Source organism: Balaenoptera borealis (assembly GCF_965194805.1).
Source record: "Balaenoptera borealis genome assembly, chromosome: 4".
In the NCBI taxonomy this organism is placed as follows: domain Eukaryota; kingdom Metazoa; phylum Chordata; class Mammalia; order Artiodactyla; family Balaenopteridae; genus Balaenoptera; species Balaenoptera borealis.
This window is the reverse complement of record NC_138861.1, coordinates 7,339,366-7,411,454: the sequence shown is the minus strand read 5'-3', so window position 1 is coordinate 7,411,454 and position 72,089 is coordinate 7,339,366.

The following is a 72,089-nucleotide window of genomic DNA, read 5'->3' as shown; positions in this document are numbered from 1 at the left end:
ATTTATTATGCTGGGCACAGGTAAGACAAAGATGAATGCTCCACAATTCTGCTCCGAATTCACAGTTTGGCAGTGAAGGCTGCAAAAGAACCAACCAAAACCACAATACCTTCCATGAAGTGGCAAAATAGATACACATACAAAGTGCTCTGGGATCAGAGAGTGAAGCGCAGCTTTAATTTTAAAATATTTACAAAACCTTTCAAGATAGAATTGTATTTCATTGAAGCACATAGCAAGATTGGAATTCTGACTTTGTCACTGACTGAGCTTGTGAAAGATGTTTGATTTTTTTGAACCTCAGATGTAACAGAATAATAATAATAGCTAATACCTGCGAAGCACTTACTATGTACCAGGCATTGTCCTAAACCCTTTCTATGTATTACCTCACTTAATCCTTACAACAACCCTATGAGCTAAGTACTAGTAACATTGTTCCCACTTTACAGATGAGAAAAATGAGGCACCAAGAATGAAGTAACCCACCAAGCTCATAGCTAATGCGTAGCAGAGCAGGGATTCAACTCTAGTCCGTCTGGCTCTAGAGGCAAAGCTCATAACTAGCACACACTATAGCTTCTAGAGATTGTGATGATGATGTATCTATCTTAATTCAACACTTGGATTTCACAAGTCATGGACAAGTAAATAGGACTCTTTTTCCACTTTGAAAGACCACGTAATACCTTGCGATGATGTGAACGGTCAGCTTCCGTTAGGAGCCTATTCATACATTTCCTTCCAGTCTCTCCCCACCTCTTTCTACTGCCTTTCTCTCTCTCACACAGACAATCAGAAGAGTGCCCATTTGCAGGTAGGTCTCTCTAACAACACTTCTACTTGCAAATCATCATAAAAGAGTGGCCTAGGAGTGAGGAAATTTCTCCTGAGAGGCCCTGAAGTGAGAAAGGTTTTGGAGGAAGACAGACCCAAGGCAGTGCAAAGAAAATTCTAGAACGCTGAGGTGGCTCAAGTTCCTGCCTCTTGCACCAGACACGTGCTCTCTGACCCCCAACAACACAAGAGGTTTCATGCAACTAGAGATGATCATACTAAGCGAACTAAAAGACAAAGACAAATATCATATGATGTCATTTATAGGTTGAATCCAAAACATGGCACAAAGGAACTTATCCATGAAGGAGAAACAGCCTCACTGATATAGAGAACAGACCTGTGGTTGCCAAGGGAGAGGCTGGGGAGGGATGGGGTGGGAGGCTGAAGTTAGCAGATGGAAACTATTACATACAGAGTAGATAAACAGCAAGGTTCTACTGTATAGCACAGCAAACTATATTCAATATCCTATGATAAACCATAACAGAAAAGGATATTTAAAAAGTATATACATATATATGTATAACTAAATCACTTGCTGTACAGCAAAAATTAACACAACACTGTAAAACAACTGTACTTTGGAAATTTTTCTGTTTTTAAAAACAGGAGGTTTCAAAGCAAATACTATGGGTTTACTGCACATGGGACATCTCCACTTCTGTTTCAGTTTATGTGACATTTTCCCCAGAGCCATGCTTATAAAACCACAGATTTGGGGTTTATTTCCTACATGTTATACTTAACCAGACTCATCCTGTTAAAAACATTCTACAGATAAATATCCCCTCCTGGCAAATATTATTAGTGTATTTACTCAGAGGTTCCATTAACATGCTGACAAGATGACACTGGATCACCCGCCTTTTTTACATTTCCCTGGAGTTGTTCCCAGTTAATTACGGGGGGAAGAAAGGATTACAGACCAATGCTCTAACTTCTTCTACCTTGTAACACAGAAATCTTCCAGTGTTCTTGCAAGGATTGATGAGATCATGCATATAATGTGCTGACATAGTAAATACACTCTATTAGTCAGTGCTTCCCAGAGAAGCAGAACCAATAGAATATATATATGGGGAGGGAGAAAGAAAAATACAGAGAGAGAGAGAGAGAGAGAGGGAGTTTACATGAGGAATTAGCTCCACAATCGTGGAGGCTGAGAAATCCCACGACGCGCGGCTCGCAAGCTGGAGGCCCAGGAGAGCGGGTGGTGTAGTCAGTCCAAATGCAAAGGCCTGAGAACCAGGGGAGCCAGTGGTGCCGGGCTTAGTACAGCGGCAGGAGGAAACCCATGTCCCAGCTCAACAGTCAGCAGAAGACCTGAATTTGCCCTTCCGCCATCTTTTGTTCTGTTCCATCTAGTGGATCGGATTATGGGTACCCACTTAGGACAAGGCATCTGCTTTAATGAGTTCACCAGTTGAAATACTGACCTCCTCAGGAAACACCCTAACAGACACACCCAGAAATAATGTTTAGCCAAATATCTGGGCACCCAGTGAGCTTGCCACATAAATTAACTATCACAAGCGCACCCCTTTCAGTTTAGCACCCTTAATCCTTACAAACACAAGTTTCTCTCCCTATCAGACTTTCAATTTATCTAGTTTAGTGAAGAATTACTTAAGAAAAAACAATTTAAAAGACATAAAATGAGCATATAGTAAACATAAATTTCCCTCCTATCTCTTCCTTGCCCAGCCAATAAGTTCTCTTCTGTAGAGGCAAGAGCCACTGTTACCAGTTTCACATTGTTTACATGGTTTGGGGGCTACTTCAAATGTTTTTAAGTGTTTGGCTTTTCAAGGTGGGAGGTAGGGATAAATTAGGAGTTTGGGGTTAACATATACACACCACTATATACAAAATAGATAATCAACAAGGACCTACTGTATAGCACAGGGAACTCTACCAATATTTTGGAATAACCTATAAGGAAAAAGAATCTAAAAAAATATATATGTAAGTATAACTGAATCACTTTACTGTACACCTGAAACTAACACAACATTGTAAAACAACTATACTTCAAAAAATGTTTGGCTTTTAAAAAATGAGTGTTTGAAACGTTGGTGAGGGATAAATCAGGAGCTTGGGATGAACATATACACACTACTCTATATAGGATAGACAACAAACAAGGACCTACTGCAGCACAGGGGACTCTGCTCAATACTCTGTAATGACCTATATGAGAAAAGAATCTAAAACAGAATGAATATATGTATATGTATAACTGAATCACTTTGCTGTCCATCTGAAATTAACACAACATTGTAAATCGACTCTACTCCAATAAAATTTTTAAAAAATTGGTGTTTAGTCTTTTTTAGGAATTCACCAGGGAACAGGAGATTCAAACGGTAGGTACATTCTTTTACTCTCAGGAGTTGTGATGGTGAAGTAAAATGAGCATAGTTAGGAAAACTGACTCTGAATCTTACTTCTTTAATTTAGCTCTGGTCAACCTTGATCTGCTTATTCAATTTCTCTGATTTAAGCTACACAATACAAAATTTAACCAGATGATTATCTGTATGGCCCCTCTTACCATTTTATGATCATAACTCAGGAACAGTTTTAGTAATGGTGTCTGGGTTCTGCTCCAGCAGGAAATTTGCTTTAAGCAATTCTGATTAGTCAGAGTATTTTCTCTTTACCCAGTTACTGAGGTTGCTACCAAGAGGTTTTCACACTGGGGAAATCATAAAATCCTTGGAAAATGATACCAGGTCGAATGAAATATCACTTCCTTTTCTTTAAAGGAGAGTGCTCCCTTAAATTGAGATGTTCTGTTAAGCCCTGCACTTTTGATGGAAATTAGGGTATTCTAAATTGTGAGGGTAAGACTTGGATAACTTAAGGCTGTTCAATGAATCTTTATAACTGTTGGAACAATTCCTGTCTGGACCAACCAAGCAATCTATTAAAAAACCCTTAACCTGATTCAGAGGGAAAAAGGAAAGCTTGATTTAATTTAACATAGAAACTCTGGGAATGCTTCATTCCACACGCAGTAACACACTGAGAAGGAAATTCTCTTTTATGCTCTGGAGCTAATAAAATTAAATTTTAGCCAGAGGCTTACTAAGAATGTTTCTCAGTCTCCTGTGGCATTTAATCAAAGAAGAAGATATGTGACTTCCAGGTAAGATGGCAAAGTAGTGCATGCACATTTGTTTAACTCTCTTACCTGAACTTTAAATGGAAATAAAAATCCTATGGGCAAATAAATAAAATAAAACAAACCAAAAAAAAAAAAAGAAAAGAAAAGAAAAAGAGACAACTGGAGAAGAAATTTTTCTATGCTGAAATTTAAGGAAGCACTACAATTTCATACGAACATCTTAAATAATGTCTGCCTCATACAAAATAATTAAGACCAAATTGAAAAACAACTTTGAGATACAATACGAAAGTCTAATTCTGAGTCTAGAGCAATAAGCCAGGAATGAGGAAGTTCAGAAAGACCCTGCTGAGAGCCCTACTTGAAGGCATCTGGGTTGTGGGTGTGAGTGTGAGTGGGCCATGGAGAACCTCTGCTTGGCATCTATTTCTTCAGTGTAGAGCAGGGGCTATTCAGGTCGTCCAGAAGGAGAGCACTTGGCATCTCACCATTGAGTGGTCTGCCTGTCCTGCTGGAGTATGTGCCCACCACGTTTGGGAAATACTCCTTACTCGACCCACCAGCAATGCCTGGCAAATCCAGCTCTCACCCCCCTTTCCAGCCTGGTCTACATGATGTCCATGGCTTTCCTAAATCAGCTGGACAATTCCTCATCCACCTGTGTGTTAACTTCATCTTTCTCACGTTGACCCTGCTGCTTGCTATGAACTTCTTGCTATGGTTCTTCCAGTAAAATGTACCTGTACGCAATCCTACCCAACCTTCAAGCTCTACTCATAAGCAACTCTCTTCATCATCCTTTCTTGACCCGCTGACTTTTTTAGAACCCTCAAATACTTTTTCCTCCTAAGAAGTCCTTCACGAATCTGTGTTCCTTTATGACATCTCACGTTTTCCCTCATGACACAGTTATTTCTGTTTATGACATAAGTTCCCTAAGGTAGAAATCATGCTGGTTTTATCTTTATTTATTTCTCATATCTTCTAGTACAGTTCTTTTCATAAAGTAATCATTCTGTGAATGCTGGTCAATCTATATTTTGTTTTGTTGTGTTTTATTTAATTTGAGAATCAGATGAACATGAAAGCCTTTAACTCCTGAAAGTTATTTTTCTCAGAACAGTGCAAATCTCAGCGGAGCAAAGCCTATCTTTCAAGGTCTTCAAATTCGTCATTGTGAAGCAAATGAGTTCCTCAGTTCCCTTACACCCTTAACCTTGAAAGTCTGTTTACAGCTCAGGTAACATGAAAGTTCTCTCTCAGATATTCAATTATCTGACATAAACTGTCTCAGCTTTTCTAAGTATACTCCTTATATATCATTACATCATTTCCACAAGATTATAGGCAGAATTATTTTGGAATTTTTCTTGCTCGAGTCCTTATTTTTTAGAGAGAGTTATTTTTCCTTTCATCTCCTTTCTCATGTACTATGTTACACACACAAGAGTGTCGGTAACATATACATAGCTCAAAAGCAGGGTGACTAGAGGAACAGCTATGCCAGCATGAACATGTCACAGCACTCTGGGCCCTCCTCCCTGACCCGATCCCTCTACCTGGCTCACACTGGCTGGATTTTGTGTTTATCTTTCCCCTGCTTTTTTTTCTTAAACTCTTTATCTGGAAATTTAAATTACATAAAAGTTGCAAGGTTAGTACAAAGAACACCCATATACTATATATACTTACACTTATGTATATATTTACATACACACACATATATTGTAGAGGGAGAAAGAGAATTAATATATATATTTATTCTTTTTGCAGAATCTTTTGAGGGTAAGTTGCAGATATCATTGTCTTCCTTTACCTCTACATATTTCAGTGTGATTTCCTAAGAATAAGGTATTTTTTTTACATAACCCCAGGACACTTTCCAACTTCAGTAAATGGAACATTGAAATAATGCTCTTATCTAATTTACTGTTCAAATGCTCAAATCCTTATTTTGGTTTGTGATTCTTTATATATGTTATTAATAATGTATAATGTAATCATAGTATATTAAATAATAGATAATAAAAGTTTTAACTATTTTTAATGTAATTTCCTACTAACTCAGTGATTTCTAAGTTGCTCCATGTATACTTGGGATTTTGCAAATTGGAAAATAAATGTGATTTAATGGAAGGAACACAGGTCTGAGAGTCCAGAGAACCAGGGACAATCACTCAGCTTTAAGAATTTCTTGAGAGTCATTTTGTAACTGAAAGTGGGTTCTGGCTGCTCACCATTCAAAAGGCAGTAAAGAGGCAAGGTTGGCGGAAAGGAAAGTTTGCTTTGTTTTGGATGCTGGCAACTGTGGGGGAGGGCGGACTCCTGTCCAAAGGCCGACTCCCCTCCCCCTCCCCACAGCCAGTTGCAAGAGTTTTATAGGCGGATGGAGGGAGCTACATGCAGAAACAGCACAGTCAGCTCTGACAGTCGTCTTGAAATTGATCATCAGTTGTCTGATCAGTGTCATCTTGACTGTTCTAAGTACAGTTAATCTTCAGTTCCAGGGTCGGTTTCCCATTTCCTTGAGGCCAATTCTCGGAATTGTGGCAGCTTATGTCATGGCTACAGTCTGCTCATCATGTCGTTAACTTCTTCCACCTGGCAGGGGTTTCAGCATCTACATGACTGCTCACAGGACATGGCTCAGAATATTATCTATAGCCCTTGAGGAGGAACTAAAAGCCCTTGACTATGCTTAATGACTAAACTATTATTATTTAGTCTTGTTGGACTGTTTTTCTTTGTTTCTGTATTTTCTCACTTCTCTGATTAAACTTATTGTTTGGCTAAAGTTTTTTTTATAGGCAAAAGGCAGGCAGAAGATGTGGAGGGGAAGGACCATAGGGTCCTGCTCCGTTTCAATTTGCTTTCTTGATTTTTCAAGTCTGCTTTGTGAAATGAGGCTTATGATTTAAAGTTTTTGGTCCTTGGCCTCCTTTTAAGAACTGTTTTTGTGGACCAAAATCTTCTGGGATTTATACTGGCATCATATGTACAACGATCCTCTGACTTAAGGATTCCTTTCCACATGTGACGAATGAAGAAACAGAAGGTCAGAGAGGTCTGTCTGCATTCCAAAAGTCACACAGCCAAGAAATGTCAGAGCAAGCATCTGAACTCAGATCTGATTCCAGATTGTTGTTTTTAACTGCTTATCAGATCTACAACAGACATGTCCTATTAACACTGAAGCTCCACCGTCTGGTTCCACCATGACGTTAATTCTGACCCTGATCCTCTCCACTCATCCCCTTTCCCCTACATTTAATCTTCTCACCTTGCCTACACCTACGGTGCTCTTTACTGCCACAGTGGTTTCACTCAGGGTTTTCCTCCCCCTCTTTATCCACAGCCATATCTCACCTATCTTCATGTCCATTTCTCTCCACCTCTTTCTCTGGCTACCCAGTGATATGTGCTTTCCTGAATTCCTTTCACATCTACTATTTTTATCATCATTTTGGTTCTTTATTGTATTTTCTCCTTAGAGTGTTAGATGTCTCCATTCAGAAAAAAGTCTCCATTATCTCCTAGTGCATCTGCAAGTAATTCATGGCAAGAATTATACCATATATGTCTTTTCAATCACACTCCATCATTATTTGGTGCTGGATATGAAATGAAAGCTTAGCTCCTACAGACTAAATTCCTTTTTACAGTTGATCTGCAAATTATTTGAAAAGTTAGAAACATGACACAAGCATATGTTAATATAACTTCCAAATTTTGGTCTTCATTTCTCTTTATCCAGTATTATTTTCTGCAATAATTTGTTCTCTTTTGGTTATATTTCCAAAACCGTGGTCTTTATTGGTGACTGTTGGTCTACAATACGAGTCTGCCTGTCTATAGGCTTTCAGGTAAGTTTCTCTCAACAATAATGACTGATGCTGCCCATTAAATACCCATAATATTCTAGATATTATTAAAATTTAATCTCATCAAATCCCAAATAAATTGGAATTACTTCATTCTATGTATATCCTCTCAAATCCCTGAACAACCTATCAAGACAGCCACTATTTATATGGAAGCCAAGTATTAAGACTATGAGGGATTTGTCAAAGACTACCCCAGTAAGGACAGAAGTTACTACTGGAAACTAGTGGGGTGTGATTTCAAAGTCTCTGATATTTCCTCCATGCCACTCTTTCTTCATGTTTATTTTATGCAATTTAAAACTATATTAAATAATCATATATTAATATATTATATATATTTAATATATACAAATATATATTAAACATAATCAATAGGTACTTTTTTTCCTGATATAGTGTAGAGGAAGACAGCAGTTGAGGTTAAATATTTTGGTTCTTTTGCTGTACTTTCTATATTATGTCTATTAAACTTTATGATAATGTTTTAAAATTGGTGGGAAAATGAGCTAAATAGGAAAGAATGTAATACAGGCACTTTGAAAGAAAATCATGTCCATCTTTCACTGAAATAATACTAGTCTGCTGAAATTATTTTCATCTTAAAGTAATTCTTTCATCTAACACAACATAAAAAGCTTGTCTTTTTCTTAGATGCTAATGCGAAAATTTCTAGAATATTGGATAATAGAATGGTTATTTCATACTTTACATACATATTTATGAATCTAGATTATTTTGTATTTTGTTAACATCAAAAGTGTTGGTTAAAAACACAGATGGAAGCTGAAGTAAATGGATAAAAGTCAAGAAAATGTGTACTCTCCGTAAAAAACACCAGAGCCATGAAACTACACATAGATTTAATTATTTTTAGGAAACTTCCCAGAAATATTAACTCTTCCTGGACCATGCTTGTGAGATAGTTCATTGATTAAATCAACAAGCCAGGGAGACACAAATCCTGGAAACTGAAGATAAAGTATCATCTTAGACACTCTAACCTGTTCTTGAGAGAGTGTTACAATGACAGAAATGTTAGTAACTGATAAAGAAGATCAAAAAGGCAGTGGGGAGAGTGGAGGTCGGTGTGTGACAATGGAAAGAGGCTCTGATCCTAGACAGTTGGCCCTGGCTGTGCAGATATAACCAAAATACAGAAAATGTCTAAATTCCATAAAGTCAATTTATGAGAGAACCAAAGCTTGGCAGATGTGCCTTAGGAGCCTCTATGGGTTATAATAATAAGCTCAATAAACAACATTTTTCTCTAACATTTACTTTCCAGAACTATCAGGGAAGGACTGACCTCTAGATAATAGACTCCAATTATTAGACCAGGACAATATTAGCTTCCCCTCCATTTGAAATAAATAAATTGGAATTCAGTTTATAAGGGATCTGCACATAGTAATGTGATTCAGAATCTTGGAGTGAGCACTTAAACTTGAGTTTTGGAGATGGAAAATGCAGAGACCAGACCTCCTTGACCTGGGCCCATATCACCCTGCCACCAAAGCTGAGGCCTATGCTAAAGAACTGAGAAACAAAGAGTGGAGTTTTGAGTATGTCTGTGACCTGGAAAGTGGACTGACTCTAAAGGAAAAATCTTTATGTATCTTTTTCTTTATCTTTATATGTATCTTTATATCTTGTCCCTTTATGAGGAGAGTGGAAAGCAGAGCCCTCAAAGTGTATAAGTTTATGACTGAAGGAAGAGAAGCAATGATTCTAAGTTGATTTTGATGAAATATTCTCTAACAGCTTTTGCTATTATTAGCATAAGTCATATATATACAGGGTACTTACAAAATATATATTCATAAAAATAGTTTTTAAATTGTATTGAATGGATATTAAAGCACATTAAAGCACACTCCCTATGATTCACTACAGGAAATTCTAATTTAAATGTCGCCTAAAAGAGTCTTCACTGACAAAGGAATAATTTAATGGTGCCAGTTCTTAATCTTAGTTGATGGATGGCTTCCTTAAGTTACTTACTTTTGCCATTTTCATCTACACAGCTTCATGAAAACCCAGCTACTGTAGCTAACAGATTTGGGGGCTTTCAATTGTGTCCAGACATATTTGGCTCATAACATAGGGGCTAAATTTTGCTGGATTCATAATGATGTTATTACGTTTGGGGGTAAACTAGCATGAAAGACAACGTTGATCTCAGCCCAAAGTAGAGAAAGATATAGAGGACTCTGCTTGCCAGTTATAATGTTTATGAATACAGTCAAATTGCCTTTGCTCATCAAAAAGAAACAATGATTAGGAATTCTCCTCTTTAGGGGACTTTTTATGTTGTTTATAATTGCCCTGAGCTTCCCCTTTATTCATATTTAAGCTTGCTGTTCCTTATTTTACTCTGATAATTGATGAAATAGCCTAGTGAAAGCTATTCAGGTATGAAGTCTATAGCAGCAAACTTAGATGAGAAGTGGTCTGAAAAATAGGGAAATCCATAGAGCGTAATTCAATTTCATCTGGTTCTTAGTTTAGGAATTGCTGGAAATTCAGGTTTATTTTAAACTATGATAGATCCAAAAGTCCTAAAACTGACTCTGGAATACACTGAACCCAAGGGAAACACTAAAATAGAGCTGGGTTTTACACTAAGTCAGATTCAGAACCAGATTTCTTGACTCCATTCAAAACGAATGGGATCTTCCTGGTTTGTGTTCAAGAGAAGTATGTGGAAAGGAGACAAGATCACAACTTTGGCAGCTGTTAACAGTTCCTTATAACCACCATTTGTGTTTAAAATCAAATGGACATTTGCTGTATTATTAGAAGCAGATAGATTAATATTTTGAATTAAAACTTAAGTTGAGGAGATATGTTCCCTGATTATAAGCATCAAATTAAGTCCATGTAAACAAGGGACAAATGGGTTCAAATCTTTTAAGGACAAGTTCCTCTTAAGAAATGTTCAGTTCTCCCTTGGAATGTCCTAGATGTGGTTTGCCAGAAGAGATCTTGACTGGCAGGGTTAATAGTAGTACTTAATGACACAGTCTTCTCTAATCACAGATTTGTTTTAAACCAATAAAGGACATTATTAGCCCCATGTCTTCACTTTGTGGATGTTTGGAAAAGTGGAAACCAGAGAGATTAAGTAACTTGCTTAAAATTATATAGTTTCTTAGTGATAAAATCAGGATTTCACATAAACTGTGCCTTTTTTTCACACTAATAAATTTATTACAATAAAAGATAACTGTTATGCTTTCAGTGATCTTAATATTCAAATACACCGACTGCTATACCTAATTCTCAACATTAATGTACCTGATAAATGAAAGATAGGATGAGAGAGGTGGGCTAACGGATGTGAGTAATCTGACTTGATTGAGTCTGGAGAATGGCTCTTGCTCCTCTTTAGAGAATATTTTTCTAAAAATGACTTGAATACTCATGCCTGTCAAATAAGTCAGAGTGTCTGTCGTCCCTATCTCTGGATAAACATTGACAAATTCTTCTTCGATTGTTCTCATTTTCACTATTCCTTACTAACTTCCCCAAACTCCTGTCATTACAAAATACCATGTTTGTAGAATGTTACAGTTTCCAAGATTGCAGCTTTGTGTACATTAGCTATGTTTTTGGTAGATGCTTATTCATCACCTTAATACTATAAGTAGAGATTTCTCTGAATCATAACATAAGTTGGATTTCCCTTACCCCCTGCCCAGTGGGCATTGACTCATGTGTGCTTTAGTCTCAGATAATTGCCCTTTCATGTTTTAGAATTTATCTTATCTATTAGTACTAAAGTTCTGTATTAATGTATTTATATGTGATTTATCACTCAACAGGTATTTGCCACAATAAGTCAAAATCAGGGCATTACAACAGATCTTTTTGGAAGCATAAAGATGACTACAAAGCTATAATTCCCCCCTAGTTCAAACAACACTATGTCTTAAAGTAAATCTGTGGCTGAATAAATAAATCACCGAACTTGTCAATTTCTTCTAAACAAATGTTCTATCCATAAAAATGGCATGTATCACAAACAGTTAGGGCAGGTAGATCCTGTATAAAAATAGTTACAATTCATGAATTTGGTAAGTGCTATACATACAGTACAAACTAAGTAACATGGAAGCCCGAAGCCCTGAGAAATTAATTCCTTTATTGGAGACATAAACAGGAAGGTAGGATGGGCAGTCAAGTTCTGAGGGTAATTGTGTGCTGTGTTTAATGAGCTGTTGAGTTAAAGATTTCTCTATAACGTCCAGGGGGAATGGTCTTATAAATACTTGAAATTATGTGATGAAACCCAGGTTAGAAGGAGGAGTTGAAGATTAAGGTTCAGACTGTTTTTGTACAAATAAAAATGGGTGTGATATCAGATGCGGTGTCTGCTGTAGGTGTAGAAGGACCAAAGGTGTTACTATACAATTCTAACATTTTGAGAGGTGTAATTATTTTAGTTTTGAAGACAATTTTTTCCATTGTCTTTAAACTATGTGATTCAGTGCTTGATCCGAAAGAGCTATTCTACAAAGCGAAGGATGTAAGGACCCAGTTCTGAGCTACGACACAGAGTTGTCTCAGTGTCCTGCTAGTATATGAAATCGTCTGTAAAACATAACACCCAAGGAAAATCGGCAAGTGATGGTGCTGAGAACTCTGCTGAGATGGCACAGTGGGGAACTGAAAGCACAAGCACTTGAGCCAAGACCTGGGTCCAGATCCTCGTTCCAGCAGCTTGCTTTCTTCAGAGCTTTGGGCAAGTTATTTAACTCTCTCGGAACCTCAGCTTTTCATCAGTAACGTGTGGATAATAATACCAACCTTGGGCTTCCCTGGTGGCGCAGTGGTTGAGAATCTGCCTGCCAATGCAGGGGACACGGGTTCAAGCCCTGGTCTGGGAAGATCCCACATGCCGTGGAGCAACTAGGCCCGTGAGCCACAACTACTGAGCCTGCGCGTCTGGAGCCTGTGCTCCGCAACGGGAGAGGCCGTGACAGTGAGAGGCCCGCGCACCGCGATGAAGAGTGGCCCCTGCTTGCCGCAACTGGAGAAGGCCCTTGCACAGAAACGAAGATCCAACACAGCCATAAATGAATGAATAAATAAAACCAAAAGTAAAAAAAAAAAAAAAAAAAAAATCTAGGTACAAACTGTATACTATATATTAAAAAAAAAAAAAATACCAACCTCAAATCTAGTGTGAAGATTAAATTTATATCGTAGCGAGTAATGAGTGGAGACAGTTGCTCTAAACGTTATCATTATCACTAGTATTATTACCTAATGGCAAATGTGCTCATTTGGAATTAATAGTATAACAAAATGGTGTTAGTTGAGCCTTGTGAGATATAGTCATGATAATCAAATATTGGCCAGTTGCCACATTTTGATGGGCCCATATTAGTAAGAAAATAGAGAACTCCAAATAACGACAAAAACCTGAGATTTCATGGAAATGTATAGATACAGTTTAGAGAATTTGTGATTAAATTCCTAAATCCTTTAATTGAGACCTATGTTAGATTAGTTTGTGCTAAGCAAAAGATACACGTAAAAAATACACTTTTTGTTATTTCTAATTTTTATGCAAGGCCAAGTAATTTGTGAAAAAGTATCATTTCCCTCTTTTGGATCTTACCATTTAAGTTCCTAATAATTAGATTTCTTCTCAATTTATGATTATGACTGCATGAGACACAACATAGACACATTTCTCTCACACCAAGACTGAGGTCAAAATTAGGGTAGGCTAGGCTGCAAATAACAGACCCCTAAAATTCAGTGATTTAGAGAATAAGAAGACAGTTACTTTCCTCTGTAACTGTACAGGCAGATACCAAGGTCAGCAGAGTGCTTTTCTTTATGTGATTATTCACTGACTGGCTGACAGCTTCTCTGCCACCTTTGAAATGTTGCATCCAAGGTCACACAGGGCGTTGCCATCCTAGTCAGTCAGAGGGGAAAGGCACATGGCCCAGCATATACAGGAGACTTTGTGAACCCTCTCTGCATAAGGCACGTGTGACCTCCAGTCATGTTCCATGGGGTAGAACCCAGCTCACATAGCCAAACCTGACTTCAGGGAAGTGAAATCTTGTCCTATGCCGGGAAAGAAGGGGACAACAGATTTTAACGAACCTCTGGCGGTCTCTGCCACATTTTTCAATGTCAAGGCAAATGCACTTAGTGGAAATGGTTTCTGTATTCACTCACTACTTTTGGGAGATTTGTCAGAGTCATACAATTTTCTCTGCTTCAGTTTCCTAGACATGTCACCTGCTGATAAAAAATGAGACAATCTACCCTAAAACTTGATATTAAGACCATGGGTAAATGTTAACAAGAGTAGGGACAAAAAGGAACACATCTATTAATCTGAAAATTAACCCCTAAGTGAAACCATTAATCCCGGGCAATTTCATGTCCTCTTGGGTCACCATGGTAATGGAAATGAATAAGCTTTTCATGGGACAAAACCTCCACTTCAAAAATGTGGTTCATATCGGGAATCATTTTCTTCAGTTTTCATGTTCCTTTTAACAAAACGAATGTTCTCCTGATTTTAACCCCTTTTCCACTGTGTTGGCAATGTGCTTTCAGTGAGTGGTGTTATAATTATTTATAACAGTGGATCAAGTCATTTCACTGTTTACACTTGTGTTTGCTGAAAATTCACACAAAAGATTCCCCTCCTTTTATTTTTCCTGGATATATTTAGACCTAGAAGCAAAATACAGTTGACCCTTGAACAACGTGGGTTTGAACTGGGCGGGTCCACTTATACACAGTTTTTTTTCAATAGCAAATACTACAGTGTTACCATCTGAGGTTGGTTGAATCTGATGATGTGGAACTGTGGATACAGAGGAACCGTGGATACAGATGGATGGAGGGTCAACTATAAACTTTACAAGGATTTTGGGCAACAGGGAAGGTTAGGCGCCCCTAACCCCGCGTTGTTCGAGTCAACTTTTAATTGATACACAAAAGACAAATCTGAATTAACATAGGCCAAAATTTTATAGCTAATTCTGTAGCTGTGTGATTTGGACCTCGAATGTCACAGAAAATGGCCTTAGTTCTCTATTTTCCAGTGAGATTTTAGATAAAAGCTCTCATAACTTGTCAATTTGCTTTCTTGCTACTCTCTAAACTCTGTCTGGGACTGTACTTTGTTTTAACTCAGTTTTGCATGATTAGTATCCGTTCAACCTAGCAATCACCCACTATGTATTGAGAAGCTATTATGGATAATGTTCATTAGAAGTAGGTACTTAATGGGATACAAACAAATACAAGACAATAAGATTCCCGCTCTGAGGGAACTTACAATCTGTTGAGAAACCTAGACCACAGAAAAGGTAATTAGAAATAAATTACTAAGTGAAAAGATAAAAATTACTCATTAGATATTGTTTTATAAAAGGAAAGATCACTGAGAAATGTGATAAAAGGAAGAGACTTAGGCTGTACACTGTTGATGTCCCCCTTGTCAACATCTTGTGAGGTGGCAACTTTGTTATGCATATCCTGCTACTTATTGAATCATTCACAGTGAACACCCACTGTGTGTAAGTATTTAGCCAAACAGCGATGAATGAGACAAGTCCAGGAAGCTTACAGTCTAGTGAGAAGACAAACAGTAAATAGGCAGTTGCAGTAAAGTGTGACAAGTGCTATGATTTGAAAATTGCAGCATATGACAGGGAGGGGTAGCAAATTTGAGGGCAGTAAGGGAAAGCTGCACAGAGGAAGTGAGTTTACTTGAGCTCTAAAATGCGTTCATGTCCCATTACTATGGAAGTAGGTCTGATTTGGAGAAACTGCATTTTGTGTTCTATTTTATAAAAAGAAGACTGATTAGGCCAAAGCATACTTTTTTGGGAGAGTTTATAATGTTTTGGGAAAGACCTCCAAAAGCATCAATTGTGAATTCCTTCTAACTGTGTCCAATAAACTTGCCAGCACAGAAATGTGCTTTGGATTATAATATATATAAAAGAAACCAAACAAAACAGCTGTATTTTAGCCAGAAGCTTTACATGAGAGACAGGTGCTAAGAAACTCTTTAGAATTTACCAATAATTTATCGGTAATATACTACTTTATAAGACATGATAAGGAGGTACAACCAAAACTATTGACACCTAGTGATAAAACGTCTACAGAGGATAAACGGGTCAGCAATAACTGACCCAAAATAACTCTATCGTGGCTTCACACTATTTTAAAATTTTATTTCTCATATTCACTTTTAAAAAATTAATTAATTAATTATTTAAATTGAGGTAACATTGATTTATAACATTATATAATTTTCATGTGTACAACATTATATTTCTACTTCTGAATACCCTATGATGTGCTCACGATCCAAAAATTTAGTTTCCGTCAGTCACCACAGTTGACCCCCTTTATCCATTTCATCCTCCCCGTTTTGTAACTTCTACTCTGTGCTCTGTATCTATGTGTTCATTTTTCTTTGGTTTAGTTTGCTCATTTATTTTTTTCGTTTGTTTGTTTATTAGTTCTTTTATACTCCACATATGACTGAAATCATACGATATTTGTCTTTCTCCATCTGACTTATTTCACTTAGCATAATACCCTCAAGTTCTATGCATGTTGTCACAAATGGCAAGACTTTGTCTTTTTGATGGCTGAGTAGTATCCCATTGTATGTATATGTGTGTGTGTATGTATATATACACCACATTTTCTTTATCCATTTGTCCATTGATGGGCACTTAGGTTGTTTCCATATCTTGGCTACCAAAAATCATGCCGTAATGAATACAAGGGTGCATATATGTTTTCAGATTAGTGTATATTTTCTTTGGGTAAATACCCAGAAGTGGAATAGCTGGGTCACATGGTAGTTCTAGTCTTAATTTTTTTGAGGAATCTCCATACTTTATTCAATAATGACTGCACCAATTTACATTCCCACCAGTAGTGTATGAGATTTCCTTTTTCTCCACATCCTTGCCAACGCTTGTTATTTCTTTTCTTTCTGGTAATAGACATTCTGACAGGTGTGAGGTGATATGTCAGTATGGTTTTGATTTGCATTTCCCTAAAAATTAAATTTCATGATGCTGAGCATCTTTTCATCTGCTTTTTGGTCATCTGTATGTCTCCTTTGTAAAAATGTCTATTCAACTCCTCTGCCCATTTTGTAATTGGGTTGTTTGGCTTTTTGTTGTTGAGTTAAATGAGTTCTTTATATATTTTGGATATTAACCCTTTATTGAATATACCACTTGCAAATATCTTCTCCCATTCAGTAGGTTGTCTTTTCATTTCATTGATGGCTTCCTTGCTGCGCAGAAGCTTTTTAGTTTGATGTAATCCCATTTGCTTATCTTTGCTTTTATTTACCTTGCCTTAGGAGACATATCTAGAAAGACAGTGCTAAGACCAGTGTCCAAGAGTGTATTGCCTATGTTTTCTTCTAGGAGTATTATAGTTTTAGGTCTTACATTCAAGTCTTTAATCCATTTTGAATTAATTTTTGTGTATGGTATGATATAGTTGTCTAGTTTCTTTCTCCCTTTCCCTTTCTGTCTTCCTTCCCTCCTTCCCTCCTTTCTATCTTTCTTCCTCCCTTCCTTCCTTCCTTCTTTCTTTTTCTTTTCTTTCTTTCTTTTTCTTTCTTTTTCTTTCTTTCTTTCCTTTTTCTTTCTTCCTTCCTTCCTCCCTCCCTCCCTTCCTTCCTTCCTTCATTCTTTCTTTCTTTCTTTCATCTATCAGTTTTTTCAACACGATTTATCCTTCTACATTTTATGTTCCTTGCTCTTCTATCTAAATTAATCTGTAGGTCCTTCACATCCTTGGTTAAGGTACTTTATTCTTTGCCTTGTGATTTAAAATGAGATTTTTTTTCTTAATTTCTCTTTCTGCTAGCTCATTGTTAGCATATAGAAATGCAACAGATTTTTGTATATTAATTTTGTATACTGAAACTTTACTGTATTTGTTTATTATTTCTAATAGTTTTTTGGTGGAGTCTTTAGGGTTTTCTTTATATAAAATGTCATCTGCAAATAGTAATAGTTTTAATTCTTCCTTTCCAATCTGGATGCCTTTTATTTCTTTTTATTGCCTAATTTCTCTGGCCAGGACTTCCAGTACTATGTTGAATAAGAGTAGCAAGAATGGGGATCCTTGTCTTATTCCTGATCTTAGAGGGATTGCTTTCAATTTTTCACCATTGAGTATGACATTAGCTTTGAGTTTGTCACATATGGTCTTTATAATGTTGAGGTACATTCCTTCTATCCCATTTTCTTGAGAGTTTTATCATAAACGGGTTTTGAATCTTGTCAAATGCTTTTCTGTATTTATTGAGATCATAATATGGTTTTTATCCTTCATTTTGCTAATGTAGTATATCATATTGATTAATTGCTAAATGTTGAACCACCCTTGTATCCCTGGAATAAATCCCACTTGATCATGGTGTATGATCCTTTCGATGTACTGTTGAATTTGGTTTGCTAATATATTGTTGAGACTTTTTGCACCTGTGTTCATTAGAGACATCTGCTTGTAATTTTCTTTTTTTTGTGTTGTCTTTGTCTAGTTTTGGTATCAGGGTAATGTTGGACTCATAAAATTAGTTAAGAATTGTTCTCTCCTCTTCAATTTTTTGGAATAGTTTGAGAAATCTTTGAATATTTGAATGTTTGGTAGAATCAGGGCCTTCTCTCTCTCTTTTTCAGTGAGTCTAGCTAACAGTTTGTCAATTTTGTTTATCTTTTCAAAGAACTAACTTTAATTTCATTGATATTTTCTATTGTTTTTTTAGTCTCTATTTTATTTATTTTTGCTCTGATTTTATTTTTTTTATTTTTTGGCCATACCATGCAGCTTGCGGGATCTTAGCTCCCGGACCAGGGATTGAATCTGGGCCCCCTGTGGTGGAAGTGCAGAGTCTTAACCACTGGACCGCCAGGGAAGTCCCTCTGCTCTGATTTTTATTATATCCTTCCTTCTACTAACTTCGGGTTTCATTTGTTCTTCTTTGTCTAGTTCCTTTAAGTGAAAAGTTAGATTATTTGAGATTTTTTTTTTCTTGATGTAGGCCTGTATTGCTATAAAATTCCTTCTTAGTACCTACCACTTTTGCTGTGTCCCATAGATTTTGGTTATGTTATATTTTCATTTGTCTTCAGGTAATTTTTTATTTCTCCTTTGATTTCTTCATTGACCCAACAGTTGTTCAGTAGTATGTTGCTCAGTATATGCATATTTGTGATTTTTCCAGTTTTCTTATTGGGGTTGATTTCTAATTTCATACCACTGTGATAAAAAAAAATGACACTTGATGTGATTTCAAACTTCTTATATTTATTGAAGATACACACACATTTTTGGTGTGTCCCAACATTTGATCTATCCTTGAGAAATTTCCATGTGCATTTGAGAAGAAAGTGTATTCTGCTGATTTGGATGGAATGTTCTGTACAAATCTATCAAATTTATCTGGTTTAATATTTCATTTAAGGCCAATTTGTCCTTATTGACTTTCTTTCTGGTGATCTATTCATTGATGTAAGTGTGCTGTTAAAGTCTCCTACTATTATTGTGTTGCTGCCAATTTCCCCTTTAGTTCTGTTAATAATTGCTTTATATATTTTGGTGCTTCTGTTTTGGGTACCTATATATTAATAACTGCTGTGTCTTCTTGATGAATTTTCACCTTTATCATTATATACTGTCCATTTTTGTATCTTGTTAGCTTTTTTTTGCTTGAAGTCTATTTTGCCTGATACAAGTGTGGTTACACTTGCTTTATTTTGGCTGCCCTTTGCTTGGAGTATCACCTTCCATCCCTTCACTTTTAGCCTATGTTTTGTTAGAGCTGAAATTTGTCTTCTGGAGGCAACATATAATTGGGTCTTGTTTTTTAATCTACCCAGCCACTCTCTGTCTTTTGATTGGTGAATTCAATTCATTTACATTTAGGGTGACTATTGACAGATGAGGACTTAGTACTGTCATTTTATCTTTTGTTCTCTGGATGCTCTACATCTCTATTTTTTTGTTTGCATTTCTGTCTGTCATTTTGTTTTGGTGGTTTTCTATGATATTTTTCAGTTTTCTCTTTTTTATATTTCATGTCTCTGCTCTATGTTTATGTATTGTGGGTACCCTGAGGTTTGTATCAAATGTCTCACAGATAAAATAGTCCTTTTTCTGTTAATAGCATCTTCATTTACCTATATGAGTTACATCCTTTTCCTCTTCCCCTTTTATGCTTTGTTGTCTCAAATCATCCCTTTTTATGTTGTGACTATGTTACCAAAATGAAACAGCTATAGTTATTTTTCTGCTTTCTATTTTTCTCCCCATAACCTTTATGCTATAATGAAGTGTTTAAAAACTGATTTTGAAAAAGAAGTGCAATTTTCTGGTTCTGTCTATTTATCACCTTGCTCAAAGTTTTGTGTATTTTTTGTTTGTTTGTTTGTTTCTGGTAGAAAAGCTTCTTTCAACATCTCTTGTAAGATAAGTCTAGTGTTGATGAACCCACTCAGCTTCTGTTTGTCTGGGAAAGTATTTATCCTTCATATCTGAATGATAACTTTGTTGGATAGAGTAGTCTTAGCAGACAGTTTTTATTTTTCAGTATTTTTGAGAAGGTCATTCCACTCCCTCCTGGCCTGGTAGGGCTTCTGCTGAGAAATCTACTGATGGTCTAATGGGGGTTCCTTTGTAGGTTACCATCCATTTTTCCCTGGCTCCCTTTAAAATTCTTTCTTTGTCATTGACTTGTAACCATTTTAATATAGTGTGTCTTGGAGAAAGTCTTTTTGCATTGAGACAATAGGTGTTCTCTTAGTGTCATGGACTTGTATATCTGGTTCCTTCCCCAGGTTTGGGAAGTTCTCAGCTATCATTTCTTCAAATAAACTCTGCTCCTTTCTCCCTCACTTCTCCTTTGGGGATACCCATTACCCTAATGTTGCCCTTCCTAAGAGTCAGATAGTTCTCTTAGAATTTCTTTTTTTAGAATTTTAATCTCTTTGTAAAGCATTCCTTCTGTTCATTATTTTTATTCTTGAGCTCATTAAACTGCTTTTCTGAGTTTTCTTGTATCTCACTGAGTTTCTTCATGAAAGTTATTTTGAATTCTCTATCAGCTAGATCGTAATATTCCACATAATATTCCATGACTTTAAGTTTGGATTCTGCAAAATTGTCATTTTCTTTTTGTGGCATAGTGTTAACTGTGGTTTTTCATGGTACTTGATGAGTTGTTTCTCTACCAGTGCATTTGAAGTTAAATGACAGGTTAGAAGTTCTTCTCTTTTGTTTTCTGTTAGGATGTGCTGTAACAAGAGTTTTTGGGTTCTCTTACCTGAGCTGCCTCTGGTTATTTTAGAGTTGACACTTTCCAGCCTCCACTCTCTCTGTAAGAGCTGTGGCTTCATGCCTCTGTTATCACTTCTTGTGCTTCTAGGGTTGTTGCTGTTTTGCTTCTACCAGAGACACTGTCCTCTTCCCTCATGTCCAAGATCCCCTGAGTCATAGGTTTTGCTGTTATGGGGGAAGGAGGGCCATGGAGGGGGGGGCCTGGGGTCATGCAGGTACCTCTGCCATGTCTGGTGTTTTAAGATTTGCAGGCTCTACCGTTGTAAATGAGTGAGGTGGAGGGGACTGTGGTCATGGGCATCTCAGTTGCTGGAGGGACAGTGTGCCAGGCCCTACTGTGGCTGCTGCCCTATTGCCTGTGGCCTTGGGTGGTGCTGTGGTAGGAAGGCCAGAGTCATGTGAGCCACCTCCCCTGCTGCTACCGGATTCTGGGAGCTGTGGGCTCAGTTGCTGCTGTTAGAGGGCCAGAGGGCATCAATTCTGCTACTCCCTTAGTTCCATCTCCTCTGTGTGTCCCAATCCACCCACCTTTAGAGGTACAGATGTGTGGAATTGTCTGCTGTCCCGTCATGATGAACAGAGGCACCTTTTTTGAGTTGTAGATTGAAGAGGACAGAGAAAAGTAGCTTCTCACTCCACTATGTTGCTGACGTCACTCCACACTCTTTCTTTTTAATGAGTACCAGTATGAGAGCATATTGCCAGCCCTTTGCCAACACATTTCAGCTTAATAAATTAATTGCTTATACATAAGCCTTTTCTCTGGGTTAAACTTGAGTGAGAATAAAGAGTACAAGAGCACATCACTATTTTAGATATGCAATCCATTTACTTAATTTTCTAATTTCTGTACCTTGAACTGTGGATAAAGAGTTCATTCTGAGAAGTATATTTGTGTGTGTTTATGCACACATGTATATTAGGTGTAGTTAGGGTAAGACTGGACAGGAGTACAAGTTGATGTGGTTGAAGTTTATTTTGATTCTATGGGCCAAAGTAAAAAAAAAAGATTCATTTCAGTGTTATTCACAATGGCCAAGATGTGGAAACTACCTTAATGTCTGTTAATAGACGAATAGATAAAGAAAATATGGTATACAATGGAATATTATTCAGTCTTAAAAGAAGGAAACATGGGTGAACCTTGAGGGCATTAAGTGAAATAAGCCAGTTATAGAAGGACAAATAATGTGTGATTCCAGTTATGTGAGAGATCTAAAATAATCAAATTTAAAGAAGCAGAAAATAGTATGGTGGTTGTCAGGGGGCTGGGGAGAGGGGGAAATTGGGAGTTTCTAAACAACGTGTATAAAATTTCACTGGTGCCAAAAAGAATAAGTTCTGGAAAGCTGATGCACAACATTGTGCCTATTGTAGCAATACTGTATTGTACATGTTAACAGTCTGTTAAGAGGGGAAACCTCATGTTAACTTTTCTTACCAAAGTAAAGAATTTGAACTTGAATCTGAATGTGATGGAACTGGAGGGTTTTCAGCAGAAGAGTGACATGATCTGATATAGATTTTTAAAGGTCAACATGACTGCAGCATAGAGCGTATGTCAGAGAACAAAAATGGGAGCAAGGTACTCAGTTAGGATACTCTTACAGAATTCCTAATGAGACATGATGGAGATGCCATGGACTTGGATACTATCCACAGAGACAGTATGAAGCAGATGGATCCAGATGTCTCCTGAAAGATGATCAGAAGTAGTCAGGCAAATGGTAAAGTAAAGTAGCATCTCTTTCTACAAGGAAGAGGTTATTTTAAATTCATATTTTAATCAACTAACAATTTGTGTCCTGTGATTTCTTAAGTGCTGGAGGATATAAGCCATGTGCATTTTCGTTCATGCCAAGAGTCATGGTCCTAAGTAACTAAAATGGCATTCCAAGCATCTGAAAATAAACCCAGTGGTCCACTGCGATGTAGACTCTTAGTGCTCAGCTATACCCAGTTCTCTCCTTCTTTAGCACGTGGGAGGGAACCACTTCCCACGCCATGTAACTAATTCTGGTCAGTAAAATGTGAGAGAAATAAGGTGAATTACTTTCAAGCTGAGTATTTAAGTGTAGTCTTCTGCCTTTGCCTTCTCTCTTCTTCTGCAGGAGAGACCTTGGATGGCCTGTGTTAAGATATCAGAGTCACGACAAGATAGAAATGAGTGGATCTCTCAAAGTCCACATCATAAGACTGCAAAATAAACGTTAGTTGTTTTAAGCTATAGAGATTTAAGATATATTGGCTACTGTAGCATAGCCATTCATTAATTATCTTGACTAATACATATAATCAGTCAAAATAAACATGATATAAAAGTAATACCACATATTGACTTTCCAGGGTAAAAAGTTGCACTAGGATTATTTCAACCGTGTTTGTTTTGTGCCTGCTATGAAACGTAACCTCCATATACGTAAAGACAATATATTCCCAATACCTGAGTTAGGTATTACTAATCACACTTTTTTTATAGATGAGAAAACTGGCTTAGAAAGGTGCTAACTGGCTCTTGTTTACTATCTTCACTTACTCCAGTTGACTGTCATGTTCTAATAAAAGGAATCATGGATTTTATCTATCCTTTACCACTTCCTGAGTTTTCAGACAAGTGACTTGGGTATTCTATCTCTTCAGCATAAGAGACTCTGAATTAATGTGTCACTAGTTTTGATAATTCTGTATTTAAGAATTCAGATCACCTTTTAAAAGCAGGAGTTTTTTATTTCACAGCTTATTTTATTTGCCAATATTTTTCCAGTCTTAAGAATTTTCATCATTCTTCATGCAACAGTTATTTTTATTTTTTTAATATTTATTTATTCATTTATTTTTGGCTGCGTTGGGTCTTAGTTGTGGCACTTGGGGCATGCGGGATCTTTCATTGCAGCGCACGGGCTTCTCTCTAGTTGTGGCGCATGAGCTTATTTGCCCCATGGCATGTGAGATCCTAGTTCCCCAACCAGGGATCAAACCCACGTCCCTTGTAGAAGGTGGATTCTTAACCACTGGACCACAAGAGAAGTCCCATGCAGCAGTTATTAACTTTAGTTTTTGCCTACCACAGTCTTTCATTTCATGCTATTCCAATATTTTGTGAATCTATCTCCCCAAATTGCATCCCTCAACGTCCGGCATAACAGTATCTAGCGCAGAGCTTCAGGATTTCCTTTCATGGTCTCTCAGCACTCACTGGACATCTCATGGAGCAGACAGAAGGGTTAAATATGGGCTTTAAGAAAAACAACTTTAGTGAGGCAAAATTCACATATAATAAACTGTACATATTTAAAGTGAACAATTTGATAAGTTTTGACATATATATATATATATATATATATATATATATATATATATATTCATGAAACCATCACCACAATAAAAAAGAATGATATATGGTGGGAGAGGAACATGGGGAGAGGTTGATAAAGGGTATAAAATTTCAGTTACAAGATGAATAGTTTCTGGATATCTAATATACAGCAAAGTGACTGTAGTTAAAAATACTGTACGGTGCACTTCAAATTGGCTAGGAGGGTAGATCTTAAATGTTCTCACCACAAAAAAAAAATTTGAAAGAAAATGGTGACTTTGTGAGGTGATGGATGTGTTAATTATCTTGATTGTGGTGATTATTTCACAATGTGTACGCATATAAAAACATGAAGTTGTACACCTTAAATATATACAATTTTTATTTGTCAATTATGTCTCAACAAAGATGAAAAGCAAACAGGCAAAAAGAACAAATATATTCATTAGTTGAAGAAAATTCTTTGTGTCCCTTTGTAATTCCTCACCCCAACCTGCCTCCCAAAAGTCAATCAAAAACTGATCTATTTCCAATCACTATAAATTTATTTCCATTTTCTAGATGTTTATATAAATGAAATCATGCAGTAAATATATTTTCTGTCTTCCTTCTTTCACTTAGCATAATTAATTCATCCATGTCATTGTTTTATAGCTGAGTAGTGTTCTGTTTTATGGATATAACATACTTTGTTTAACCATTTTCATGTCAATGGATATTTGGGTTGTTTTAAGCTTTTGACTATTAGAAATAAAAATACGATGAATATACATGTACAAATATTTATATAGACATATTTTTCCTTTTCTTTTAAATAGGTACATAAAGTGAAGTTGTCAAGAGTATGTGGAAATGTATATATGATTTTTTAAGAAGCTGCCAACCTGCTTTCTTTTTATTTACTAGTTTTTTATTTTATATATTTATTTTTATTGAAGTATAGTTGATTTACAATATTATATTAGTTTCAGGTGTACAACATAGTGATTCAACATTTTTATAGACTATTCTTCATTTAAAGTTATTACAAAATAATGGCTATATTTCCCTGTGCTTTACAATATATCCTTATTGCTTATTAACTTCATACATAGTAGTTTGTGTCACTTAATCCTCTACTCCTATTTCACCCCTCCCCACTTCCCTCTCCCCTAACTAGTACCTAACTACTTATTAACTAGTAACCACTAGTTTGTTTTCTATACCTGAGTCTGTTTCTGTTTTGCTATATTTATTCATTTGTTTTATTTATTTATTCATTTGTTTTATTTTCACTTATGATATGATAAGTGATATCATACAGTATTTGTCTTTCTTTGTCTGACATTTTACTAAGCCTAATGTCTTCCATTCATGGAGGGAACAAGTCCATTCATGTTGCTGCAAATGGCAAGGTTTCATTCTTTTTTATGGCTGAGTAGTATTCCATTGTGTATATATACCACATCTTCTTTATCCATTCTTCTGTCGATGGACACTTAGGTTGTTTCCATGCCTTGGCTATTGTAAATAATGCTGCCAAGAACATTGGGGTGCATGTATCTTTTTGAATTAGAGTTTTCATCTTTTCCAAATATATGCCCAGGAGTAGGATTGCTGGATGATATGGTAGCTCAATTTTTAGTTTTTTTAAGGAACCTCCATACTGTTTTCCATAGTGGCTGCACCAATCCCACCAACAGTATAGGAGGGTTCCCTTTTCTCCACACCCTCTCCAGCATTCGTTACTGGTAGACTTTTTGATGATGGCCATTCTGAGCAGTGTGAGGTGATAGTTCATCGTGGTTTTGATTTGCATCTCTCTAATAATTATTGATGCTGAGCATTTTTTCATATGCCTGTTGGCCATCTGTTTATCTTCTTTGGAGAAATGTCTATTTAGATCTTTTGCCCATTTTCTGATTGGGTTGTTTGTTTTTTTTGATGTTGAGTTGTATGAGCTGTTTGTTTATTTTAGAAATTAATCCCTTATTGGTCACATCATTGGCAAATATCTTCTCCCATTCAGTAGGTTGTCTCTTCGTTTTGTTTATGGTTTCTTTTGCTGTGAAAAAGCTTTTAAGTTTGATTAGGTCCCATTTGCTTACTTTTGGTTTTATTTCTTTTGCCTTGAGAGACTGACATAAGGAAACATTGGTGGGATTTATGTCAGAGAGTTTTGCTTATGTTCTCTTCTAGGAGTTTATTGGTGTCATGTCTTATAATTTAGGTCTCTAAGCCATTTTGAGTTTATTTTTGTGTATGGTGTGAGGGAGTGTTCTAACTTCATTGATTTACATGATGCTGTCCAGCTTTCCCAACACCACTTGTCAAAGAGACTGTCTTTTCTCCTTTATATATTCTTCTTGCCTCCTTTGTCAAAGATGAATTGACTGTAGGTGTATGGGTTTATTTCCAGGCTCTCTGTTCTGTTCCATTGATCCATATGTCTGTTTTTGTGCCAATACCCCACTGTTTTGATTACTGTTTCTTTGTAGTATTGTCTGAAGTCTGGTAGGGTTGTATTTCCAGCTTTGTTGTTTTTCCTCAGGATTGCTTTGGCAATTCTGGGTCTTTTGTGGTTCCATATAGATGTTAGGATTATTTGTTCTAGTTCTGTGAAAAATGTCATGGGTAACTTTATAGGGATCACATTAAATCTGTAGATTGCTTTGGGTAGTATGGCCATTTTAACAGTATTAATTCTTCCAATCCAAGAATAAAGTGTATCTTCCCATTTCTTTGAATCATGTTCAACTTCCTTTATCAGTGTTTTATAGGTCTCAGCATATAGGTCTGTCACCTCCTTGGTCAAGTTTATTCCTAGGTATTTTTATTTTTGACATGATTTCAAACAGGATTTTTTTTTTACTTTCTCTTTCTGATATCTCATCATTAGTGTAAAGAAATGCAACAGATTTCTGTATATTAGTCTTGTATCCTGATACTTGCTGAATTCATATATTAGTTCTAATAATTTTTGTGTGGAGTCTGTAGATTGCTTTGGGTACTATGGATATTTTAACAATATTAATTCTTCCATCTGCAGGATACAAGGTTAATGTACAGAAATCTGTGGCTTTTCAGGACAGTAATAATGAACTATCAGAAAGAGAAATTAATGAAACAATCCCGTTTACAACCACATCCAAAAAAATAAAATACCTAGGAATAAAGTTAAGCAAGGACATGAAAGACCTATGCTCTGAAAACTCTAAAACAATGATGAAAAAATGTAGAGATGATACAAAGATACGGAAAAATATCACATTTTCTTGGACTGGAAAAATTAATAATGTTGATAACCTCTTTTCCAAAATATTTGCACCATTTTACGTTTTCCTCAGTAGTGTATGAGAGTGCCTGTTTCCCCACATTCTCACCAACACTTGGTATGTTTTTAATTTTAGCCACTTTAATATGTGTGCAGCGATATCTCATTAAAGTTTTAATGTTCATTTTGCTAGTGTTCATTTCCCTAAATTATGTTTTACATTTTTGATGTGCTTATTTGTCCTTTATATATCTTCTTTGATGAACCGTCTGTTCCAATTCTCTGCTCATTTTAGAATCAAGTTCTTTGTTTTCTTATTATTGAGTTTCTGAGTTCTTTGTGTACTCTAGATCATATACTCAGATATACGGTTTGCAAGAAAATTATTTTCCAGTATGGGGTTTGCCATTTCAGTTTCTTAGTATCTTTTGAAGAGCAGAAGTTTTAAAATAGGATGAAGCTGTATTTATTCATTCATTCTTTAATGGATTGCACCACTTTTGGTTTTGTGTCTAAGAAATACTTGCCTTCCTCATGACCAAGAGATTTTCTTCTAAATGTTTTAGAACTTTGGATTTTAAATTTATGTCTTTAGTCCATTTTTCCTTATAAATATGACATTTTAATGTTTAAAATTCAACAACCATCAAAAGATACATTACTTTGAAAATTATTACAGATATTGCAAGCTATCTGTCTTAGGTCAGGTTTCCCAGGAAACAGATGATGATTAGTGTGTAGGAGGGTTCTTGGGAAGTACTCTCAGAAACAATACCTGTGTGTAAGTGATGACAGAGGGTGGGGCCTAAGACAAAAAATTTGAATTGCAATGCAGTCCCTATAAAGGTATCAATAAATCCTATAGACACTGATGGTCCTTCAGATTTTGTCCCCAGTTGAGGAAAGTGGCTAGGGACTCTGACCCCATTTCTCCCATCATGGAATAAGCGTTGTCCTTGGGAGAAGGTATCGACCTGGATAAGGCACGGACAATTCCTGAGGAGGGCCTCAGCAGTCAACACCCCCAGTGGTTGGAGAATGTGTGCCTTGGACCTGAAGAGGGGCTATCTGGGGGGAGGGTGTATCACAGCATCTACTATAGTGTCAAAATCTTTTGTCCCCAATATGACTGTGAACCAAGTGAGCTAAACAGTTTGAGCAGGTTGCCTAGAGACACTCTTGCTTGTGATAGGGATGAAGAGCTCATCTTTGAAAGGTTTGTTAAAAAGAAACATTACAAGTTGAGAGAGGCTTTCAAATTAGTATAATGAAAATTCATCAAGTTAACTTTTAAAAAATCATTCTTTGCTCCTAAGACAGTGATTTATGCTTGACAGAACCAATTTATTTTATTTTTTAAATAAAAATCTGTGCTACTGAAAATTATTAAGATGCGTATTTAATGGGAAAAATGTGTGTTCGTAGCCTTTCAAGATAATCTTTATTTAAACCTGTTTTATTACTCAACATGAGTGAGTTTGATGAATGTTACAGAGACTCTCAGGCTGACAGTTGATGGTTTCTAGAAGGAAGAAATGACTGAGATAAATCAATTTAAACAATGGCTAAGTTAGTCCAGTGTAATTAAGGCTAGATTGGAGAAACAAATCACAATTAATGAATATATACAATGCTGATGATTGAACTTATGGTACTTTTTAAAAATACGAATTTCTTAATTCTCCTCCATCCCCACCCCCATAGCCCCCACATTGAGGGTTTAGACCCAGGAATATACATTTTTAAAAAGAATTATTTCCCAAAGTTTCTGAGGAAGACAACTGTAAATGGTGAAATACTGTTAAAAGAATATTGTTCTCAGATTTACAGACTCATCATTAACTATAGATAACTATTGGCTTCTTGGAGCTGAAATTAATAAATCTTAGGTAAAACACTTGGCTTGAATCTCAAGACTGTACTTTAGAATTACCTCAAATGTCAATCACAGTAATTACCAAATCTACTATTTTGGTTGCTACAAAATGGAATTTACGTTCTTTTGAAAGGGAACTTTTTTCTTTGAAAAAGTAAGTGAGATACACAGCTGATAGTCACCACCCCCTCCCACCCACGCTCTTTGCCTCACCTCCAGACTGTGCCTTAATTTGAAGGAAACTACACAGTGGGACCCAGCTTTCAGAGCATTACACATTGATCTCACTCTTCCCTCTTCAGTAGCAGTTCTCCAACTCCCTGCTGATGGTAAGACTGGGATCGTCTTGACTCCAGGTTACTGGCTTGATTAGTAAGAAAAATATAGCTGGAAAACTAACTGGCAGGGTTTGTATCAGTAAAATGAAATTTGAATGGCTGTGCAGAAATGTGCTTTGACTCTAAGAAACTCCCATCAGTTCCTTGCTAGAAGCATTTCTACTCACTGTGCCAGTTGAGACCAATCAAGTGTGTGCCAGCAGGGCTTTTTTCATACTTAGGTCAAAGTTATTTTCATAGTATCACAGCTCTGTTTTATGGTGAGGGAAGGGTGTTGCACAAGCAAATGTATGATTTGATAAAACATATAAGCTAAGCATCACTTGAAGCTTTAATTTATTTGTTAGAAGATGATGATTTATGCATACTTCAGTATTTAGCAAGTGGCACAGAATGCCCTATTAGACTTGTTAATAAAAATAATTTAATAATGAAAATGATACAAATGGACAGATACACAGTCAATAAAATTATATAATTGGAAATTCAAAAAAAAAAAAGGATAAAGAAAAGAAAAGGAAATATCAGAGAGCTTACTCAAGATGTGAACCCTCCAAAGCAGCATTTATAACTGAAGTAGAATGCCACATGACAGTTTCAAGTTAAAAATGAGTCATTCAGGGCTTCCCTGGTGGCGCAGTGGTTGAGAATCTGCCTGCCAATGCAGGGGACACGGGTTCGAGCCCTGGTCTGGGAAGATCCCACATGCCGCGGAGCAACTGGGCCCGTGAGCCACAACTACTGAGCCTGCGCGTCTGGAGCCTGTGCTCTGCAACAAGAGAGGCCGCGATAGTGAGAGGCCCGCGCACCGCGATGAAGAGTGGCCCCCGCTTGCCACAATTAGAGAGAGCCCTCGCACAGAAACGAAGACCCAACACAGCCATAAATAAATTAAAAAAAAAAAAAAAAAATGAGTCATTCTTTCTCTATACAATGTGATCTGAAAGAGGATTACTTTATTACATAGAATAGAAAATAGGTTTTTTCCTTTCAATGATTAAAACACATAAAATTAGTTAACCAAGGGTCTGGTGTAAAAAGATGTTACTAATGTTGATTTGGTTTTTTTAAAGATAAATATTGGATAGTTTAACATACTATTTATTTAAAAATATAGAACATAAATGTTTATCTGTAATGTAATAAAAATATACTTGGATTATTTCCCAAGATGTATGTGATGTTAAATAAGCTACCTCATTTGCTTTGTTTCATGCAGAGTTGAAGATAATCAGAGCTGGCCCATATATAACAGGGAAAGGAGTGCTTCACACCACGTTTCAAAAGCATAGCTATAGAAAACTCTGGTGTTGGGGCAAGAATCAAGTATGTATACAGAGTATCTGCAATGGGGACTACATTGATTGTGGTATTAGAAGAAAATGTCCACAATAACACTATTAAGAAATATTAAAGAAAAAATATAGCAAACTGGAAAAACTATGTGACCAAATAAAAGTAATAATTAATTGGAGTTAGGTGTCTTTTCATTTTGGGGTTATTATTATGTAGCACAACAAAATTATGTGTGTGTGTGTGCGTGTATATGTGTGTGTGTGTGAGATATTCACTTGCTAAATTTTATGGATTTTTTAAAATTAGATTGCAGTGTGAAAGTATCCATGCAAGCTCTTTTATAATTTAGTGCTAATGGTTAACTACTTACATAATGTCATTTGCTGCTATCAACTTTAAAATATCATTGAATTTTGTACTTCTTTTTTATCTTATCTCCAGATGAACGGAAAAGAGAAGAAGAAGGTAAAAAGTTGAATTAATGGGAATATAGGACAGAAAATAAAAAAGAAAAAACAAAGATGCCCTAATTCCTCTGTCAATTGGAATGAAGAGGGTACAAAGCACAATCACTCCCACTCTAGTAATAGAAAACACCAGGTAAGTGACAAAATCATAGTTTTTAAAAACCTATCAGAGACTTCAACCTCTGGCCATAATGGAATGACAGTGATTGGAGTTACCCTGCCAGCTGAAAAGACTAAAAATATTAGACAAATTATATAAAATGATGGCTTTCATGAGAGTGGACATCATTTAAATAAGGATAGTGACCCTAGGGACAGGAAACAAATGAGGTGAGCCCAATAATTGTGCCAGCTTGCTGTCTTGAGAGTCTCTAGGATGAATCCCAGTGAGAGTGAAGCCAGGTGGCTTGTGAGAGACTCTCTGAGTTGAGGAGAGAGAGTTGAGAATCCAGTGACACCAAGGAGGCTAGAGTTTGCAGGGCAGTGTATGGAAGAGGGGAGAGCTGCACGTGGAGTGAATTACAGAGTCATGTGGATCCTCCTTACCTGTGTATTCAGCTTGGAGTAATCAGTGCATACATGTGAGGTAGCTACCCATTGCTGGGCAGAGAACCATCAGAAGTTTGGAGGACCAATGCTCAGCATTCACATAGAGCTGGAAATAGTGACCCAATCTGCTTGAAACCTTTATAATTCATGGAGCATTGAGTATATTATTCAGGAGGGTCTTGGCTCAGTAGTGGGGAATAAATATTCCTAGATTAATTGCTTCTCTGGTTATGCCTAATAAATGATAAAAGCAAGACCCAAACATGAAGAAAACTCCATCAGGACTCACTGAAAATTGTTCAAAAATAATACACAAAGAAGTCTTAAAAGCAGCCAGAGAAAAGCGATACACTACAAACAGAGAAACAAAGATAGGGATGACAGCAGATTTCTCATCAGAAATGATGCCTTCAAGAAGAAAATGGAGCAACATTTCTAAAGAACTGACAGAAAAAAACCTGTCAACATAAAATACCATACTCAGTGAAAACATCTTTCAAAAATGAAAGTGAAATAAAAATCTTTTCATACACTCAAAAGTTAAAATAATTAATCACCAACAGAACTTCATTACAAATATTAGAGGAAATCTTTCAAACACAAAGAAAATCACATCAGATGGAAATATGGATCTATGAAATTAATAAAGAGCATCAAAAATGGTAACTTACAGAAATTTTTCTAAGAAAGCAATCAGATGCTCAAACAGATTCACATATAAGTAACATAACCATAACATCATATTTTAAAAAGTTAAAAAAAGGAATGAAATAACCTAAATGTCCTGTGATAGGAGAGTAGTTAAATAAATTAAAGGTCAGTCATACAAAATACTATGTGCAGCCATTAAAGATTTTTTTAGAAGTCTATTTAATGTTGCCAAAAAGTGTTCAGATTTATAAATGAAAAAGATTACAAAACAATTCTGTAGTATGATTCAAGTTCTTTACAATTGCAAATGCAAATTTATACACACTCAGAAAAATATGCTCAGGTTTTCATTCATGATTTGTTTTATTGCATTTTAATTATCTCAATTTATTTTTGTAGAATAAAGTGGGATTTAAATAAGTAAATCATTAAAAAAAAATCTAAAAAAAAATGTTACCAGGCAATTAGAAACATCGTCTATACCCTGGAGCCCATGAATTATTCAAATTAACCAATTCACAGGGGGCCTGGGAAGCCTACCTCACCCCACCCTTCTTGCCATATATAAAGTGTTACCTGAAGCTCCAGCTTGCTATTACTTGGTCCCCAAGTGCAACCCCCAGTGTGGACCTGCCTGGCAGCCTTATGTCATTTGGAATTGTAACAAAAATTTTGCCATATATTTACCCCAGGGTCATTATACTGTGTCCCACCATCAAAAGAAATTTTAAATCAGAAAAATTATAATTAAAGGGAATATTGTTCATGGCTTTCTAGATCCACTCTTCACCTTTTTCACTTTACTTAGTCTTTTGCCTTTGGCTTCTAGTTGGATTCAGCTGATTCCACACACTCAGGAGACTGGAGGGTTGGAAGCAATTAGAGTTCAGGTACATATTGTTGGGGCTCTTTACCTGTAGGACTGCTGCAGGTTGGTAGTGTCCCTCCACTGAAGGCTCCTCTTAGGTAACTCTGTTCATAATGGTACTTCCCACACCTACTCCTGCTTCTAGTACTTTCAGGCCTAGATGTGATAACAGCTCTTTTTATTGTTAGCTATGGGATACTGCATGATCCCTAACTGATTTCTCTAAATATTGCTCATGTCTTTGGGAAAACTCCACTTATTAAAATAACTTTATGTATCTTGTTTTTAATCCACCATCTTTTTCGTTCCAGGAGTCTGACTGATACAATGATGCAGTAGTTATATAATTTAAGCACATTTAAATGATTAAATATTTTTGTAATAATTGGCAGGTAGAATTCCAAATATTCTAAATTAGCTTTTCCTAAACTGTTTTCGTTGGTACTCTGAAGTTTCATAAGTTGCTAATAAGTGTTATTTTTAAAATGGGGGATTTCTTTTGGAAATATACCTATTACTATTTCACAAAAAGCTATCAGCATACCTAAAAAAAGAATTTGCACCAAAGGACTCTAAATAATTTTCTAATGTTAGGTATACAATATCCCTCCCTCTTGGCTATTTTTGTAAGTTTTCTAGAGATTAGTTGTTTTAAAAATACTAAAACTTTCTCTCTATTAAAATACAGAAACATAATAGTTACCACATATGATAGGGGCTAGCTTTATAATGAGGAAGTTAAATACGTATTCTCCGTATTAATCCACCTAACAACACAATAAGTTCTCACCATCCCAGTTTACAAGTGAGACTCAATGAAAAGAAATAAATTGTATACAAATTTGGCTATTGATTAAGTAGTGGAAAAAGGATTCAAACCTATTTCTATTTGATTCTAAAGCCTACACTATAATGTGGTTTAAATTTTAAGAGAAATTTAAAAATTTTCATTTCTGAATGTAAAATTAAGTTCAAACTATTTCAAATATTCAAGTTTTTTGGTAGATTTGTATCATCTCTAAGCCCACTCCTTTTCACTATTTTTTTTTTTATTCAAAGGGAAAAGAACATTGTATTTAACAGAAAATATAGGGCAACAAAATGATTAAATGTCAAAATTTTAACAACTGACTGTTAGTATTATATTAGTTCTCCAAACCTTTTTGCTCAGATTTCTTTAAATAATTTAATTTGGAATGAGACTCTTATGACAAACAGGTCTTTTAGTTTGTGATACTCATTTATTAATAGGTTTTAAATTAACTATTAATTGATATTAATTTGGTAATTGATTTGATTGACATTAAATCAACTATTAATTGATGTTAATTAACTGATGAGGTAGAAAATTATATAAAGAATAATTTTAAAACACTAGTCTCAAATCAAACTTGTCAAAATTTACAACAGCCAATTTATCAACCTCAGGAAATGGAAAACTTTTTGCAAAATTTCATTCATTTAGGCAGTTGCCAAGACTCTGCTGGAATTAAATGTCAGACTAGAGTCGTCTTTGTGACTAATCAAGGTTCATAAATGTTTTAATTTACTTCCCTATCCTTTTGTCCTCTTGTGAGGACACGGAGAACCTCTCATCACTTGACTACTGTGAGTGGAAAAATACAAGAACCAAAGGTCAAATTCACAACTACCGTTCTTTTGGACACCAGATGTTGATCTATTTCGCTCCTGAAGCTAGATCTCAACTTAAGCTTCTCGTCTACTCTACTGGATATCTCTACTTCAGAAAATGTATTTTTCCCTCTTTCACTAAAATTCATGTTTAATCAATCTAGCCTGATGCACCCTTTTTCTTACCTATTTATGTCCACTTTATGGGTCCTTCTTTTCTACATTTTAAATAGAAGCCTACAATGTAACTCATTTCCAACACTCCTTAATTAATTAACTTCCATTTGATCTTCCCACTAAGCAGATAAATTCAGTCTCCACAGTGACCTGAATAAGGCATGTAGTCATGCTAATTCAATATTCTCCTGAATTAGGCTGTATCTGTCTTCAATGAAATTTGATATAAAAGAAGTGCATGTCTAGAAACATTGCTGTAGTCTCCACACACATACTGTACAGTAATTTTGGACTTGTTAACAAAGTTAAATATTTACTTTGCTAGCTTTATTGTTTCCACTGAATTGAAGATATAGAATAAGTTGCCTGGAAACTGACTGTGAATTTGAATTTCTAGCTTTTACCAAGTCCATATTTCCATTAAAATTTTTAATAAGCTTAATTTGAATATTGCCAAATCTGATTTCTCTTTCTTTTTGATTAAGGATCACTAATTCTTTCCTCACCAGATGATTATTGTATTGTCTAAAAATAAAAACTAAGAAAAGAGCTCATTGTTGATCCTGTGATGTCATAGTTGTGCTAGATTTAGAAGAGATATCCACTTAAAATTGATCTTTTTATTAGAGCTTGAGTCCCCTTATAATTTTTCCAAGATCACATTCAGAGATATAAACATGCCAATAAAGGGTAGAATTCATTAGGATATGCTTTCCACAAGTTAGGATAAACCTACATTGACAATGTTTTCATTTAGTCAACATTCCACTGTGTGCCAAGCACTTATTTTCCAGAAAAGATTTATTATATACCCAAATGTTTGGGTATGAAATGTGTGACCCAAATGTTTGGGTATGAAGTGTGTATTGTCGCTTTTTTCACGCTAAGCATTCACTTTTGAATTTTAGGTTCTGCAATATCAGAATGTAAAAAAAATTTTAATGGGAAAGGTAATTTCAGTCTTATCACTTTGGTAGACTTTCATCTTTCTAATTACATTAACCTGGGGTTTCTCCTCCTTTAACTTATTTAAAACTGAGAAACAAACATAGGGATTTGGGAGAAAGATGAAAAGGCCATGTTTTGAAGAAGCTTAAGTTGGATAAACTGTTTATATAGACCAGGATAGAGTGATGTTGAACCTCGCCTGCAAAGTTTCATCCCTCAGTTTGGGTCCCTCTTAAGAGCAGACTCCCATCTACTTTAAGAGAATCAATTTAAAAGGGGTGGTTCTGATTTTAAACCTAATTATGTGCTTTCACATCATGAGATCATCAGAAAATTTTACATAATTAGGAAAAAATATTCAGTCACATTAAAAACTGTCCAACATGTTTTTGAAATAATTTTGAAAGCTTCTTGCAATCTAAATTTAATAGTATTTCATGTGCTGAAATACTGAGAAAATTCTAGAAATCAAAACCAATTATCTAAGAAAGGTATCCATTGAAGTCTTCTACTTCAGACAAACCTGCACAGGCTCCAATTCTAGGAGAACTGGACACAGAATATGAAAACGTCCTTCTCAACCCCCTGGAGAACGCTTGTCACATTCCTTTAAAGACACTACAGCGTCTTTAAACACTGTACGTCAAGCAGGACACTGCTTGAAATAATATGTTCTCAGAATCTTTTTATTTGCATATAATTTTACTCTTTTAAATGAAACCACAGACTCTTGCACTTAAAGTGTACAACTCTGTAGCTCAAGCAAAAAGGAGTCTCAAGTAACCATCCCTGGTTCAGCAGATGTAGAGTCATCAGTAGTCAAAATGATGCCCTTCTGTTCAGACGTGCCTCAGTAAACTTCTTGGCAACTAAATCGGATGTTAAGTAAACAATATTAGTCACTTGGTATTGCAGGGCTGGGAAGTGGCAAGTCAGCAGTATTTTGGAAACTAATTTTATTGAACATGTATTCAACACAGTTCCAGGGAGATTACCTACTTTTTTCTAATGCTGCCCATGTCAACAGGCCCAGCTGACCCAGCCTCACCTGCCCAAAGCCTCGAGGAGGACTCTCGGGCCAGGCCCACCCCTGTGTCCTGCTCTGCGACTTGTGGCTTCAGCCATGGGCTCTGGGTCAGCGGGCGACCCCTGGTGGGTCATCCTTCTGCCTACTTCTTTTTCCCCAGCTTTATGGAGATGCGACAAACACCTTCATGTAAGTGTAGGGTGTACAACGTGATATTTGATATATATTGTGAAATGGTCACCACAATAAGGTTAGTTAACACATCTATCATCTCACATAGTTACCTTGTGTGTGTGTGTGTGTGGTGAGAACATTTCAGATCCACTCTCTTAGCAAATTGCAAGTAGATCGTATGGTCTACTTATAGTTAACTATAGTCACCATGCTGTACATTAGATCCCCATGACTTACTCATCTTATAATTGAAAGTTTGAACCCCTTTACCAACCTCCATCCATTTCCCCCACCCCCTACCCCTGGCAACCATCACTCTACTCTCTGTTTCTAGGAGTTCAACTCTTTAGATCCACATATAAGTGAGATCGCAGTCTTTTCTGTCTGAATTATTTCACTTAGCACAATGCCCTCAAGATTCATTCATGTTGTCTCAAATGACAGAGTTTATTTCTTTTCTGTGGCTGAATAATATTCTGTAAGTATATATGCATATATACATATGTTTTCTTTATCCATTTATTCATCAGTGGACACATAGGTTGTTTCCACATCTTGACTATTATAAATAATGCTACAAGGAACACAGGGGTGCAGATACTTCTTTGAGATAGTAATTTCATTTCCTTTACATATATACCCAGAAGTGAAATTGCTGGATCATATGTTAGTTCTAGTTTCAGTTTTTTGAGGAAACTCCATAGTGTTTTCCACAGTGGCTGCACCAGTTTACATTCCCATCAACAGTGTGGGAGGGTTCCCTTTCCTCCACTTCCTCACCAACAATTGTTATCTCTTATCATTTTGATAACAGCCATTCTAACAGTTAACAGTACAATCTTTACTAGCATGTTGGTAATGTGAATTTCCCTTTATGAAAAGATTCACTCTGGTTGTTAATATCATGCCATTTGCTAAAAGTATCTGTTTCATTTATTTAGAGTAAATTTTTGATTATTATGAAATTAAAAATGTAATTAAATATGGTTTATTTTTAGACCTGGGTCCCTCTTCTTGGTGCCCATCTTTTGGTTATTTCACTGTTTATTGGGCTTGCGACAATTCTTAGTCTTTTGTTCAGAAATAGTCTTGAGTTGATGATTTATGTGTAATTTTTATTTATTTCTTCTGGCTTAAATCTTATAATTATTTCTCATTGCTGTTGGGGAAAATTCCAAACTCTATACTATAACTCAAGCCCATCTAATATTTAGCTGCCAAACACTTCCCTGGCCTCATCTCCTGCTACACCTTTGTTGTAACTTGTGGGCATTCCCAAGAATATGGACACACCTCTCATTACTAATAATGCACAACATAATATCTGAGTCAAAGTTCTTGGACTTACAAAGCCTTAACCTGAGAGAACTAGAATGAGTAGCAAAGACAGTGGCTACTGTTGAAAGCTGGCACCTCAAATATAACTAGCACAACCTCTTGATAAGACAAGGATGAATTCATTGCTTATTGCAGGAAAGAACACCATCTCTATGGAGCAGTGGAAGTGTCCAGGAGTGGGGAAAGTATATTTTATAGTTTTATAGTTTGCTAGGCTACTGTAACAAAGTACCACAAACTAGGAGGCTGAAATAACAGCAATTTATTGTTTCTTGGTTCTGGAGACTAGAAGTCTGAGATCAAGGTGTGGGCAGAGTTGGTTCCTTCTGAGGGCTCTGAGGAAGCATCTGCTCCATTTCTCTCTCCTAGTTTTTGGCAGTTTGCTGGCAATCTTTGCAATTTGTCAGCTTGTAAATGTATCACCTCAATCTCTGCCAGGCTTAGCTCACAAGATGGCTTAAGTCAAAATGGCTTCTCTTATGTCAAGAAAGTCATGCCTGGTCATCTTCCTCCAGGGACCCCCTAATCTATCTGATTACAAAAGGTCAAATATATTTAGAGAAAATTAGATCAAATAAAGTGAGACAAATTTCTTAACTGTAAGTTATCTCAGACCTTTAAATAAGCTCATGGATGTGGTGAATCTTTAAAACAGGGCGTGCCGTCTCCAAAACTTCTTCCCCCAGAACATCCTAAGGGCTGGATGTTGTTCATTCCCAACAAGAGAATGAACACTGGTGAACACTGCCTTAGCTTAGCATGTCTGCCAACCACCACTTTTCTTCCCTATTTTGTACTTAAATATGTAACCCTTCACATTCCCATACCCAATACATCTATTAATGCAATTCAAATCTATCAACGAAAAAATCAATCAGTTGATCTAAGAAAAAAAATGGAAAATTTTAAATTCCAGCCAAATTAAGGATTATAACCTGGGAAGAGCCTCTCAGAAAGCTCTGAGAACTGTGGCACCCATTAGAAGTTAAAGCACAGTTATGTAAGTTTTTTGAGACAGAGGGCTGTACATTAAATGATGTATTATTGACAGTTTACACATCCAAGTCTACAAAGCGAGTGGGTCATGGGGCATCGTGGCCCCTACAAGATTAGGAAGGAAGGTTATCTCCTAAGGAGGTCTGGTTAATGCAGGTGCTCAATACACACTAAAGGGGAGGAAGGAGACACAAAAGAGCAATGAAAAAATTTTTGTTTAAATATTTCTTGTCTTGTTACCGAATTGGACCTACTGGGTTCCTAGCCTGGACAGAGATCCTTTGTCTCAGAGAGGGAAGTTCTTTTTCTGCTCAGATTCACACAGCCAGTAATGAAACTGGTGCTGAGACTAGCACAGCACAAGCTTTATTCCACAGCCGAAGAATGGAGAAGCAGGAACCTAGTTCACAGACCAGTTGAGGTGGAGACACAAAATATATAGGAGGGTTGAGGTAAAAGGGAGGGAATAGGAAAGGGTGGTAGGAATATTCATGAGTTATCTGAGAACAAGGCTGTGGTGTGGACCCGGAACTCATGCAATACTCCTTTTCAGTCCTTCTATGGGCTTTTCTGGTTGTTGCCATAGTAGCCGAAATTCAGCATCTGTACACTGGTACTGAATTGCATCTCGGAGACAGAGTTTTGGGTGAAGTAGAAAAGGATAACTTTATTGCTTTGCCAGGCAAAGGGGGACACAGTGGGCTAGTGTCCTCAAAACTGTGTGTCCTGACCTGGACGGGGTAGTGAGAAGTCTTATAGTGTTCAAGGAGCAGGGAGCGGTCACCTCGTGGGCATTCTTCTGATTGGTTGGTGGTGAGGTAATCGGGAGTCAGCATCATCAACCTGGTTCCAACAGGTCTGGGGTCTATGTGCTTGTGGGCAGCATACAGTTAACTTCTTCCACCTGGTGGGAGTTTCAGTAACTGCAAAACAGCTCAAAGATATTGTTGTGTATACATCCCTTGAGCGGGAACCAGGACCCTGCCCCAAGGCCGCACTATTGTTTCTTGGCTGCTTCTCCCTTGTCTCTGCGTCCCCTTCCTTCCCTGATTAGCAACGGTTTGATCTGCCCTTTGGAACTCAGGGAAGGTCATGGAGGCTGAATGAAGCCCATTTCCTTACAAACAAGAAACAGGGGACCCAGAAAGTCTTTTGTGCCCAGGAGCCCCACCGGGTCCTGCTCAGTTTCATCATGGCAATCGTCAACTGTCATGGCACTGGTGGGTGTGTCATTTAGCAGGTAATGTATTACAATGAGTTTGTAATGAGGCTCAGGGGCCACTGGAAGTCAGATCTTCTGCCATCTTGGGCCTAGTTGGTTCTAACCAGTTCTTGTTTTTTTTTCTCTTTGCAGCTTCCTCCTCAAACTTAGATAAGAATAATTGACTTCCATTCGAGGGAGGGGCAGGGGTAGGATTCTAGGGCAACAGTCTTGGTAAGAGTCTTAGCATAAAATATGAATTTTATTTCATCAAATCTTTTATAGAAAATTGGACTAACTGGTGTTCTTCTGAAAGGGCATAAAGCACACCTCTTTAATACCAAAAAAAAAAAAAATTCAGTGTGGGCTCCTCTTACCAACCAGTCACATATATCTTTTCAAATGTCCTCTGACGAAATAAATGGTCACTGCTTTTGTCCTAGTATTTTTCATTTTCTGACTGCATTCAAGACTCAGTTTTTATAAGGACTTCTGATTCTCTGAAGATATATTTTCTCTCATTGGGCAATATAATTAATAACAAAATCTCTTCCCAATTCAGAAAATCTCTCCATAAAAGAAGAAAAGAAAGAAAACAATTTTATTATTGAATAAACACATTAAGCCAGAATGTGAGAAATATCACAGGCAATCAGCTAAAGGATTACAAAGATAGAATGAAATCTCACTTTTCGTGTAGTGAAGCAGATCCAACTCACTACACATAGGTTCTCAAAATAAACAATAATTAGTCTTCAAGTAAAGGCATTTGATTTGTCTCCTAGTTCACCCTAAATTCACTTGGTAGTTGGGGGACCATCTATGTTATCTAACTGGCTTTATCCCAAAAAAGTCTCATATTTTTGTGACAGGGCATAGTTTTGCAAATTGGGAGCAAAAAATGCTAGTGCTAAACTGGGGCTCCTCCCCTCCCTCAGAAACAGGAGACAGGGGCTCTCTCTTCTTGAGTGATTACATTTCAAAGAGATGTTTCCTAGTCCTTAAGAAAGACATATCTGGGCCATAAAGCTGGTAAGAGGCTTATTTAGCTTGAAAAAGATTCACATTTATTTCAAAGGGACAGAGAAAGAACTCACAGTTGCAGGTTTTCTAAAGTAAATGCTTTGGGAGGGAAGGGTTCTTTTCTTATTTTCATCAGGGAGAATTAAATCTCCTATTTTTTTTTTAAGCCTCTTATTTTTGATTTGTATTTTCCCTTACACTCTCAGCAGATGACCTCCTGTTTCTTACCATATAAATATGGTTTTTCTTGGTATTGAATAAAGGATATTGCTGTACATGCTTCTCAGGTATTTTTAAGTTTGGAAAGCAAATTTTTTGTTGTTCCATAATGGAAGCATAATCATGACCTCGGTTTGTCTACTACCTTTACATCTTTGAAACACTTTTATGCTCATTATTTCAATTGACCTTTTTAACTACTCAGAGGCAAATATTGATGCCCTTTTTTACTTAGGGTAAAAATTAAAATACGAAATGCAATGATTTAAATATAACTAAGATTATAAGATATTGGTGACAGCATAATGTGGTGGGAAGAGCATGAGTGGGATTTGGGAGCTCTCAAAGCCAAAAGAAATTTCAAATTTGATTTATATTTGAAATCGATTTGATGGCAAAAAGGAATCCATTGTATTTCAGAGTATTTGAGAGGAAATGAGATTTAGCCTATTGAGAAGGGCACAGATTTTAGAGTGTAACGAATTTGAGGTTTAATTTTGGGTTTGCTAGCTGCCTGCTTGCTATGGGAAGTCCTGCGTTTTTGCTTGATCATTGTAACATGAAAATAAAGATTCCCTTCTCACAGGATTATTGAGAGAACTAAATGAGATGCATGAACCAAAGGTCTGACTTCCTGACTCGGAGTAAATCCTCACTGAAAGATAATTCCTTTTTCTTTTTTCCTTTTGTAACTGAGTACAAGGCCTCGTGTGCCTGCAGCGCAGAAAGCCAAACGCTGGCAGTTGGATTTTTCAGCAAAGTAAGGGTTCATTGCAGGACACCAAGCAAGGGAGTGGGAGACAAGCCTCAAATCCACTCCCACTTAGTCTTTGAGTTGAGGGTGTTTTAAAGGGGAAGAATGAAGAAGCTGGAATTAATCATCATCTTGTGACATGCCTGTGACATTTCTTAATTGCAGTTTCAGGAATCAGGATGCCTACGTTTTATGAGTCTCTGGTCTGTTGGTCCATGACCCAGAGACCTGTGTTCATCTTGTCCTGGAGAAACAGCCTGAGTTTGTACATTAATGGTAATATCTCCAGCAGCAATTTTAGTACATTAATGATGTTATGGACAACAGCAGTTGTTGTCATCTGACTCTGATTGCTTGGTGGTCAGTTAGCACAGGACTGAGGTGAGAGGGGACAAGAAAGGGAATAAAGTTTTGAATAGAGAGGTTAACTATAAACTTGGCAGGGGAACTTGGTTTGGGGGGGACTTGGTTTCATTTTCAAGAATTCTAATTAGTGGCAAAAGTGAGACTAGATTTTGCATCTTCTCCTTGTTCCCTAGTCCCAAAGTCCTTCCTCTAATTTAAGTTATATACTGTTGCTGATAAAGGGAGTTGCAGGATTTTATGAATTTGGCTAAACAAAGATTTTTATTTTAATTTGTCTTAATTTTGGTTAAAAATAGCAAACTTATTTAATCTGCATATTGCCTCCGAATTTTCAACAGATTGTTTTCCGCTGATGTGCTTCAGCTGATGTTTAACAGTTTAATCCAAAATACTTTTTACTCTTCAGTTCTGGAAGAGTATTAGCATTAAAAAGATGATCTAAAGGACAGCTCATATATTTGGACTCATGTTTTATTACCTATGATGAAAGATAAAGAATATTTGCTATAAAAAAGACTTAGCCCATATTAAATGAGAGTGACCCTGAGGTCTTATGCTCTTTCTAGCTGCTAAATAGGAGCTGGATGGTTGAAGCTGTTTTTATTATCCTTTCCCTGGTGATTTGGTGCTCTGCCGAACTGATCCAGCCTTGTTTATCCACTTACACAACCATCAACTGGCACAACTCATTTCCAAGCCTCTCAAACTATAGCAATGAACCACAACACTCATAATTTAAAATATGTGACCTCCATTATCAAATCGCAATTGGAAATTGTTTTGTATGTAATCTTTTTCAAGGCTGCATATCCAGATACATATTCAAAATCAAGCAAATGTGACTCAGTAAAGCAGTGACTAATGCTGTATCTCTGGAAATGTCAAAAGTTGAATTATGTCAATATATTTTAGCTAGAGAAAAGAAAGACATCGATTTTCCTCCATTTTATGAAGGGTAAACCCCCCAAAAAGTAAATGAAAAGATATTACAGTTTCTCTTTTTTTCAGTGGTTTGGCATTGGGAAATGAGAAATAAACTTTTTTCAAGTGGTGACTGAGAAGATAAAAAATATTCAGAGTGTGATACAAATTTGTATTCGAGTCATGAGAAAATATGAAAAGACTATCTCTTACTAAGAGATAATATGTTCTATTTAATTATACTACATTAAAAAAATCAAGATCATTTTTCCCTAAGTCCTAAAATAAATACATATTTCTACTCTTCTCAAAATAAATACTATTGGAACACTTCTGCAATGATCACTGGGATTCCAACACACCTTTATGTTATTTCAATATTTTTTTTCTTTTATGTTCATTTTTCTTATGGAACAGGCACACAGGACACAGTCTTATGGGCAGTGTCCACCACTGTGGATTTAGTCATGAGTGGAAATGTGTAGACCCTGCTGAGATAAGCCTGTCAGAATCGTTTGCTATGTCTATACAGGAGCTGAGGCACTGCCTGGAAAAATAATTTAAACTGTATGTCCTTCCACATTTCAGGCATATTTTGTCATGCCTACCAAAGTGTGAGATTGTCCAATGAAAGTATCTTTGCAGAAGGGCTGAGAAGCATTGTTGGTGCTTAGTCATTGGAGAGGAATAGGAGTTCTGAGTTTGACAGTCAGTACTTAAACCACTCCTGGATAAATCCCCACATGCATTATGGGTCCTATGAAGAGAGTGGGATGTAATATATACAGATAGGTGCTGCTTTGCACTTCTCTGTAGTGCAGGCCCATAAAAAACTTCAAGCTGAAATCATGCAAAGAATTCTTTTAAATTAATGGTAAAAATAACAATTGTTCTGTGATCTTTCAATATTTTTGTTAAAATATCAAAGATTTTTTTTTAACCATTGGTTATAAAAATGTAGAAAAATAAAAAATTGTAAAGCTAATGATTATTTATTTATTTATATATTTGATACACTGAAATGTAAAATGTTAGAAACATTGAGAATGAACATGTTTCATTTCTTTGGAAAAACTTATCCAGAATAGCTTGAAAAGTGATGCCTCCTACTTGTTTTATAACTTCTTATTGTATAATGACACAAAGTAAGCATTTACTTTTCTGTGATTTGCTAGTTTTCATACCTTTCTACATATGGACCCACTTCAATGTTTTATCCTTAGTGCTTTCAACGTCATGAGATATCTCTGAGAGTTTCTTTACTGTGAATTTTGTTGTTAGCCTTACTTTCACTGGTACTTTTCCTCACAACCATTTTCCTCTTTTTTGGTGGGAAGTTCACCCTCATCAGTCCCACTGTCTATATACCTAGAGCTCCTCAAACAGCAGGAGTGTTAACATTCCCATAATTAGCTGTTTCTTCTTATATTGGCTAATTTCCTCTTTGAATTATCCACTTTTGTAAACTGTCAGGTAGGTTTATCACTAGGAGGCAAGGAGGCAACACAACTACATGCTTTGCTGTCTGAGCACCAAGTGAATAACAGACGTGCAGTGACCCAACACCAACAGACTTTGAAAGAAGTGATGTGATTGATCCATCACAACTGCTAATCATGATGCACATCTGCTATTTACATAGTGATCTGTGGACTGAAGAGCTGGCAGTGAAGTTTGTATTTTATGCAATTACTCAAAGTTAATATACCCTGGGAACTGATATTTGAACTGTGCTTTTGGGGAACTACTATTATTTAATTAAATTATGATAACTGAAATTTGCATGTAACAGAACCATGCAAAGAGAGGACTGCCTGTACTGAAGTATCTGTATGACACTTGGGGACCCAAGCAACACTACTTGGGGAGCCTTTTAACAAAGAGTAATGCTAAGAGAAAAAAAGAGGATTTCTTTCCCCCCTAGTTGTTAAGATTTGGCATCTCAAGTGCTGAAGGCAGTCTCTAGCAGAGAGAATCACTGAGGCCGGCAAAGCAGGGTTGTTTCATGTCTATAAATAATTAGAATAAAAAGCTCTATGAGAAAAGGAGCCAGGTCAGCCTTATCCTCTATATCCCTAGTGTCTAGCACAATACTTTTGTGTAGTAGACATTAAATAAATGTTTTTTGATAGAATGCATAAATGAATTCATGAATAAATATCAATATGGCTAAATTTTTTTATAAAAAGACTGAGGCATAACAAAATTTTGCATTTAATAAAATGATATAGATTGGAAACAACATTTTACTAAAAGTCAAGACAAAGATCTAAAGTTAAGATAAATGTCAAGCAGCTTCAATGCCATCTGCTAAAGGACTGTTATCCAAAATATAAAAAGAACAAGGAATTTAACAGACACCTCACCAATTAAGGTATACAGATGGCAAATAAGCACATAAAAAGATGCTCCACATCATATGTCATCAAGGAAATGCAAGTGTGAAATAAAATTCATATTTTATGGCAAGACAAGAAAAATTTAAACATAAAAAATTTCCTCTGCCCTTGGGTCTCCTCTCTCGCCACTACTGTGCATTGTGGATCTGCATTAGGCATCGAGCAAACCTCCCCCAGCAGCAGAAATAACTGCTCAATCAAAAAAGCAGCATTCTCCTAGCATCAACAAGGCAAGTCCTTAAAAGATAACATTCCATCTTTATCTTGTAAGAGGACACATGACCCACCGCCATGATGACGCTCAGATCTGGATTGTGTAAACTGTCAACAATATGTCATTAAATGTACAGCCCTCTTGTCTCAACTCATATACCTGTGCCTTGACTTCTAATGGGCAGAATTGTTCTCAGAGCTTTCTGAGATGCTCTTCCAGGGTTTTATAAAATCCTCAAATTTGGCTTGAATAAAATTTTCCATTTTCTTTCTTAAAAAAAAAAAAGTAGCTTCAATGCGTCTCTCTGACTGAAGAAAGGAAATGTTTATGCTTCATTCAAGATCACATATTTGGAGCTTTGTGGCAAGACTTTTTTTTCTCTCCTTTGCACATTGAAGGACAGAACTCTCAGTCCCAGAAAGCTTATTGAATGTGCCTAGGTCACTGTAACACCTGCTCTCTATTTAAATTGGAGTTTCCCAATCTCCTCTGAGAACTGTCAAAAGAGCAGATTATAGCCAGAAACTAGGAATCAGGCAAAATGAGAACAAAACAGAAAATAAAGGTAGGCCAGAATGAAAGTCATTATACCTTAGAGTTTTTATCATTTGCTTAGTGTGGAGAACTCTAGACAATGTCAGCCCCACTCTGTATTGTTTGATATTCAATTATGCTTGTGAATTATACTCTACACAGCATAGTGTTCTCGTCTCATAAAAGGAGAGACAGGGACACATGTCAATGGCTGTTGCAGTCAATCATGTTTGTTTAAAGTGGGCAGAACAAGACAATATCACCCTTTGCAGAATGCTGCATTAGTAAGATTTATTTCTGCCTGGAAAAATTTAATATTATATTAGCAAAGATTGGTAATATTGAGAAAAATACTAAATTAGAAATCATGTGTGTTTAGAAACTTCCATATTTTAGTATTCTTTTATGAAAAAATGATATATTTGGGTATCGTTGTATGCTTTATGTTTTTGCTTAATAATATTCTTGAGTGGGAAGCATGTAAAATTCTTATGGTGGTGCTGTCAGTGGATTATAGTGAAGGCACAGCTTCAGTCCTCCTGGTGGCAGCACATCGATTACAGGCAAAGAACTAAGGGCTTTTTTAAAAAAAATTTTGAAAACTCAAATTCATAAAGAAAAACGAATATTATGGAAAAACCCCTGCCAAGTGAGCATAGCACCAATTTCATTATGGATTTCCTTTTGGAATAGCACTGTAGAAAGAGAAGAAAATGCATTCTTTTAAGGACCCAGACACTATCTTTATGCAATATTTATCTTCTGAATTTGCAGTCCTAAATTCTATTTTTATCTAATAACACTTAAATGCTATTTCATAGCTTTTAAAATTCCTATCTTTAAATGAAAACTTTTGGAAATAAAAAGATTAATGTCAATAGGAAAAAAAAAAAAGAAGATATTCTTCGGTTGTGATAAATACATCATGTTTCCAAAAAGCGTATTTTTTATATTTAAATTCTGTGAAAGGGTAGTGAAGCACACAGTACTTTTGATTCGAGTGAATTCTCCATATTTAAAAATAAGTGTGTCTGGGGAGGAGAGAAGATGGCGGAAGAGTAAGACGCGGAGATCACCTTCCTTCCCACAGATACAGTAGAAATACATCTACACGTGGAACTGCTCCTACAGAACACCCACTGAACGCTGGCAGAAGACCTCAGACCTCACAAAAGGCAAGAAACTCCCCCCGTACTTGGGTAGGGCAAAAGAAAAAAGAAATAACAGAGACAAAAGAATAGGGATGGCACCTGCACCAGTGGGAGGGAGCTGTGAAAGAGGAAAGATTTCCACGCACTAGGAGGCCCCTTCGTGGGCAGAGACTGTGGGTGGCAAAGGGGGGAAGCTTCGGAGCCATGGAGGAGAGCGCAGCAACAGGGGTGCGGAGGGCAAAGCGGAGAGATTCGTGCACGGAGGCTCGGCGCCGACCAGCACTCACCAGCCCGAGAGGCTTGTCTGCTCCCCCGCCGGGGCGGGCGGGGCTGGGAGCTGAGGCTCGGGCTTCGGTCGGATCGCAGGGAGAGGACTGGGGTTGGCGGCGTGAACACAGCCTGAAGGGGCTAGTGCGCCACGGCTAGCCAGGAGGGAGTCCAGGGAAAAGTCTGCAGCTGCCGAAGAGGCAAGAGACTTTTTCTTCCCTCTTTGTTTCCTGGTGCGCGAGGAGAGGGGATTCAGAGCGCCACCTAAACGAGCTCCAGAGACGGGCGTGAGCCGCGGCTACCAGCGCGGACCCCACAGCAACGGGGGCAGAGGAAAAAATGGAGAGATTCCCGCACAGAGGCTCGGCGCCGAGCAGCACTCAGCAGCCCGAGAGGCTTGTCTGCTCACCCGCCGGGGCGGGCAGGGCTGGGAGCTGAGGCTCGGGCTTCAGTCGGATCGCAGGGAGAGGACTGGGGTTGACGGCGTGAACACAGCCTGAAGGAGCTAGTGCGCCACAGCTGGCTGGGAGACCGGGAAAAAGTCTGCAGCTGTCGAAGAGGCAAGAGACTTTTTCTTGCCTCTTTGTTTCGCGGCGCACAAGGAGAGGGGATTCAGAGCGCCGCCTAAACGAGCTCCAGAGACTGGCGCAAGCCGCGGCGATCAGCGCAGACCCCAGAGACGGGCGCGAGCCACGGCGATCAGCGCAGACCCCAGAGACGGGCGTGAGACGCTGGGGCTGCTGCTGCCGCCTCCAAAAAGCCTGTGTGCGAGCACAGGTCACCCTCCACACTGCCCCTCCCGGGAGCCTGTGCAGCCCGCCACTGCCAGGGTCCCGTGATCCAGGGACAACTTCCCCGGGAGAACGCACGGCGCGCCTCAGGCTGGTGCAACGTCACGCCGGCCTCTGACCCCGCAGGCTCGCCCCGCCTCCTCCGTACCGCTCCCTCCCCCCGCCTGAGTGAGCCAGAGCCCCCGAAGCAGCTGCTCCTTTAACCCCGTCCAGTCTGGGCGGGGAACAGACGCCCTCAGGCAATCTACACGCAGAAGTGGGTCCAAATCCAAAGCTGATCCCCAGGAGCTGTGCGAACAGAGAAGAGAAGGGGAAATCTCTCCCAGCAGCCTCAGAAGCAGCGGATTAAAACTCCACAAACAACTTGATGTGCCTGCATCTGTGGAATACCTGAATAGACAACGAATCATCCCAAATTCAGAAGGTGGACTTTGGGAGCAGGATATATTAATTTTTCCCCTTTTCCTTTTTCTGTGAGTGTATATGTATATGTTTCTGGGTGAGATTTTGTCTGTATAGCTTTGCTTTATAATAGCTTTATTTTACTTCACTGTATTATAGCCTCTTTCGTTCTTTCTTTCTATTTTTTCTCCCTTTTACTCTGAGCCGTGTGGACGAAAGGCTCTTGGTGCTCCAGCCAGGCATCAGGGCTGTGCCTCTGAGGTGGGAGAGCCAACTTCAGGACACTGGTCCACAAGAGACCTCCCAGCTCCACGTAATACCAAACGGCAAAAACCTCTCAGAGATCTCCATCTCAACATCAAGACCCAGCTTCACTCAACGACCAGCAAGCTACAGTGCTGGACACCCTATGCCAAACAACTAGCAAGACAGGAACACAGCCCCATCCATTAGCAGAGAGGCTGCCTAAAATCATAATAAGGCCACAGACACCCCAAAATACACCACCAGACGTGGACGTGCCCACCAGAAAGACAAGATCCAACCTCATCCACCAGAACTCAGGCACTAGTTCCCTCCACCAGGAAGCCTACACAACCCACTGAACCAACCTTAGCCACTGGGGACAGATACCAAAAACAACGGGAACGACGAACCTGCAGTCTGTGAAAAGGAGACCCCAAACACAGTAAGATAAGCAAAATGAGACGACAGAAAAACACACAGCAGATGAAGGAGCAGGGTCAAAACACACCAGACTTAACAAATGAAGAGGAAATAGGTAGTCTAACTGAAAAAGAATTCAGAATAATGATAGTAAGGATGATCCAAAATCTGGGAAATAGAATAGACAAAATGCAAGAAACATTTAACAAGGACGTAGAAGAACTAAAGAGGAACCAAGCAACGATGAAAAACACAATAAATGAAATTAAAAATACTCTAGATGGGATCAATAGCAGAATAACTGAGGCAGAAGAAAGGATAAGTGACCTGGAAGATAAAATGGTGGAAATAACTACTGCAGAGCAGGATAAAGAAAAAAGAATGAAAAGAACTGAGGACAGTCTCAGAGACCTCTGGGACAACATTAAACGCACCAACATTCGAATTATAGGGGTCCCAGAAGAAGAAGAGAAAAAGAAAGGGACTGGGAAAATATTTGAAGAGATTATAGTTGAAAACTTCCCTAATATGGGAAAGGAAATAGTTAATCAAGTCCTGGAAGCACAGAGAGTCCCATACAGGATAAACCCAAGAAGAAACACGCCAAGACACATATTAATCAAACTGTCAAAAATTAAATATAAGGAAAACATATTAAAAGCAGCAAGGGAAAAACAGCAAATAACACACAAGGGAATCCCCATAAAGTTAACAGCTGATCTTTCAGCAGAAACTCTGCAAGCCAGAAGGGAGTGGCAGGATATACTTAAAGTGATGAAGGAGAAAAACCTACAACCAAGATTACTCTACCCAGCAAGGATCTCATTCAGATGTGATGGAGAAATTAAAACCTTTACAGACAAGCAAAAGCTGAGAGAGTTCAGCACCACCAAACCAGCTTTACAACAAATGCTAAAGGAACTTCTCTAGGCAAGAAACACAAGAGAAGGAAAACACCTACAATAACAAACCCAAAACATTTAAGAAAATGGGAATAGGAACATACATATCAATAATTACCTTGAATGTAAATGGATTAAATGCTCCCACCAAAAGACACAGACTGGCTGAATGGATACAAAAACAAGACCCATATATATGCTGTCTACAAGAGACCCACTTCAGACCTAGTGACACATACAGACTGAAAGTGAGGGGATGGAAAAAGATATTCCATGCAAATGGAAATCAAAAGAAAGCTGGAGTAGCAATTCTCATATCAGACAAAATAGACTTTAAAATAAAGACTATTACAAGAGACAAAGAAGGACACTATATAATGATCAAGGGATCGATCCAAGAGGAAGGTATAACAATTGTAAATATTTATGCACCCAACATAGGAGCACCTCAATACATAAGGCAAATACTAACAGCCATAAAAGGGGAAATCGACAGCAACACAATCATAGTAGGGGACTTTAACACCCCACTTTCACCAATGGACAGATCATCCAAAATGAAAATAAATAAGGAAACACAAGCTTTAAATGATACATTAAACAAGATGGACTTAATTGATATTTATAGGACATTCCACCCAAAAACAACAGAATACACATTTTTCTCAAGTGCTCATGGAACATTCTCCAGGATAGATCATATCTTGGGTCACAAATCAAGCCTTGGTAAATTTAAGAAAATTGAAATCGTATCAAGTACCTTTGCTGACCACAACGCTATGAGACTAGATATCAATTACAGGAAAAGATCTGTAAAAAATACAAACACATGGAGGCTACACAATACACTACTTAATAACGAAGTGATCACTGAAGAAATCAAAGGGGAAATCAAAAAATACCTAGAAACAAATGACAATGGAGATACGACGACCCAAAACCTATGGGACGCAGCAAAAGCAGTGCTAAGAGGGAAGTTTATAGCAATACAAGCCTACCTCAAGAAACAGGAAACATCTCGAATAAACAACCTACCCTTGCACCTAAAGCAATTAGAGAAAGAAGAACAAAAAAACCCCAAAGCCAGCAGAAGGAAAGAAATCATAAAAATTAGGTCAGAAATACATGAAAAAGAAATGAAAGAAACAATAGCAAAAATCAATGAAACTAAAAGCTGGTTCTTTGAGAAGATAAATAAAATTGATAAACCATTAGCCAGACTCATCAAGAGAAAAAGGGAGAACACTCAAATCAATAGAATTAGAAATGAAAAAGGAGAAGTAACCACTGACACTGCAGAAATACAAAAGATCATGAGAGATTACTACAAGCAACTCTATGCCAATAAAATGGACAACCTGGAAGAAATGGACAGATTCTTAGAAATGCACAAAATGCCGAGACTGAACCAGGAAGAAATAGAAAACATGAACAGACCACTCACAAGCACTGAAATTGAAACTGTGATTAAAAACCTTCCAACAAACAAAAGCCCAGGACCAGATGGCTTCACAGGCGAATTCTATCAAACATTTAGAGAAGAGCTAACACCTATCCTTCTCAAACTCTTCCAAAATATTGCAGAGGGAGGAACACTCCCAAACTCATTCTACGAGGCCACCATCATCCTGATACCAAAACCAGACAAAGATGTCACAAAGAAAGAAAACTACAGGCCAATATCACTGATGAACATAGATGCAAACATCCTCAACAAAATACTAGCAAACAGACTCCAACAGCACATTAAAAGGATCATACACCATGATCAAGTGGGGTTTATCCCAGGAATGCAAGGATTCTTCAACATACGTAAATCAATCAATGTGATACACCATATTAACAAATTGAAGGAGAAAAACCATATGATCATCTCAATAGATGCAGAGAAAGCTTTCGACAAAATTCAACACCCATTTATGATAAAAGCCCTGCAGAAAGTAGGCATAGAGGGAACTTTCCTCAACATAATAAAGGCCATATATGACAAACCCACAGCCAACATTGTCCTCAATGGTGAAAAACTGAAACCATTTCCACTAATATCAGGAACAAGACAAGGTTGCCCACTCTCACCACTATTATTCCACATAGTTTTGGAAGTGTTAGCCATAGCAATCAGAGAAGACAAAGAAATAAAAGGAATCCAAATCGGAAAAGAAGAAGTAAAGCTGTCACTATTTGCAGATGACATGATACTATACATAGAGAATCCTAAAGATGCTACCAGAAAACTCCTAGAGCTAATCAATGAATTTGGTAAAGTAGCAGGATACAAAATTAATGCACAGAAATCTCTTGCATTTCTATACACTAATGACGAAAAATCTGAAAGTGAAATTAAGAAAACACTCCCGTTTACCATTGCAACAAAAAGAATAAAATATCTAGGAATAAACCTACCTAAGGAGACAAAAGACCTGTATGCAGAAAATTATAGGACACTGATGCAAGAAATTAAAGATGATACAAATAGATGGAGAGATATACCATGTTCTTGGATTGGAAGAATCAACATTGTGAAAATGACTCTACTACCCAAAGCAATCTACAGATTCAATGCAATCCCTATCAAACTACCACTGGCATTTTTCACAGAACTAGAACAAAAAATTTCACAATTTGTATGGAAACACAAAAGACCCCGAATAGCCAAAGCAATCTTGAGAACGAAAAATGGAGCTGGGGGAATCAGGCTCCCTGACTTCAGACTATACTACAAAGCTTCAGTAATCAAGACAGTTTGGTACTGGCACAAAAACAGAAATATAGATCAATGGAACAGGATAGAAAGCCCAGAGATAAACCCACACACATATGGTCACCTTATCTTTGATAAAGGAGGCAAGCATATACAGTGGAGAAAAGACAGCCTCTTCAATAAGTGGTGCTGGGAAAATTGGACAGCTACATGTAAAAGTATGAAATTAGAACACTCCCTGACACCATGCACAAAAATAAACTCCAAATGGATTAAAGACCTAAGTGTAAGGCCAGACACTATCAAACTCTTAGAGGAAAACATAGGCAGAACACTCTATGACATACATCACAGCAAGATTCTTTTTGACCCAGCTCCCAGAGAAATGGAAATAAGAGCACAAATAAACAAATGGGACCTAATGAAACTTAAAAGCTTTTGCACAGCAAAGGAAACCATAAACAAGACCAAAAGACAACCATCAGAATGGGAGAAAATATTTGCAAATGAAGCAACTGACAAAGGATTAATCTCCAAGATTTACAAGCAGCTCATGCAGCTCAATAACAAAAAAACGAACAACCCAATCCAAAAATGTGCAGAAGACCTAAATAGACATTTCTCCAAAGAAGATATACAGATGGCTTACAGACACATGAAAGAATGCTCAACATCATTAATCATTAGAGAAATGCAAATCAAAACTACAATGAGATATCATCTCACACCGGTCAGAATGGCCATCATCAAAAAATCTAGAAACAATAAATGCTGGAGAGGGTGTGGAGGAAAGGGAACACTCTTGCACTGTTGGTGGGAATGTAAATTGATACAGCCACTATGGAGAACAGTATGGAGGTTCCTTAAAAAACTACAAATAGAACTACCATACGACCCAGCAATCCCACTACTGGGCATATACCCTGAGAAAACCATAGGTCAAAAAGAGTCATGTACCAAAATGTTCATTGCAGCTCTATTTACAATAACCAGGACATGGAAGCAACCTAAATGTCCATCGACAGATGAATGGATAAAGAAGATGTGGCACATATATACAATGGAATATTACTCAGCCATAAAAAGAAATGAAGTGGAGGTATTTGTAATGAGGTGGATGGAGTTAGAGTCTGTCATACAGAGTGAAGTAAGTCAGAAAGAGAAAAACAAATACAGTATGCTAACACATATATACGGAATCTAAGGAAAAAAAAAAAAAAAAAAGGCCAAGAAGAACCTAGTGGCAAGATGGGAATAAAGACACAGACCTACTAGAGAATGGACTTGAGGATATGGGGAGGGGGTGGGGTGAGATGTGACAGGGTAAGAGAGTGTCATGGACATATATATACTACCAAATGTAAAATAGAAAGCTAGTGGGAAGCAGCCGCATAGCACAGGGAGATCAGCTCGGTGCTTTGTGACCACCTAGAGGGGTGGGATGGGGAGGGTGGGAGGGAGGGAGATGCAAGAGGGAAGAGAAACGGGAACATATTGTATATGTATAGCTGATTCACTTTGTTATAAAGCAGAAGCTAACACACCATTGTAAGGCAATTATACTTCAATAAAGATGTTTAAAAAAAAAAATAAGTGTGTCTAGTCTTTTAGGCCAATTTTATAAAATATCATGAAACTTCTTTGTTCAGAATAAAAGGTTAATGTGTAAGGGTAAAATGCTAAAATTATGTTTGTTTATTAGAACTATTGTTAGTCTTTGGAATTTTTAAAGAAATGGTAATTAGAGAATACAGGTTGATGAACTGTTATAAATTTATAATGTCCTCAAATAAAACTGAAGTCTTGCACCATCCTATATAATTTGATATGGAACCAAAGTGAGGTAACCAGAGGAAAACATGGGCCTACAACAGCAAAGAATGTGTAAAACAAAGAATGTTGTTCACCATCTGGTTCTACAAAGATTAAATCATTAGCCACTGTAATCACTGACAAACAATGCACCCTGAAATGAATTCAGGATATAAACAGGGATAAGGCACTCTGTGCCTTGGGAAAAAACAGCCCTTTAGATAGTTAGAAATATCTCAGGAAAAAAAATTAATGAACCCAGATTCTTGCATTTTCCCATACATAGAAAAGCACTAACATAATTAATTGAGATATCTGATCCTTTGACTAGCAGTAACTTTTACTGAGATGTGTTTGCATGTATTCCCTAAGCAAAATCATATACAGGCTGGTCGCTTCCCTACCTCTTGGGAGCAGTTCCTCAGGGCTATCTGGGGGGCTGTGTCCCTGGCTAGAGTCCTCAGTAAGACCCTAAAGGAAACTCAGCTCACAGCTCTTAAGTTGTGCATTTTCTTCAGCTGACAGTTCTAGTGACATGAAGAGCCTCCTTTTGTCTTTTGCCTGAACTCTACAAAGATCCAGAGCCTTGGTACCAGTGAGGGCCCTTGTGCCCGTCCATCACCTTGGTGAATCCAGACGAAGTTGGGTGAGTCTCTCCTGGTCTTGGATCTCCCGTCTTGGTTGACGATCCTTAGTTTTAGTCAATGGTTGTTAAACTTCTCGCTATGAGGAGTAGGTTTTCCTTGAACTTAAGTTTAAGAAGAGGCACCTGCAGGATTCCCCAGATGAAAAACACTGGAAAGACTTTGCTCAGTTAAAAGACCCTGAGGAAGTTTGGACTGGGTAATCACATAGAAGGCTGACCTGACGTCTTTCCTTGAATTGGCTATTATAACAGGGTTTTGTCAGAATAAAAGTGAAGATACCATATGAGAGCTTTCAGCTCTGGAGGTAAGGGATACAACTCCTTCCAGCCAGCTACAACTTCCTCAGGCACCTGAGAAACTTACAGGAGTTGTGGAAGTGAGTCCTCATACTGTGCAGCAGTCTCATAGGGAAACCCACTCATCAATTAAAAAATTCGCTCATCTGGGGATGCACACATAAGGATTGGCCATCCGGTGCTCCCAGCACCCACAGCAGTTTTAGACTGACAGAGGGAGAAACTGAGACACCTGAAAGAGCTGAAACGACTCTAGGGTGACACCTAGAGGAAGTAAGCTCACAAACAGCACACCAGCCCACCACACAGTTTTCAAGACTAATTTTATGCCAAAAAACTGACCCTGAAATGGGAAACAAAGCCGTCGAAACAGAAGAAGAAGAGGCACCAAATAACTGCCAGCTAATACCCCTACTGGATTTATGTACATACAAACTTATACTTGCAAGTACTTATTTAACTGGGGACTAAGGAAATCTCGCCCTGAAATGGCCAAGGTGGGGATCTTTTGACATTCCAAAACTGGTTTTTGCACTTGCAGTTAGAGAAAGCCAGCTTGACAAAACATCTTTTCAAAATTCTGATCCTAAGGCAACAAAAGTCTCTTTAGGAGCAGTTTGCATTTCTCTGCCCATGCCTTTGAAATGTAAATGTTCTACCAGGTCAGAGAACTCTTATCTAGACCAATTCCTGAGACTAAAAAAAAGAAAAAAAAAAAAAAAGAGAAAGGCATTTTAAAGCTCCAGCATAAACTTAACTTATTCCAACTGGTATTTATAAACCAGTGAGTTTTATATTGTAATACCTGATTGATGACTAAGTTTTAAACTGAAACTATGAGATCTCTGTCTGAGTCTATCTGGATATATGTGTGTCTATGTATGAACATTGTAAATCTATGTTGCTACCTTCAGATGATATTGCCAAAATTAATTTGTAAATTATTTACAATAAATAAATATATTTAATTGGCTTAAAGGAAATTAAGCATTTATATAAATTCTCAGAAAATATAAAAGAAAATAACCCTAATGATTTCAGGTTCACATGATCTGGGAAATAGTATTAAATTAATATTCAGTGTTAAAGATAAAGTTTGGTTTAATTAGTACAGACATGTTTTTAGGGTCATCAACATTAAGTATAATACTTTCATTGTACCTAGGTTTACTAAAAGTCAAATAAGTTCATGTTATCTCTGTTACAAAATTTGTCAGAAAAAATAGTAGCTTGATATGATAAAATTTTCATAAGTAAATTAAATGTAAATGAAATAAGAGTTTTTAGGTGAACTCTAGGATAATTACGTTTTATGGTATGTCTACTTAAAAATAGTTTCTCCATATTTTTTTAACTTGAAACTTTAGAGTTTTTCTAAATTAAGTTAAATGATGGAAGTTTATTGATTATCTAGATCATTCCCAAATAAAATAATATACCAAAACATTAATTACTGAACATAGATTTTCTTGTACAGAGAAGTTAAAGATATTTAAGACTATTAATATATATGTTTGGTGCCACAATGAGACATTTTCTATAAGAAAGTACACATTTTTAGGAATTATAAATAATATTTATAAGTTTGCCAAGCTACAGAATGCTAAAGTAAAAGACAGTTTGTAACTGCTTACTTCTTAGTTTTCACTAGAAATTAAGATTTTTTGAGAGTTGAGAATTCTAAGTAATATATGTAATTAAAATTAAAACTACTAAAATTAATAAGGAAAATATCCTTTATGCAAGAAAAAAGAAGGTGTAAGGAATGGAAATGCATTTTGTTAAGGGAAAAGAAAATAAATTTATCCTAAAGAGAGCTTAAAAGAGAGAGAGAGAAAGCATAGAACAAAATCTGAAGATAAAAAAGGAAGTTATAGAATATTTGTGGAAATGAAACCCTGAGGAAAGAGTTTTTTATGTGATCAGTGGTCCGAACGCCAGTTGGAAAAGAATTTCCAGACCTAAGGCAGAATGTAAAGAAGATAGAATTTATTAGAGGGAAGGGTGCCTGCCAGAACTGCGGGCTGACTTCCTAATAGTCTGGGAGAGTCGAGCCCGAACATGTGCTATTGATCAGTTTTTATAGCCAGAAAACAAAGGAATGGTCCGAGGTGAAAATTTCGTTTACTGATTGGTCAAGGCACATATACCTTCCTTCTATAGGGTGGGAGTGGGACAGAGCAGATGCCTTTCCTTATTTGGGACAGGTCCCATCCCCAGGTAGGCGTCGCCCAGGTGGGCTCAGGAATTTGGTAACTATAGCAACATGGCAGGGAGGGCAAATAAGAGTCCGGTAAGGGGTGTAACGCTGAAACTTTTTCAGGCAGGGTCGTCCTTTGTCCTTGGAGCGCCACACTCAGGATGGGCAAAGATTGGAATGAATTTAATTGAGTGAATGAATTTTAATATTAAAAGTAAGCTGGTGCAAAAATGGAATTTGCTTTTCTCTCTCTGTTAAGTGGGCAAAGTTTTCTTGGAATTTTGATCTGCTTTTGATAACAGATTGTAAAGTGTCTTTACCTTTTAAGTAATCTGTTGTAACTTTCTGCATTTTCCTTTGAAATATTTTATTGTGACTTGGTTAAGTGAATAGTATTGCTTCACAGTGACCTATGGATCCTTTGACCAAGTGTTTTAAACCCTTTTGATATCTTTGATGAACTTCTTCAAATCAAATTCTAAATAAAGTTCTATTGACCTCTGGGGAACTTTGAGATGTTTCAGAGGGCCTGAAATATCTCGAAGAGACATACTAGACTAATTAGGCTTATTTGGTATGTTAAATTACATGTGAAGCACTGTTAAATGAGTGGTGATAAACCTTATTAGGTTATATTGCATGTGTAAATGTTATTAATATAAATGTTTTGAAAATTATATGAAATTTCTAAAATTTGAATATGTCCTGGTATGTTATCAGTCATAATTCTAGTTATTTTAAAATATTTTATGTCACTAAATAACCAAATTTCTTTGACAATTGCATTGTAACTAGGCCTTTAGCTGTACCTTTCTAGTTATTTGTCATTTATAGACAGTTATTATTTTACTGATACTTTTATAAAATGTGCTTCATCTTCAAGAAGTTTCATAGAAAGGACTTTATGACAAGTACAGATTTCTGATAACTTACAGATCATACCACTGAGCTGGGTAAAAAAATTGCAAAATTCTAATTGAAAATCTGATAGCTTTGTAAAACTGTTAACAGAAGATCAAGATCAACAAGAATTAGTTACATAGGGGTGAATGACATTTTTTATGACTTTTTGTCTAAAACACTACTGGTTTTTAATCTTTGTTTTCCAGACTTAGGGAAACATTTCCCCTTAAGCTATCAATGACTTACAGCATTTTGGTAAATTATGCCTTTGTAAGCAGAATTGAAACATTTACCTTTTCTCTCTACCTGATCCCTCCAGAATTTGGAAACTCTTCATGAGTATTCTTATTTTCATGGCAATATATATATTTGCATAAATTCAAAAGAATCTGTTCTCCTTATACAAAACATAATTGGAAACATTGGTTACATTACCATGGCTTTGACTGGAATATCAATATTGAGAATATGCATAGACTCAGATATGAGCAGACAGCTTTAAAGAACTAAGGTGGACTTTATGGACCCAGAATGCTCGTTGGAAAAACATCCTGGTACCTTGTTACAGGGTTCCCAGTAACATTATCAGGTGAATAAAGAAGGCCACTTCCTGGCAGGTACAGGAACCTCAAGATATTTTGGACCTCAAGAAGAGAAGAATTTACCCAAATTTATAGGTATTACAGGTGAATCTGATGGCAAGTACTTGGTGTGACTTTTTTGGGCCTTAAGAGGTCTTTTAAAAGTTCAACCTGAGATTCCTTATGAAAAGTTACAGCAAAACAATTTGAAAGGGCCTATGTGATCATATCTACACTATGTAAATAATCAGGCCAAGTTGATTGAAACCAGACTTATTTTGCAAGCAAATTAGTCTCAATTTGGCTATAGTTGGTAGAAATGAGGGTAATTTTAGAGAAAAAAAAATATGTTCCAGTGGATATTAAATTCTAGTGTTGCTAATGGTCTTTGAGGTTTTGTATTTACTGCCTGAGACTCACTTCCTAGATGGTTCCATGTTACTATGTTGAATTATTGTAAGGTTTAATTGAATTATTAAAAGGACATTCTAAGCTTGTTCTGAAGCTTATCACAGTAATCTATTTTTGAATGAAGATCAGATGCCCCATGACATGAAACCAGGAGATTATGCATACTGGAAAAGAAATCATTTAAAGGACTCTCTCCAACCTAGATAGAAGGACCCTTATCAGGTACTGTTAACTAGCTCATGGGCAGCAAAACTGAAGGGAATTGATTCTTGGATTTATATTTCCCACTCAAAAAGGGGCCCTGAACTGGACTGGTTTATAGAGAGGACTGCTGACTTCAAGTTCACCTTAAAACAACATTCAAACAGAGAAGAAATAACACTAACACCAGGGTGGGAAGAATCTGACATCAGAAGTCGACAGCTATCCTAAGATGCTGGACCTGCCCCTTATGATTATTTATAGTGTTTTCTTGATTTCTTGGACTCTTTCATGTTAAATGCTTTTCTATAATGGGCACAATCCTATGCAGAGTTTAAAAATCAATCCAATTTTTGGGATTATGGATGATTACCTATGTGCAGTACTTTGGTTTACTTTGGTGGATTTATCCACTCCAAGGTGCGGATTGGATTGCCCTTAGGAAATTTATTCTTGAGGAAAGAAGTTACAATCCTTTGGGGGTCACTATTAGTATTACTAGATGGGAGTCCCTCACTTGGTCAATCAATAATATTTGCTTTGACTTTGGCCATTAATATAAAATTTCTTTAAAAGTACTCAAGCTCAATCAGAGCAACGATCTAAATTTCAGTCAAAAACCATAACCTCCTGATTATTAGGAGGGACTATCCTTCAGTTATGGGATTGATTTATACGGGTAATACCAGGTTATGGTTATTTAAGTTTAAATGCCCCCTTATGTTGGGTACAATTAAATCATACCAAGGATAATCAGTCTAATAACACTAGGAAATTAGACTGGATGCCTTATGAACAAGGGAAATATATCATTATACTTAAAGATAGCGATTAACATGGAACAGACTGGGTCAAATGACCAGGGATATACTATACTGGGTTGCACCTAATGGAAGTCTTGGCTTAAATTCTTACTTATGACTTTATTAATGCTACTAACTGTATTACTTGTATTCTCCTTATTCTGCAAGATTGTTGTTCCTTGCATTGCCCAATATGTAACTGAGCCTCTGACAAAAATAATGACTAAGCAACTTGAAGCAGTTGATGAAATATCTAGTTCTGTATAAGATTAAAATGGTTGTAATAGTTTAACTCTAGATATGGGAAGAAGCAACAAGGGAGAATCTTTTCCTGGACCACAACTAACTAGTAAGACAGGTGGTCCAGAGATTTTTACGCTACCATTAACATGACCATGTCTAGTAATAGCACATTGAGTGGCCAATCGATGAAATCCTCCCCTGATGTAGGAATGAGCCTTGCTAGCACCATGGGACAAAATGGTCATGAAATGCCTCCCAAACCTCTGTCAGATTTGTGACCAAGGGGGTAAATTGTAAAACAAAGAATGTTGCTCACCACCCAGTTCTACGAGGATAAAGTCATTAGCATTGCAGGCACTTACCAACAGTGCGCCCTGAAAAAAACCCAGGATGGAAACCTGGATAAGGCACTCTGTGCTTTGGAAGAAAACCAGCCTCTTAGAAAGTTAAAGATACCTCGGGGAAAAAAAAATGAATGAACCCAGATTCTTGCACCTTCCCATACCCAGAAAAGCACTAACATCATTAACAGAAATACCTGTTCCTTGTGACTAGCAGTAACTTTTATTGAGATGTGTTTGACTGCACGTATTCCCTGGCTAAAATCATATATATATATATATATATAGTGGCCACTTTCCCTGCCTCTTGGGAGCAGTTCCTCAGAGCTGCCTGAGAGGCTGTCTCCTGCGCTATAGTCCTCAGTAAGACACTGAATAAAACTCAACTCACAACTCTTCAGTTGTGTGTTTTTTCCAGTGGATATATGTCATATATGTGTAGCCTTCTGAGAAAGGATGGCAATATTTAGCCTAATAGTGAATGTGCAGCAATCAGAACAGTTTATGGTTGAGAAAAGCAAGAAACAGCTGTCTATCAGAATAAGCAAATATTAGTTCTGTAAATGATTTTATTGTCTCCAAATAGGAAAGCTTTGTTGATTGAACCTTCTTATTTTTAGTTGTACACACAGTTATTGCTTTGATCATGGTCAGTGGTGTCATTTTTAATAAAATAGATATGTTGAAGATTTACAAAAAAGATTTACATCATAGTGATATGCATTAAGCAAAGCATGTTGCTTGCTAAGCAACCACATTTATGCCCTTTCCCACATCACTCACTTATCGTTCAGGCAAATACAATACACTGAATAACGGCAGGTCTCTACCAAAATGCCAATTCTATCATAGCCGCTGAGCTATTATTCATAAACCTTTATACCATTTTCTCTTTTTCCCCCAATTTCAATTTTTTTTTCTAGGATAAAGTAAACACTAAGAGGTAGGCATATGAAATTTGCTTCAAAGCCATTACCATTTTTCTAAGTGTAAAGGAACATTATTATTTGATGATTCCTCATTATTTGGGATGCAGAATATCTGGCAAAAGCTTGAAAACCTTAGTTCTTTTATTTCCTCTGTGATTCTGTGTTCTGTAGATTTCTCTGCCAAGGTGTAAGGCATGACTGCTTATCTTTAGGAGAATCAGTACCAACCAACTGTTCACATATTTCTTGCTCAAGCCTTCTTGCCCGTCCCAGTGACAGAGGCAATCTGACCATGGTGAGAGAAATTGCCTTCTGCAGTGACTGAAAACGAATTCGCTTAATTTCATCTGATCTGTGTATTTTCCAAAAAAAATATAGAAAGTAATACATGTGTATAGTTAATTTTTCAAAAAGAGATTCCAATAGCACAGTAGGATACAAGATGTAGTAAAATGTTCTTCCCTAAGCTTATTCCATGTCTTACTTTCCCAATTAAGAGTCCTTCAAGAAACTTTCCAGGCTATACAGATTTATCTCTATGTATGTATGTATGATAAGTGGTTTCTTCCCATTGGTTCAAATCTTTTAAAATCTGTATTGTTTTTCTATAGTTGTTGCAACACATTACCAAAGACATGGTGGATTAAAGCAATACAAATTTATTTTACAGTTCTTGAGGTCGTAAGTCTAAAATGGACTGGCAAGGCTGTGTTCCTTCTGCAAGACTAGAGGGAAAACCATGTCCTGACCTTTGTCCAGCTTCTAGAGGCTGCCTGCATTCCTTGCAAAGTGCCCCATTTCTCTCTGACCTCTGCTCCCGTCATAATACCTCCTTCTCTGACTCTGACTCCTCTGGCTCCCTCTCTTAAGGGTTCTATGATTGCACTGGGCCCGCCTGGATAATCCAGAACAATCTCCCCTTCTCAAGATCCTTGGCATAATCAAATCTGTAAAGTCCCTCTTGCCATGCAAGATCGTTTTTTCATGGGTTTCAGGAATAGGACAGAGACAATTTGGGGGGGAGGGCCCTTATTCTGCCCAAAATAAAATCTCTCAGTAAAGCTTTTACATTGTTTTCATTCAGATCCTGTCCTCTTCTTATTTTATTGCCAGATATGTTATCATTTTTGCTATTGTTGCTGACTATTGTTTATACTTAGATTCTCATCTAACATGGGGTCTTTGGTAGCTGGGAAAACATGACTTTCTTCAATGACAGGATTCTATAAAGATTCTCAATTAAATGCAAGAAATGAGCTGTTTGCACAGAACACTCCTCAAATCCAAGAAGATATTTCCTGAAATATCTATCATTCCATCTTCATACAGCTCTGTCAACATTACTTATTTCCTCCGGCTTGAAAGTTTTTCTCTTGTCCCCAAAATGCCATTCTCTCTTGGTTTTCCTACTTCACCAACAGCTCCTTCTCAGTCTCCTTCGTCATTGTATCACATCCCCTCTCCAAGTGTATGTACAGTTCTTACATTGCTAATCCCCCTTAGATGTATTTATTCACTATCTGGATAATCTCCAATCTCATGGCTTTACACCATCTATAAGTAGAAAAGTCCTGAATTTATGTGTTTAGCTCTAACCCTCCCTTTAATTTCAGACTTGAAAATTTAGCTGCCTTTTTGACATTTTTATATGAATGTCTAGTTGGCATTTCAAAGTTAAATATCCAAAGTGACACCTTTGAATTTCTATCCAACACTCCTACCAAACAATCCCCCTCCACCCCAGTCCTCCCCATCTCAATAAATGACACTCTCTTTCACCCAGCTAAACGTGAACTCACACAGACCTGTGCACACACACATGCACACACAAACTTGGAGACATACTTGACTCCTCTCACATCTTCATCCAATTCCACACCAAATACTGACAGCTTTACTTTGAAAAATATTCAGTGTTTCACCACTTTTCATCGCCTCTATCATTAACATTCTAGTCCAAGACAGCATTATCAACCAATTAGATTATTGGAATAACTTCCATGTGCTTTCACTCTTGCCCCCTTACAACATCCAGAGTGTTTCCCAAATATTCAACAGGTCATATCACCTCTCTGTCCAAAACCCTCTGGCTTCTAATATCACTCAGGCTAAAAATTCATTCTTTGGTATTTGGGTATATTTGGTATATTGACTCTAAAAGGAGGAACAGCCCCCACTTGAGATGATTACAGGGCAAGTGGTATTCTTGGAAAGGAAAATTTTCTAGACAGCAAAAGAAGTATTCCATGAAGAGCCTCAGGATGTAAACAAATGATTTGTCAGGCAGAGTAGAAATAATAGATGAGTTGGGGAAGATATTAGGAGTCTGTACTTGGGTTGTAACAAGTGATGTCAAGAATGTGAAACATGGTGGGAGTAGCTACTTCTGAGACTCCAAATTTAACTCAGATGTCAGTTTAAACAAAAACTCCACAGATTTAGATTTAGGCTGAGAATCATGGCAAGGGTGTTTGTATGCTAAGTGGAAGCTCTGGGAACCAGCATATTCATGGCAGTGGAGTCAAAGAGAACCAAAGAGAGAAGGCAAAAATCAAGAGGACATAATTGGTGCCCCTTGGTTCAGAATCTGCTGATTCTCCAATCAATGCCAGCTGTTGGAAGTTCTGAGTTTCATTTTACTTAAAGGGGTCATTTCACTTCTAAAATCAACTTTTCTTCTTTATTTTTCTTGAACTCTTGTCATATCCATGACCCTTTAAATCTCTTCCTTCATATCCATTTTTCATTTTAGTTTTCAATTTTAGAATTAATTTGTTCAGAGAACCTCCAATAAACAGGGGAAAAAAGGACAGTAGGACCTCTTCTAGTTTTGTGTTTTTCAAGGATGTGGCCTCAGTACTTTATAAGGCCATAATGTTCTTCCCATGTGCAAGTGTGTGTGTTGGTCACTTAATAGGCTTTTAAGCCATTAGTACATTAAGGCAGTTCAATTTCTCATGATTCATGTTCACAATTACTGTGAATATCTTTAACCCTGTCTCCTAGACAGTAAGTTTCCCAGGACAAAATCTTTTTCCTGGAATCTGACACTGTTATATTTAAACAACCCATAATGTTATCTTCATGTAGAGATATCATTGCACTTGTGTCCTTTCATGACCTATCTTAATTATAATCTTAAAAGAAAAGTAGTATAGGGAAGCAAACAGAAAAATTATCCACACAATAATGCTTTAGGGCTATAAAGCATTTTTCTCATGTACAAATCATTTTCACCTACATTCTCTTTGGAGTTCAGAGTAACACTCTAAGCTGGACCCATACCTATTTAGAGAGAAGATATAAGAATCAACAGTGTTTAGTAGCTTGCTAATAAGTGTCAGCAATAGAACTGGAGTCCAGACCTTTTGATTCTTAGTTCATTCTGCTTTACATTTTGTGATAAAATGGCCATTCAATGGTTAGCCAGAAAAATCCATGAGAAGATATAACTTAGGATATAAACTGTATTACATTGTAACTATTATGTTTTTCCCAGTAGAGATTCCTTTTCAATTCAAACCCAATCAGAAAATTACTCTTATGCCAAACTTTGACATAATGGAAGGGAGGATAAAATGTCTTCTCATGGCAGCAGCACAGAACGAACAGAGAACACTGGGGCATCTGGCCAAAGAACAGAAAGCACTAGATGAGAGAAAACCAGCCAGTCAGAGTTGCTTGCAGAGAGCTCACCTGTAAGACTGGCAAGAGGTATTTGCAGACCATAGTGGAGAAAATGGAAGCCTCACCAACAATACAATAGGTAATGACTGTGCTTTAAATGAACTTTGTGTCGTTGGAGGATTATAAACCAGTCATTTTCTACAGAGACTTAAATAAGCTTTCTCTAAAAGCAAATGGCATTCAAGCACAGACAGGTGTGAGAGAAGAAATGTGGAAAGCACACACAAGAATCAGTGGGGCTCAGCAACAAAAGAAGGAAAATAGGTACTAGATAGAAGCAGAAGCGATTATCATAATCTCACTTGATTAAGGGTTTTCTCAAATTCCTAGAGAACTAGAAATCAGCATTTCATGGTCATTATATACATTTTGTAGTGATTTTGACATGTGTACCAATCATGTGTTCTCAATTGGAAGAAGGAAGTCAACCAAGGATGTGTAACCGAGCAGGACCCTATGGGGCCTTCCTGGGACAGACCCTGCCATCCTCCAATGTCCTCTGCCTGCCTCTTGTCTGTAGAAAAACTTTAGCCTCCTAGGCCTTCCCTGAGTTCCAAAGAGTAAATTTAATCAGAGATGTGAGAAAATGCAGAAAGAAAGGAAAACAGTCAAGCAAAACAAAATAATAATTGTTGAGCCTTTAAGCAAAGTCAAGGACTCTTACTTCCTCCTCAAGGGCTGTAGATAATATTCTGAGCCACGTCCTTTGAGCTGTTTTGCAGATACTGAAACCCCCAGGAGGAAGAAGTTAACTGCGTGCTGCCCACAGGCATGTAGACCCCAGACTGATTGGAACCAGAAGGTTGATGATGTTGACTCCCGATTACCTCACCACCAACCAATCAGAAGAATGTCCACGAGCTGATCACGCACCCCACAACGCCCCTCCTTACCCTGTGTTAAAAACCTTTCCCTGAAAACCTTCATGGATTTGGGACCTTTTAAGCACTAGCTACCTAGACTCCTTGCTTGGCACCTGCAATAAATGCTGCACTTTCCTTCACCACAACCTGGTGTCAGTAAATTGGCCATACTGCATATGGGAAGGTGGATGTAAGTTTGGTTCTATAACAGATGAGCTCTCCCTTTAGTGTTGGTGTGCAGGCTGTGCCCTGCTCGTCTCTAGGGGGCTCCATTTACACAGACTGTACTGAGACTCAGTTGTGAATGCACTTGCTTAACTGCTTTACAGCTGCTCTTGTACAGAAAGACTTACTTCTAGATCCTCTGCTCATATTAGCTTTATGTGTGTGTGGTGTGTGCACCTTCTTATCCTTGCTTCAGTCAGTTCTCATCTCAGAAAGACTTTCTGTCACTACTTGATTGAATATCCTCTCCAACCTCAGCCAAGCTCCACTTTCTCACCCAATTCTATTGCCTTCAAAGCACTGTCCACTACCTGAAATTATCCTGTTCATGCATTTATGGTTATTTTCATTTTCCTGCTCCGTGGGTGCACACTTCATCTCTGTGAACAAGCCATAGCTACAGAAAAGTGTTTGGCACAGAATAGTGCTCAAAAAAATATTTTTTGGATAAAATAAGTGAATATCATATCACATAACGTTTTGAAAATTAAATGAGATAATGAAAGAAATCTATCAGGCACAAAATGTTTGAAACTTACTAAGCAATAATTTACTAATTTATTCATTTATTTATCTATTTAGCTAATTTTTATCTATTTATTTATTTCTATGTTCCAACACTCTAACAGCTTCTTTACCTACAAGCTCAACTTCCTTACCCTTTTTTGCTTCATCATGCTTCTTGGAAAAATTCCAGCACTAGTTAAATCCAACTCTTCCCTGCTGCACCCACACATCTGAGTGTTGCTGGAGAGAATCACACCTCAGGACTGCTTGGTCTCTCTCTAAATTCATGACTTAAACTCAAGTAGGACCCTGGAGCTGCCCAGCAATCCATTCACATTTCCTGGTTTATTTTCTCTCTCTTCTACTCTCCCTAAATGATTTTGAAATATCTTCTTCTCTCTCCTGAAACCACCATCATCTCTTCCCCCTTCTGCCTCTAAGTCAGAAACCTTAATTTATTGAGAAAATAAAAGTAATCAGAAGAATTCCACAAACTCCACTAAGACATCTGCTCATCTGTCTCCATCTGGGCGGGAACATCCTTCATGGGTGTGAGGCTGGTGCAGTCACACAGGGACCCACACTCAGAAGGGTTCTTCTCTGGGGCTTCTGTGCTCTGTGGTACCTGTCTTAAGACATAGTTCGTAATAATTTTCATCTTTGAATTTGTGTTTTGTAATTCAACTTCAAAAGGATAATTGAGCACACTTCAGGGGCTCAGAACCTGGGTCCTGACTCTCATGGCCTTTCTACCTCCTCCAAATGGTTTCTGATCTCTCAGTCCTGTCCCCAGTCTTTTGTTACCCCTCCTGCTCTCCTATCCTCCTCCTGCCACCACTGCTGCCATCCTCAAACTAGGGCTGCAAGTTGTGTTGAGCTGGCAGTCTGCAATCCACCATCAGCCTCTACCCCAGGCAGAACACCTGGCATTGGGTCAGTGTGGGTCAGAGCTGGGCTCACACCTGTGACATCTTGGGGTAAAGTGAGGCAATGGCTGGTCTGGCGACTCCTTCAGCAGGTGAGCAAGCAGGAGCCCTCTATCCCATTCCTGATCCCAGGACTGAGCACGGCTCAGGGAGACTGATCTCTTAGGAGTCACCCATATGATGGTTTCATTTACGTGTCAACTTGGCTGGGCCACGGTGCAGTCAAACATCGTTCTGGATGCTTCTGTGAGGATGTTTTTAGATGAGATTAACATTTAAGTGGGTGGACTTTGAGTAAAGTAGATTGCCTTTCTTAATGTGGATGGGCCTCTTTCTGTCAGTTGAAGTCCTGACTAGAACAAAAGACTGACTTCCTCCAAGCAAGAGGGAGTTCTGCCAGCAGAAGGGCTTCGGACTTTGTATTAGTCAAGGTTTTCCAGAGGAACAGAACGAATAGGATATATGAAGATATATGAGGAGATTTATTATGGGAATCGGCTCACATGATTATGGAGGCTGAGAAGTCCCATGTTGCTGGAGCCCCATGAAAGACGGTGGTCCAAAGCACAGTTCTGAAGACCCGGGGGGCTGAAGGCCCAAGAATCAGCTCCGATGTCCAATGTCTGCAGGCAGGAGATGATATGGGTCCCAGCTCGAGAAGAGAGGGAGAATTCACCTTCCTCTGCCTTTTTATTCTATTCAGTCCTCAACGGGTGGGATACTACTGGCCTACATTGGCGAAGGCGATCTTGTTTACTCAGTTGACTGATTCAAATGCTAATCTCTTCCAGAGACACCTCACAGGCAGGCCCAGAAATATGTTCCACCAGCTATCTAAGCATCCCCTAGCCCAGTCAAGTTGACACTTTAAATTAACCATCTCAGACTTGAACGGAAACATTGGCTCTTTATGGGTCTTCAGCCTCTCAGCTAGGTTGCTCTACAGATTTTGAATTTACCAGACTCCATAATCATGTGAGCCTGTCCCTTAAAATAAATCTCTTCATGGTTCTATGTATGTGCACGCATACATGTAAACACCCTACTGGTTCTGTCTCTCTAGAGAGCCCTGACTACTATGCTTACTCACCATGGGCTGGAGCCGTCAGCTTCTGGTAAGAGGAGATGGGCTTCTCTGTCCTTGGCCAGAGCCCTGAATTTTCATTTTTCACTTGGGCCACAAGGTATGTAGCCAGCCGTTACCTGGCCATTATATTTTCTGCCTTTTTTCTTGTTTCTATAGATGAATTTTCCTCTAAGGGTCACCACTCTGCTTATGCACTAGACCTCACTGTCTTTCATCTTCTCAAGGATGTGGCTTCAACGTACTTTCCACCCTCTCCTGTGTAATTTTCCTCCTCCTGAATCATCCCATCATCATGCCAACTTGCTGTGATTTCCTTCACCTTTGGAAAAATTCCTCTTCTGATTTCATATACTTCTTCAGCCACACCTTATTCCTCCCTGGCCTTTAGACCAAAGCTTCTCAATAGAAACATTTATACCGGCTGTGCTAATCCTTCCCTTAGTCTAGAATTAGCTGGCTGGCACAGGGTTAGTTACTCTGCTGGTCTCTGAAGCATCAGAGAAGTCCTACAGCAAACAGTGCCAATGACCATCACCTTGTTTCAACTTGCCTCTTGACCTTCTGCACATGCTGTCCCAAGGCAGTGAGAGGCAGTGAGTAAGGACAGAGGGTGCGCCATGGCACAGAATATTCTACAAATACCATCTGCACAGGGAGCGCATTGACAGGAAGACCACAAATATAATCCCTAGCCAAGTTCATAGCATACCCCGTCTACATATCTTATAACAGGATTTGGCAACTTTTCAAAGGCAGTGTAGAATATCAAATCTTCATTTTCTTTATTT